The 72,089-nt window shown below is 41.3% G+C and overlaps 2 protein-coding genes across 5 annotated transcripts in view; one reads left to right on the plus strand and one right to left on the minus strand.

Annotated features, from left to right (window-relative positions):
• The first annotated feature begins 17,658 nt into the window (after positions 1 to 17,658).
• On the plus strand, positions 17,659 to 56,563 carry LOC112260313 (calcium-activated potassium channel subunit beta-2-like). Its single transcript, XM_042327909.1, has 5 exons — positions 17,659 to 17,882; positions 44,587 to 44,706; positions 45,379 to 45,549; positions 46,597 to 46,792; positions 54,697 to 56,563. Exons 1-5 carry the CDS (start codon positions 17,659 to 17,661, stop codon positions 54,979 to 54,981), a joined length of 996 nt encoding a protein of 331 aa, XP_042183843.1. The 3' UTR covers positions 54,982 to 56,563.
• A 5,808-nt stretch (positions 56,564 to 62,371) lies between these two features.
• LOC112248424 (zinc finger matrin-type protein 3-like) overlaps positions 62,372 to 72,089 on the minus strand; it is a 14,063-nt gene continuing 4,345 nt past the window's right edge. For 2 of the 4 annotated variants that reach the window (XM_024417446.2, XM_024417435.2), the window contains 4 exons: positions 69,663 to 69,803; positions 69,197 to 69,366; positions 68,772 to 68,872; positions 62,372 to 67,546 (listed from right to left, as the gene is read on the minus strand). In XM_024417446.2, the coding sequence (XP_024273214.1) occupies positions 67,338 to 67,546; positions 68,772 to 68,872; positions 69,197 to 69,366; positions 69,663 to 69,803 (621 nt within the window). In that variant the 3' untranslated portion in view covers positions 62,372 to 67,337. Of the gene's footprint in view, positions 68,659 to 68,771; positions 68,873 to 69,196; positions 69,367 to 69,662; positions 69,804 to 72,089 lie in introns of all 4 variants that reach the window. The other 2 variants (XM_024417455.2, XM_024417464.2) reach the window with 2 other exon arrangements.

The following is a 72,089-nucleotide window of genomic DNA, read 5'->3' on the forward strand; positions in this document are numbered from 1 at the left end:
TATAAAATAATTTCTTAGTAATTAATATGACCTAATTGATCTAATCATGTAAATGTAATTAACTAGAGAGTCGGGGCACCACAAAATAATATTTATAGAGCTGTTATCTTCTGAATAAACTCTTAAAGACCTAGTCATATTTTACATCAATAGCAGTCAATATTAATCATCACCTCAATTCAGTCTAATCTGAAAATTGTAAATTCTTGATTATCTGCACGAACCCTGGCTAACAAGTTGAATCAGCAATACAAAATTGGGTTTAATTATTTATTTACGAAATACCTAACTAATCACACAATTACACATACACATATTTAAATTATAACTTGATTACAAATGACGTCATAAAGGAAAACGTCCCTAGCGGGCAGAACAGATATGACAGATGGTTACACAAAAGAAAAGGGGCTGGGTTTGAGTGAAAGAGCGGGAAGACTAAGGAACAAAGGGCAAAGCTGTGCTATCGCAAATACAGTAGCTTATGCATTCTAAATTACCGCCCATTTGGAAAAGGAAAATGCAATAAATATATACTCTGAGCTGCGCTTTGGTAGGTTGGTGGTAGATAGAAGGCCGTGTTGCCCAACTGAGTCCTTTGTCCTTTGAAGAATGTCTCTGCTGGTAAATTGAATACGTTGTAGTAACGGCGTTGTGTGGTAGACTGGATACTCTGTCTGTTCCTTCCTAACCCTCGTTTGCAGCGGCTGTTGCTAACTCAACGGCTAAGAGGTATCACTTCTGTAGTGAATAAGAGTTTAAAGTTCATACCATTCGCAACCAAAGCTCACGCTGATGTGGCTTCGTTCTGTAGTTATTATCTGAACCATTCTGACATCGGACCGTCATCCTCACATCCTCGGAACAAGAGGTTTCATTGTCATCAAGGGCTTTATATAGGAAGGGAGAGAAGGGCATGTTTAAAAAGTTTTATAGCCCATGTCCCTTCACAGGGGCGGGCCACTGATTGAGCAGAACCCTAACCTTATTTAGAAGCTAAAATCACATTTCATCCCATCACGAATCATTTCATATTCAAACATTTAGATTGAACAACAATTCCATGTGAATCCGATAACTCTGATGTGTAGACTTTCTGCTGTAGTTTGTCATCTTATCATTGATGAGAATGTCTCAGATGACAACTGAACTCGCATCATATTCATTAAGTACCACCGCATACTGTATGTTCAATTGGTCGGATTACCAGAATATAGTTAATTTCTCCCCACCTACTGATGTTCCCAGAATCTCTATGTTAACCAAGGGGTTTGTAAATGTAACATCAGTAGGGTAGAGAGAGGAAAAAGGGGGGAAGAGGTATTTATGACTGTCATAGTCATGACACCTCTCTTTGGCTGGAAAAATGGCTGTGTTTTTCTGTGACTAGGTGCAGACCTAACATAATCCTTTGGTGTGCTTTTGTCGTAAAGCCTTTTGAAATTGGACACTGTGGTGGGATTAACAACAGGTTTATCTTTAAAATGGTGTAAAATACTTCTATGTTTGAGGAATTTTAATTATGAGATTTCTGTTGTTTTGAATTAGGCGCCCTGCGCTTTCACTGGCTGTTGTCATATCGATCCCGTTAGCGGGATCTAAGCCATAAGAAGTTTTAATCCTCTGGAGCCTGTGGCCATGGGAGGTGTCACTGGTCCTTTTGTAGCATGACAAAAGGGTAGCATGACACAGCTCTCCCATAAGGGTGACAGGCCACCCTGCAGGTCTATTAACAGAGCTCAGATAACCCATTGTGACATCTCTCCACGCCAGGCTGTCCCTGAGGGTGAGAGCTACCTCACCCCTTTTTTTCTCTGCCCTACTTCTCAATGTTTACAACTTGGCCGGCTTGCCACTGTGCAGCATCAAACGGTGGTGCCGGCACATAGCCGGAGAACATTCTGTCTTAAATGAGAGAGGTCTGAGACTAGCACCCACACTGGCACAGTACACTATGTTCCAGCCGGAGAGGTTGGTTATGGAACAGATAATAGAGTCATGATGGCACATTCACTATTCCGCACACAGCCTCTGCGTCAGGCAACCCCTAAGCTATGGCTTCGTTCCAAAAACATTTTATATTTATGCAGAGTGTATGTGCATCGAGACTCACTATTTAATCTCATCAGATCCACAGTCAAAACACAGGACAGTTTTGGTGTGCGCCCTGACAAAAAGGTTTATTTACAGCGTCCTCAAAACAGTTAACAGGTGAGTGACAAATATGTAATATCTGACTACATTACAGAGATGAGGAAAAAGCTCATTTACATTTCTCTATGTCTAGGCCTTTGTGTTGGAGATATCAGACAGCTTTTTATCCTCATCACAATGAAACCGGATGATCGAACATCCTGCTACTAAACATGTCATAACCCCATTGATCACAACCAACGTTCATTATGTCCTTTACCAAATGGCCATACCCAGTAGTACATGCAGTCCTGTACTGTTTTTAGAGTGGGTTTGGAGATTTTGGTTTGTTTGGTTCTTTTGTCAGATGTTCCTGGCATGGTACAGACATTTCCACAGTGTTGCGAGGCGTGGGTGTTGATCCTCCTGAGGTGACCACTTTGTAGCTCTACACCAGCCGTCTACTGCAGACCCAGTGTGGGTGTGAGGAGCATGGTTACACCTGATGCCAACAATCAGAAGGCTGAAGCCAAGCTGCAACTACAGAACAGACCCCTTGTGTAGGTGCCAGATGCAAAAATGGTACTTGGGGAGTTACTAGGCTACGTAAAACAAAAGTATTACTGTTAGTCTGCCAGGGAATGATCACTGTTTAATCTAACTGCACTGTCCAATTTACAGTAGATATTACAGTGAAAGAATACCATGCTATTGTTTGAGGAGAGTGCACAATTTTGAACATGAAAAGTTATAAATAAACAAATGAGGCACATTTGGGCAGTCTTGATACAACATTTTGAACAGAGATGCAATGGTTCATTGGATCAGTCTAAAACTTTGCACATACACTGACGCAATCTAGTGGCCAAAATCTAAATTGCACCTGGGCTGGAATAATAACAGTTGTTTTGTTCTTTGTCTTCTCTTTTACCAGATCTATTGTGTTATATTCTACGACATTCCATAAACTTCAAAGTGTTTCCTTTCAAATGGTACCAGGAATATGCATATCCTTGCTTCAGGGCCTGAGCTACAGGAAGTTAGATTTGGGTATGTCATTTTAGGCTTGTGAAATTTTTAACGTAATAGGCATTTATACTCACATCAACGGTTAACCAATTGATGTTACATTTTGGCAGGTAATGACTTCTGAGCATTACAGAAATGTCTTAATTGTGTTCAAACTTGGCTTTCAAATGTTCTCCTGTTATTATGCATTTACGCCTCTACACTGTGTCATGGCTTGTCGCTGGGTATAAGTGTCAACTAAATCACACAATGCAAATATTTCCCGGCAGGTTATTTAGATTCAGGGAGAAGGCAATTTGATTTGCATCTCAGTTACTATTTCCAGTTGTCCCACTTATAGTTCATTGCATTTTCTCTCACCTCCAAAATTCAGAAAACAACACACTAAGATCGTCACATTTAGTATGATACTGATAAACTGCTTATTAAAATAAAAGTTCATCCAAAGGCAATTATCTTGAATATGATAACTCTTCTGGACGTGTTGAATAAGAAGTAATTTGGATAGGAATTATTTGTCATCGGCTTCTCAAAAGAACACGTTATCTCAACTGTTGTGAATTTCTGAGTAATATGGATGCAATCTGCTGCTCTCTCCCTTCTCTGAACACAGAACAAGTTAGGCAATCGTTCAGGGAAAATAGGTCATTTACAGCAGACCATAATTATGCAATGCACAAATCTCCTAAAGGAAAATGTCTGGGGCTCCAAAGCACATTTTACAGAGATTTGAGGGAGAGGTGCATAGGGCAGGCAAACACTTCAGAGGACTAAAAGCACAATGACAACAAAGTGTGTTGATACGAAGAGATAAGGACATCCTGTGCGGCTACCCCATCAGGGAGTAATCCAGTTAAACTCTCTTTAGTCACTGACCATCCAAAGAAAACAGTTGATTATTCGTTTTTTGGAGCATGTGGCGGAAAAAAGGGAGAAGTCTGGCAATGAAATATAACCTCTTGTCTCAGAGGTGACCGTAATTCTGGAGCCAAGATTGCAACAGCCCAATGATGGGTGAAGTGGGTTTCTCTGCACCATTCCCATGGCAACCAGTCACATGACTTCTGGGAAATGGCAGTATGGTCTCTTATTTCATTATGATGAGACAGACGGCCCCTCCCCCACAGCTCCTCTCTACACTATCCGCAGCTCTCATTCAATTCACATATTGATTCACTAACAGAAAAAAAGCTACACACGTAAAATGCTCCTTTTTAAAGCAGAATGTTGTAAAGCTCTTACTTGAATTCTCTGAAATGTACCTAATGATTCTAGACAGCTTCCATGCATTATTTACATGAGGTAACCAAGAGACAGACTACTACTGATCATACAGGCACGTTGTTCATGGAAAAGGCCTGTGATGAGGTGATTCATAACAAACTGCCTGGTTTAACACATAGGGAAGCTGAGTGTCCAGTCAACAAAAATAAACACTGAATAAATTAATCATGAACATAATGGGCTCTAATGAAAATCACTGTGTCTCAGGGGGCCAGAGCTGAGACCACTTAGGTAGGAGGGGAAATTGTATAATTGCCTCTGACATAATAACAAATGATATGATTGTGTGTGTGTGTGTGTGTGTGTGTGTGTGTGTGTGTGTGTGTGTGTGTGTGTGTGTGTGTGTGTGTGTGTGTGTGTGTGTGTGTGATGAATGGAAAAGGTTCTCTTTTTTACAGATTACGGTTTGCAGAATTTGACAAGTATGTTATGCTTTCAGATGTCAAAGCTCCCTCATCCACTCAACACCCAACACCTAGCTCCCTAGCCAACACCCCCAGACTCGGCGCCATTAAGTCACTGTAGTTGAAATCAGTGAGGGGGCACAATTTTGAGGGTTGTTGTGTTGGAATTATATTGAATTCTGTTTATATCAAGCTATACCATAATAAACATAAAGTTCAAATGCCTTCACTCCCAAATCATTGACTGCTTTTGATGTGACAGGTAGGCTACAGATTTCGTGCCAATCCCTGCTGCGCTAACAGCACAATGGACAGCGACCTACATGCTAAAGCAAGGCCGTTTTGGTAATGAATATATGCAAAAAGATAGATGGGGTAATTCACCTATACAAACAGCCTATGTGAATGCAACAATACACACAGTTGTCTTCCCAAAACAATGCAAACTACATGCTGAAAGTAGTAGCCTAGTTATTCATGCATACAAACAAAAATACTGAATAGCAGTTTGGTTAGAATACCGACACAAATGTGAACGCAAACGAATGAATGTAAATAGAACAAAACAGCGATATCAAGTAGTAGGCCATGTAAACAGAACAAAATCTATAAAGACATGACACAATCTCTTAAAAAAAATAGAACTGTAGGCCTGCTTCAAACATGGAAAGTCATGCTGCTCATGAGTTCAGCAACAGATTGTGATATGGCACAATACACTTCTGTGAATCAAATTCAAACACGTTTCCAATACATACAGTTCCATTTACAACCATGAAATCAAATAGGCTACAAGAAAAGCATAATCGAATGTATCTATGTCTATGATGAAATCAACCCAGGGGCGTCAATTGAGTTCTTGTATTGGAATTATAATGAATTGTGTTTTTATTTTTTTATTTAACCAGGTAGGCTAGTTGAGAACAAGGTCTCAATTGCAACTGCGACCTGGCCAAGATAAAGCAAAGCAGTTCGACACATACAACATCACAGAGTTACACATGGAATAAACAAACAATCAATAATACAGTAGAAAAATCTATATACAGCATGTGCAAATGAGGTAGGATAAGAGAGGTAAGGCAATAAATAGGCCATGGTGGCAAAGTAATTACAATTTAGAAATTAAACACTGGAATGGTAGGATGTCCAGAAGATGAATGTGCAAGGTGAGATATTGGGGTGGAAAGGAGCAAGATAAATAAATAAATACAGTATGGGGATTTTTAAATTTTATTTAACTAGGCAAGTAAGTTAAGAACAAGTTCTTATTTTCAATGACAGCCTAGGAACAGTGGGTTAACTGCCTGTTCAGGGGCAGAACAACAGATTTGCACATTGTCAGCTCAGGGGTTTGAACTTGCAACCTTCTGGTTACTACTCCAATGCTCTAACCACTAGGCTACCCTGCCGGGATGAGGTAGATTGGATGGGCTATTTCACAGATGAGCTATGTCCAGGTGCAGTGATCTGTGGGCTGCTCTGACAGCTGGTGCTTAAAGCTAGTGAGGGGGGTAAGAGTCTCCAGCTTCAGAGATTTGTGCAGTTCGTTCCAGTCATTGGCAGCAGAGAACTGGAAGGAGAGGCGGCCAAAGGAAGAATTGGCTTTGGGGGTGACCAGTGAGATATACCTGCTGGAGCGCGTGCTACGGGTGGGTGCTGCTATGGTGACCAGTGAGCTGAGATAAGGCGGGGCTTTACCTAGCAGAGACTTGTAGATGACCTGGAGCCAGTGGGTTTGGCGACAAGTATGAAGCAAGGGCCAGCCAACGAGATCATATAGGTCTCAGCGGTGGGTAATATTTGGGGCATTGGTGACAAAACGGATGGCACTGTGATAGATTGCATCCAATTTGTTGAGTGTTGGAGCCTATTTTATAAATGACATCGCCGAATTCGAGGATCGGTAGGATGGTCAGTTTTACAAGGATATGTTTGGCAGCATGAGTGAAGGATGCTTTGTTGTGAAAAGAAGCCGATTCTAGATTAAATTTTGGATTGGAGATGTTTAATGTGAGGCTGGGAGGAGAGTTTACAGTCTAACAAGACACCTAGGTATTTGTAGTTGTCCACATATTCTAAGTCAGAACCGTCCAGAGTAGTGATGCTGGACGGGCGGGCAGGTGCGGGCAGCGATCGGTTGAAGAGCATGCATTTAGTTTTACTTGCATTTCAGAGCAGTTGGAGGCCACAGAAGGAGAGTTGTATGACATTGAAGCTCATCTGGAGGTTAGTTAACACAGTGTCCAAAGAAGGGCCAGAAGTATACAGAATGGTGTCGTCTGAGTAGAGGTGGATCAGAGACTCACCAGCAGCAAGAGCGACATCATTGAGAAAAGAGTCGGCCCGAGAATTGAACCCTGTGGTACCCCCATAGAGACTGCCAGAGGTCAGGAAAACAGGCCCTCCGAATTGACACACTGAACTCTGTCTGAGAAGTAATTGGTGAACCAGGCGAGGCAATCATTTGAGAATTCAACGCTGTTGAGTCTGCCAATAAGAATGTTGTAATTGGCAGTCGAACGCCTTAGCCAGGTCGATGAATACGGCTGCACAGTAATGTCGCTTATCGATGGCGGTTATGATATTGTTTAGGACCTTGAGTGTGGCTGAGGTGCAGCCATGACCAGCTCTGAAACCAGATTGCATAGCGGAGAAGGTATGGTGAGATTCGAATTGGTCGGTAATCTGTTTGTTAACTTGGCTTTCAAAGGCAGGGTAGAATAGATATAGGTCTGTAGCAGTTTGGGTCTAGAGTGTCTCCCCATTTGAAGAGGGGGATGACCGCGGGCAGCTTTCCAATCTATGGGAATCTCAGATGACATGAAAGAGAGGTTGAACAGGCTAGTAATAGGGGTTGCAATAATTTCGGGCAGATCATTTCCAGATTGTCTAGCCCGGCTGATTTGTAGGGGTACAGATTTTGCAGCTCAGAACATCAGCTATCTGGATTTGGGTGAAGGAGAAGAGGGAGAGGTTTGGGCGTGTTGCTGTGGGGAGCACAGGGCTGTTCACCGGGGTAGGGGTAGCCAGGTGGATTTTTTTTTAAATCAATCTATACCATAATCAACATAAAAGTTCAAATGCTTTTGACCAAGAAGTGACAGGTTCACGTGAAATCTCCACTGTGCTCTATCAGCACCATGTACGTCACCCTAAAAACTAAAGCAAAGTTTTGATTAAAAAACAATCAGCTAGATTGCTTCTTAACTTTTCAGAAGAGCAACATTTACATGTCCTTAAAAACAGCCTATAACTAATTATAGGCAACCCAGCAGCAAGACCGCTACCTCCACCTTTGTGCAAGGAGGAGCAGGAGGAGCACTGCCAGAGCCCGGCAAAATGACCTCCAGCAGGCCACAAATGTGCATGTGTCTGCTCAAACGGTCAGAAACAGACTCCATGAGGGTGGTATGAGGGCCCGACATCCACAGGTGGGGGTTGTGCTTACAGCCCAACACCGTGCAGGACGTTTGGAATTTGCCAGAGAACACCAAGATTGGCAAATTCACCACTGGCGCCCTGTGCTCTTCACAGATGAAAGCAGGTTCACACTGAGCACATGTGACAGATGTGACAAAGTCTGGAGACGCCTTGGAGAACGTTCTGCTGCCTGCAACATCCTCCAGCATGACCGGTTTGGCGGTGGGTCAGTCATGGTGTGGGGTGGCATTTCTTTGGGGGGCCGCACAGCCCTCCATGTGCTCGCCAGAGGTAGCCTGACTGCCATTAGGTACCGAGATGAGATCCTCAGACCCCTTGAGACCATATGCTGGTGCGGTTGGCCCTGGGTTCCTCCTAATGCAAGACAATGCTAGACCTCATGTGGCTGGAGTGTGTCAGCAGTTCCTGCAAGAGGAAGGCATTGATGCTATGGACTGGCCCGCCCGTTCCCCAGACCTGAATCCAATTGAGCACATCTGGGACAACATGTCTCGCTCCATCCACCAACGCCACGTTGCACCACAGACTGTCCAGGAGTTGGCGGATGCTTTAGTCCAGGTCTGGGAGGAGATCCCTCCGGAGACCATCCGCCACCTCATCAGGAGCATGCCCAGGCGTTGTAGGGAGGTCATACAGGCACGTGGAGGCCACACACACACTACTGAGCCTCATTTTGACTTGTTTTAAGGACATTACATCAGTTGGATGTTGGAAGTTGGATCAGCCTGTAGTGTGGTTTTCCCCTTTAATTTTGAGTGTGACTCCAAATCCAGACCTCCATGGGTTGATAAATTTGATTTCCATTGATAATTTTGGTGTGATTTTGTTGTCAGCACATTCAACTATGTAAAGAAAAAAGCATTTAATAAGAATATTTCATTTATTCAGATCTAGGATGTGTTATTTTAGTGTTCCCTTTATTTTTTTGAGCAGTGTACATACAGTACCAGTCAAACGTTCGGACTATTTTCTACATTGTAGAATAATAGGGAAGACGTCAAAACTATGAAATAACACATATGGAATCATGTAGTAACCAAAAAAGTGTTAAACAAATTGAGATTCTTCAAAGAAGCCACTCTTTGCCTTGATGACAGCTTTGCACACTCTTGGCATTCTCTCAACCAGCTTCATGAGGAAGTTACCTGGAATGCATTTGAATTAACAGGTGTACCTTGGGTTAATGTGTGGAATTTCTTTCCTTCTTAATACATTTGAGCCAATCAATTGTGTTATGACGAGGTAGGGGTTGTATACAGAAGATAGCCCTAAAAGACCAAGTCTATATTATGGCAAGAACAGCTAAAATAAGCAAAGAGAAATGACAGTCCATCATTACTTTAAGACTTGAAGGTCAGTCAATTCGGGAAAATTTCAAGAACTTGTAAAGTTCCTTCAAGTACAGTCACAAAAACCATCAAGCTGAATAGAAACTCATGAGGACCAACACAGGAAAGGAAGACCGAGAGTGAACTGCACCTCAAATTGCAGCCCAATAAATGCATCACAGAGTTCAAGTAACAGACACATCTCAACATCAACTGTTTAGAGGAGACTGCTTGAATCAGGCCTTCATGGTCGAATTCATGCAAAGAAACCACTACTAAAGGACACCAATAAGAAGAAGAGACTTGCTTGGGCCAAGAAACACAAGCAAAAGAGGTAGGGGTTGTATAAGGCAAATTTGGTCTGATGAGTCCAAATTTGAGATTTTTGGTTCCAACTGCTGTGTCTTTTTGCAGAGTAGGTGAACGGATGATCTTCACATGTGGTTCCCACTGTGACACATGAAGGAGGAGGTGAGATGGTGTGGTGGTGCTTTGCTGGTGACACTGTCTGTGATTTATTTTGAATTCAAGGGACACTTAACCAGCATGGCTACCACAGTATTCGTGGGACTATCATTTGTTTTTCAACAGGACAATGTCCCAACACACCTCCAGGCTGTGTAAGGGCTATTTGACCAAGAAGGAGAGTGATGGAGAACCTCGTCAGATGACCTGGCCACCACAATCACCCGACCTCAACCAAATTTAGATGGCTTGGGATGAGTTGGACTGCAGCATGAAGAAAAAGCAGCCAACAAGTGCTCAGCATATGTGGGAACTCCTTCAAGACTGTTGGAAAAGCATTCCAGGTGAAGCTGGTAGAGAGAATACCAAGAGAATGCAAATCTGTCATCAAGGTAAAGGGTGGCTACTTTGAAGAATCTAAAATATAAAATATATTTGGATTTGTTTAACACTTTTTTGCTTACTACATGATTCCATATGTGTTATTTCATAGTGTTGATGTCTACACTATTATTATACAATGTAGAAAATAGTAAAAATAAAGAAAAACACTTGAATGAGTAGTTGTGTCCAAACTTTTGACTGGTACTGTGCAGTGCCTTCAGAAAATATTCAGACCCCTTGACTTTTTTTTCACATTTTGTTACGTTATATCCTTATGCTAAAATTAATTCCATTTAAAAAATCCTCAGCAATCTAGACAAAATACCCCATAATGATGAAGTTAGAACAGGTTTTTATTTTATTTTTGCAAATGTATTTTAAATTTTTTTTTACATAAGTATTCAGACCCAGGTGTATCTTGTTTCCATTGATCATCCTTTAAATGTTTCTACAACTTGATTGGTGTCCACCTTTGGTAAATTCAATTGATTGGACATGATTTGCAAAGGCACATGCCTGTATTCAGTGAGGGAAAAAAGTATTTGATACCCTGCTGTTTTTGTACATTTGCCCACTGACAAATAAATGATCAGTCTATAATTTTAATGGTAGGTTTATTTGAACAGTGAGAGACAGAATAACAACAACAAAAATTATAATTATAAATTGATTTGCATTTTAATGAGGGAAATTAGTATTTGACCCCCTCTCAATCAGAAAGATTTCTGGCTCCCAGCTGTCTTTTATACAGGTAAGGAGCTGAGATTAGGAGCACACTCTTAAAGGGAGTGCTCCTAATCTCAGTTTGTTACCTGTATAACTTCTCATGACTCTCAAACCCGCATGCGGGAGCGTAACCATAGCCTCAAACTAATTAGCATAACGCAGCGGACATAAATCTTCCTAGAAAATCTTCCTATTCATGAAAATCACAAATGAAATATATTGAGACACAGCCTTTTGTAATCACACTGTCATCTCAGATTTTCAAAATATGCTTTACAGCCAACGCTAGACAAGCATTTATTTAAGTTTATCATGGCATAATGCTATGGCTAGGCTCTGCTACCAGCAGGCAACATTTTCACGAAAATAAGAAAAGCAATCAAATGAAATCATTTACCTTTGAAGAACTTCGGATGTTTTCACTCAGGAGACTCCCAGTTAGACAGCAAATGTTCCTTTTTTCCAAAAATGTTATTTTTGTAGGCGAAATAGCTCCGTTTTTTCTTCACATTTGGCTGAGAAATCGACCGGAAAATACAGTCATGCCAAACTTTTTTCCAAATTAGCTCCATAATATCGACAGAAACATGGCAAACGTTGTTTAGAATCAAGCCTCAAGGTGTTTTTCACATAACAATTCGATAATATATCCGTCAGGACAATTGGTTTCTCATAAGAAGCGATTGGAAAAATGGCTACTTGTGTACTTTACGCAAGATTTTCTGCGGGAGCCATCATGTGACCACTTGCTAAATGTGGTCCCTTACGGCTATTCTTCAACATAAATGCGTAAAAAGACGTCACAATGCTGTAGACACCTTGGGGAATACGTAGACAACGTAAGCTCATATGTAGCTCATTCACAGCCATAGAAGGAGTCATTGGCATGAGGCGGTTTTAAAAAATGCGACACTTCCTGATTGGATTTTTATCTGGGTTTCGCCTGTAACATCAGTTCTGTTGCACTCACAGACAATATCTTTGCAGTTTTGGAAACGTCAGAGTGTTTTCTATCCAAAGCTTTCAATTATATGCATAGTCGAGCATATTGTCGTGACAAAATATCCTGTTTAAAACGGGAACGTTTTTTATCCAAAAATGAAAATACTGCCCCCTAGTTATAAAAGGATAACAGACACCTGTCCACAGAAGGAATCAATCAATCAGATTCCAAACTCTCCACCATGGCCAACACCAAAGAGCTCTCCAAGGATGTCAGGGACAAGATTGTAGACCTACACAAGGCTGGAATGGGCTACAAGACCATCGCCAAGCAGCTTGGTGAGAAGGTGACAACAGTTGGTGCGATTATTCGTAAATGGAAGAAACACAAAAGAACTGTCAATCTCCCTCGGCCTGGGGCTCCATGCAAGATCTCACCTCGTGAGTAAAGGGTCAGAATACTTATGCAAATGTGATATTTTTTTTAAAATTAATTTGCTAAAATTAAGAAAAAATGTTTTTGCTTTGTCATTATGGGGTATTGTGTGTAGATTGAGGGGAAACATGTATTTAATACATTTTTTGAATTAGGCTGTAACGTAACAAAATGCATTCCCAAACACACTGTATATAAAGGAAGAGAAGCTAAGGCCTAGCCCCAGAGAGAGAGATAGAGATACGCCGGCAGCATGCTACTGACACTGACATGAATTTCTTCATACTTGTCAGATAGGCTACTGCATCTGCTATACAGATAATGGCATTCAGGGGGTTGGCTATATTGTTTGTTATTCTGGTAGGCCTAAAACATTCTTCCACACCTCAAGTTCAACAGTCAGCTGTCAGAGTCATTTGGAGCACCCTTTGCACACTGCCTTCATACCATAGGACTGTAGAATAATAGGCTAATAGCCACACCAAACCTTCACAAAAAATTCTAAACTTTACTAGGGTAATATAAAAGTAAGTCAAGCCATTGTTTATAGGGAAAATAAGAGCAGGATATTATATTGCCGCAAACACAACATTACAGTTTGAACTTAATTCCAACTGTAAAATGGCTTGAATGAAACAAAACACTTGATCTGGTTTAAACCTTCACAAAAGTTTTGAAGAGGCTGTTTTGCAGCAATTACAGTGCCTTGCGAAAGTATTCGGCCCCCTTGAACTTTGCGACCTTTTGCCACATTTCAGGCTTCAAACATAAAGATATAAAACTGTATTTTTTTGTGAAGAATCAACAACAAGTGGGACACAATCATGAAGTGGAACGACATTTATTGGATATTTCAAACTTTTTTAACAAATCAAAAACTGAAAAATTGGGCGTGCAAAATTATTCAGCCCCTTTACTTTCAGTGCAGCAAACTCTCTCCAGAAGTTCAGTGAGGATCTCTGAATGATCCAATGTTGACCTAAATGACTAATGATGATAAATACAATCCACCTGTGTGTAATCAAGTCTCCGTATAAATGCACCTGCACTGTGATAGTCTCAGAGGTCCGTTAAAAGCGCAGAGAGCATCATGAAGAACAAGGAACACACCAGGCAGGTCCGAGATACTGTTGTGAAGAAGTTTAAAGCCGGATTTGGATACAAAAAGATTTCCCAAGCTTTAAACATCCCAAGGAGCACTGTGCAAGCGATAATATTGAAATGGAAGGAGTATCAGACCACTGCAAATCTACCAAGACCTGGCCGTCCCTCTAAACTTTCAGCTCATACAAGGAAAAGACTGATCAGAGATGCAGCCAAGAGGCCCATGATCACTCTGGATGAACTGCAGAGATCTACAGCTGAGGTGGGAGACTCTGTCCATAGGACAACAATCAGTCGTATATTGCACAAATCTGGCCTTTATGGAAGAGTGGCAAGAAGAAAGCCATTTCTTAAAGATATCCATAAAAAGTTTCGTTTAAAGTTTGCCACAAGCCACCTGGGAGACACACCAAACATGTGGAAGAAGGTGCTCTGGTCAGATGAAACCAAAATTGAACTTTTTGGCAACAATGCAAAATGTTATGTTTGGCGTAAAAGCAACACAGCTCATCACCCTGAACACACCATCCCCACTGTCAAACATGGTGGTGGCAGCATCATGGTTTGGGCCTGCTTTTCTTCAGCAGGGTCAGGGAAGATGGTTAAAATTGATGGGAAGATGGATGGAGCCAAATACAGGACAATTCTGGAAGAAAACCTGATGGAGTCTGCAAAAGACCTGAGACTGGGACGGAGATTTGTCTTCCAACAAGACAATGATCCAAAACATAAAGCAAAATCTACAATGGAATGGTTAAAAAATAAACATATCCAGGTGTTAGGATGGCCAAGTCAAAGTCCAGACCTGAATCCAATCGAGAATCTGTGGAAAGAACTGAAAACTGCTGTTCACAAATGCTCTCCATCCAACCTCACTGAGCTCGAGCTGTTTTGCAAGGAGGAATGGGAAAAAATGTCAGTCTCTCGATGTGCAAAACTGATAGAGACATACCCCAAGCGACTTACAGCTGTAATCGCAGCAAAAGGTGGCGCTACAAAGTATTAACTTAAGGGGGCTGAATCATTTTGCACGCCCAATTTTTCAGTTTTTGATTTGTTAAAAAAGTTTGAAATATCCAATAAATGTCGTTCCACTTCATGATTGTGTCCCACTGTTGATTCTTCACAAAAAAATACAGTTTTATATCTTTATGTTTGAAGCCTGAAATGTGGCAAAAGGTCGCAAAGTTAAAGGGGGCCGAATACTTTCGCAAGGCACTGTAACAAGAAAGGCTAGTGCCTACCATAAGCAAAAATGACAGCAATAGACTCATGATATTTATTTTACAACAGACCTACTTATAACCCATCTTAAACTAAATACGGATCACACTATAAAAAAAAACAGATCAAACAAATCAGCCAACAAAAATGTCTCAACACAACAAAGAACTGGTTTGGATTATTAAATAGCCCTACAATAATAACAATGGTATACAATAATGATAAAACAAATGACTATAAATAGCAGAAAATCTATAAATTAAAGTTTCAAAATGTCATCCTACCTGAATAGCGAGTTGCTCAGAAGCCTGCTTTGGCTGCTCCAACATTCTTCTCATCTCCAGGGCTCCAGACTAACAATTTTCAGTTGGTGGCACCAGCCCATAATTTGGTCGCACCAATTTTTTGGTGCAGCATCATGCAATAGAAAACATTAGTAGGCCTATCATCTTACGAAGTCATTCACAGTGCTTTATTAAAAAGTGTAACAGACCACTGAGAAGGTATTGAAGAAATATGTTATTTCATAATTGTGTGATGTGATTCAACATATTTTAAAGTGCAAATTATCCAGTGAATGTTATGATTTTGGATAGACAATTATGCTAATGTTAGATATTTTTTTGCTGGAAAAAAAAACAAATATTTAAAATTTCAAATAGAGATACATTTGCCAGCGTCTTTATTTGCTCTAATATAATAGGCTAATTTATTTATTTATTTATTTTTAGACCCTGCTAGGTAAAGTCCCCCCTTATCTCAGCTCGCTGGTCACCATAGCATCTCCCACCTGTAGCACACGCTCCAGCAGGTATATCTCTCTAGTCACCCCCAAAACCAATTCTTCCTTTGGCCGCCTCTCCTTCCAGTTCTCTGCTGCCAATGACTGGAACGAACTACAAAAATCTCTGAAACTGGAAACACTTATCTCCCTCACTAGCTTTAAGCACCAACTGTCAGAGCAGCTCACAGATTACTGCACCTGTACATAGCCCACCTATAATTTAGCCCAAACAACTACCTCTTTCCCAACTGTATTTAATTTTTATTTATTTATTTATTTTGCTCCTTTGCACCCCATTATTTTTATTTCTACTTTGCACATTCTTCCATTGCAAAACTACCATTCCAGTGTTTTACTTGCTATATTGTATTTACTTTGCCATCATGGCCTTTTTTGCCTTTACCTCCCTTCTCACCTCATTTGCTCACATTGTATATAGACTTGTTTATACTGTATTATTGACTGTATGTTTGTTTTACTCCATGTGTAACTCTGTGTCGTTGTATCTGTCGAACTGCTTTGCTTTATCTTGGCCAGGTCGCAATTGTAAATGAGAACTTGTTCTCAACTTGCCTACCTGGTTAAATAAAGGTAAAATAAATAAATAAAAAATAAATAATTTATTTGGGGCTAATACACCACCTAAGTAAATGGACATTCAAAACACATTAGCTAGATCACTAACTCTAAAGATAATACCCACTCATAGTAGCCATGTACTAATCAAACAGTACATTTAATGTCCAAAAGAGGACAATGAACTCGCAATGGTGGGCATTTTGCATGCCCCATATCTCAGTCATATCAAATATCTTTGTAAAATAGTTGCTATTGAGCTCATCATTGAGTTGAGAAATAAAAAGTATACCTAAAGAAAGGTGAGAACACCCTCTCTCCATCTGTGGCAACAGGATAGCTATTTTTTCCCAGCAATTGGATTTTAAAATGCTATACAATCAGAACACTTTTCTTTCTCCAGGAGCAATTTGCCCCCAGGAAAGGAGAGAGAGAGAGTGTCTCAGTCAACACAGCAGCAGGCCCCAGCGAAAAAGGTACACCCACTCTGAGCCATTCAGTGTTGTTGTTTATGTATGTAGCTAGTGAGCTAAGCTGTAGCATTAGCAATGTTTTTCAAAAGGAGACAACTCACAAATGTGGAAATTCTGGAGATGTTTTAAGTCAGGACTCAGATTCTGACAGTGACAGTGAGGAGCTGCCCCCCAGCCATTGACAACCCTGAATCTGAGGACCCCTTGTCCACTGAAAAAGTCCCAGTTCCCTTTGAAGATGCTGGTGGTGATGGAGGCAGACCGACAGTGGATGAAGTACAGGAGTTCTGTGATAGCTGGAAGGCTGGTGGTGATGGAGGCAGACCAACAGTGGATGAAGTACAGGAGTTCTGTGATAGCTGGAAGGCTGGTGGTGATGGAGGCAGACCGACAGTGGATGAAGTACAGGAGTTCTGTGATAGCTGGAAGGCTGCCAGTCATTTCACCCCTCCTGGCCCTGCTGTTTGCTTTGATGAGTCCCAGTTTGGAGTGCAACGCCCCTTGCCATTTCCATTTAAGGCAGAGTGCTTCAAGTTGCTTCTGACAGAGGACCTGGTGGGAGACATAGTAGAGACCAATCGCTATTCCTTGGAGCTACAGGAGAAGAGAGAGCCAGGAGTGGGGGGGACAACCACAATTAGTGAAATGTATACCTTCCTGGTGACAGTCCTTCTCATGGGGATAGTAGAGAAGAACTCCCTAAGAGAATACTGAAGCACAGATCCTATGTTTGCAACTCCCTTCTTTGCCACCCTCTTTTCTCAAGACTGCTTCCTAGTTCTGCTGCGATGACTGCATTTCATCAACAATGCTACTGCCATCCAAATGACCCGTTATACAAAATAAGAAATGTCAACAGCTGGCAGTAAAGCGGCATGACAAACGAGACATCCATGTCCTATCCACTGTCCATACAGCAATCATGTTGGCCACAGGGAAGGTGGACCACCTGACGGGAGAGAGAAAAATCATACCAGACTGTGTACTTGACTATAACCTCAACATGGGGGCAGTGGATGAGGTGGACATGATAAACAGCTTTGTGGAATGCACTCAGAAAACAACCAAGTGGTATAAGATATTTTTCCATCTGATCAAAGCAACCCTCAATGGCCACATAGTGAGATGGAACAAGGGATTTTTTTGGTAATTGGACGTACAGTTCACATGCAAATCACATACAGAAACTATTAACATAATAAGGCACTACTTTGATAGAAACACAGCCTGGATTTGAACCAGGGTGTCTGTAGTGACACCTCTAGTACTGAGATGCTGTGCTTTAGACAGCTGGGCCTCTCAGGAGTCGTAAGGACAGAGTAACTTCAAAATACAACAAGCCAATACTTCTCTGATGCAATTAGCATTGTTTTTCAGAGCAAATAGAAGAATTTTACTAGCTACAGAAGCACGATTGAATATAACACCATAAAGGTTATACAGAGTATCTTGTTGTTTTTGATATGCAGTATTTGGGCTAATTTTAGACTCCAAAAGAAGTGAGCCATCGGATTCGGCACGAACTAATAATGATATTCCATTCAGTCGTTCGACAAAGGTAGACGAGACATGTCCTGTGCCCCTGTCATCCCACTGTCGGTCTTCATTCAGCGTGTATACTTTCACACACCACCGAGTATCCGACATGGTTACCTTGAGGAAAGATTAACGCGTTAGCAAGCCAACACTAACGTTAGTTCACCCTATCTTTAAAATAGTTGCCTAGCTATGTTCTTATCGTAACGTTACCTTGCGTGTCCACGGTTCTAAGGAATATACACAAATATATTATGCTCCATACACACAGTGAGCTACAGTATAACACAACATACAGAAACTATAATAACATAGTAAGGCACTTAGTTTCATAGAAACGCAGTCTGTATTAGAACCTGGGTGTCTGTAGCAGTGGCTCTAGCAGACGCTGAGATGCTGTGGCTTAGACAGCTGCGCCACTTGGAAGTTGTAAGGCTCCTCTCTCGCATTCTCTCTCTCTCCTCAGCAGAAGGGCAGAAGCGGACAATTTGGCTTGCTACAATTTTATCTGCTTTTTATTTATTTGATCAGCCAAAAGCCAGCAATTACCAGCTAACATAACCCCCACACACTGCGATGCGCTCTGTTCATTGTGTTGACACAGCGCAGTGGAGATACAGATTTTGCACCAACTTGTCACTCCATCATTTGAACCTTTTTGTTATTTTTATATAGGGACATAAAACTTGAACTGTGGTTGCACAAATCTCAACTGAGGGGGCTAAGCCCCCTTTTGCCCCCACATAGATCCAGGTATGCACCCCCTTTCTCTAAAGCAATCCCCATTTCTCTGTATGGCATAATGGATACCTTATATGCCAAAATACATATTGGAGTCCACAGTTGTGTACTAATCATTACATATTGTAGGGCATTCACACACAAACCCACACTCATACACACCTACACACAAACACACATGCAGTACAATACACTTCGGTTTCCACACACACACACACACACACACACACACACACACACACACACACACACACACACACACACACACACACACACACACACACACACACACACACACATGCAAACGTGCACACACATTCCCAAACACAAACAGACTGTCTTTGATGAGAGTGCAGGCTTGACTGGGTTGCCATGCCAACAGGGTAGAACAAAGACTGAAGCCATAATGCCAGCGTTCATGTGAGATGTAACAGCTATCGCTGTAGCCTCTGAGCAAACAGAAATAGAAAAGCAATTCAATCGTTCAATTCGTGTCTGTGCTTTTTACTCTTATTTTTCTGCTTTACGTAACCTAGATTGTTTTCTCCAACAGGTTGTATTCTGTATTCAACTGTGGCTTGAATGAGACATCTTCTAATCAGAATAGGTTTCACTCCAGCTGGGCATCTCAGTGAGAAAATGATTAATGTGGTGGAGCTGGTGACACATCTCAGTCATAGTGAAACACCAAGAGCATGCAAAGAGGAATCACCAAAGGCCTTGTCTTTCCCCATGCTGTTTTGAACTTGCAAATCCTAGCAGGTTTTCTTTTCTTTTGGAATGCGGGAGGTGCGGGATGGAGCATCCCACTGCAACCGTTGCTGACAACTTGTTTTTCAGATGCCACATATCTCCCTGTGGGATAAGCCTCTAGTGTCCTCTGTTCTGTTCTGACTGCAGCAGCATCTCATCAACTCACATAACACCACAGTTAAAGACCAACCCCCGTTTAAAACACCTGAACACCACTGATATATTGTATTCAACACTGACAACATGCTAATTACTATCTGAGCGAGGCGAGCATGACCATAAACATACAGTATGGCCCTTGTAATGCCACACACACTGCTCCACCACATGAATCATTTTCATGAGCACATGGCTTCCAGGGCACATACAGTACATTCTTATGATCTGTGTTTGAGTCTGCGCCGACATATCCTCTGCATGAGAGAGTTTCCGTGTCAAAAGTCCCAGCTATTTTTATCTCAGTCTTAGCTGGTATTTTCAGTCCTGGGGGATTTGCTGTTGTTGTTTTTTTCCTTTTGATCTAAAGGCTGCAGTGAAGTGCGGTGCCAATACTAAACAGTTGAATTAGTCTATAATGCAGTGGCATATTTACAATAAACTAAAATAAAAACGCAGCATGCATCCATTTCAAAGATTTTGCTGAGTTACAATTAATATAAGGAAATCAGTCAATTGAAACAAATTCATTAGGCCATGATCTATGGATTTCACAACTGGGAATCTGTTGGTCACAGATACCTTTAAAAAAAGGTGGATCAGAAAACCAGTCAGTATCTGGTGTGAACACCATTTGCCTATTGCAGCACGACACATCTCCTTCATATAGTTGATCAGGCTGTTGATTGTGGCCTGTGGAATGTTGTCCCACTCCTCTTCAATGGCTGTGCGAATTTACTGGATATTGGCGGGAACTGGAACACACTGTCTTACACATTGATCCAAAGCATCCCAAACATTCTCAATGGGTGACATGTCTAGTGAGTATGCAGGCCATAGAAAAGCTGGGACATTTTCAGCATCCAGGAATTATGTACAGATCCTTGCGACATGTGGCCGAGCGTTGTCATGCTGAAACATGAGGTGATGGTGGCGGATGAATGGCACGGCAATGGGCCTCAGGATCCCGTCACGGTATCTCTGTTCATTCAAATTGCCATCGAGAAAATGCAATTGTGTTAATTGTTCGTAGCTTATGCCTGCCCATACCATACCATGGGGCACTCTGTTCACAATGTTGACATCAGCAAATCACTCACCCACAGACGCCATAAACGTGGTCTGCGGTTGTGAGGCCGGTTGGACGTACTGCCAAGTTCTCTAAAATGACATTGGAGGAGGTTTATGGTAGAGAAATGAACATTCAATTGTCTGGCAAGTGCTCGGATGGACATTCCTCCAGTCAGCATGTCAATTGCAAGCTTCCTCAAAACTTGAGACATTGGTGGCATTGTGTTGTGTGACAATACTGCACATTTTAGAATGGCCTTTTATTGTCCCCAGCACAAGGTGTACCGGTGTAATGACCATAATGTTTAATCAGATTCTTTATGTGCCACTCCTGTCAGGTGGATGGATTGTCTTGGCAAAGGAGAAATGCTCATTAACAGGGATGTAAACAAATTTGTGCAACATTTTTTTGAGAAATATGCTTTTTCTGCGTATGGAACATTTCTGGGATCTTTAATTTCAGCTCATGAAACATGGGACCAAGACTTTACATGTTGTGTTTATATATTTGTTCAGTGTATTTAGATGTTGTTGCAAGTTGTGTATGTTAAATCTTGGGTTAATGACCCTCCATATTGTGTTTTGGGTTTCATCATTAGTCATATCAAATAATCCCACTGGACACAGACATTAATTCAACGTCTTTTCCACGTTTGTTCAACATAATTTCACACCTGACAAGGCCAATGAAATCCACGCCTTGCTGGAAGCCCCACATGCCACAGGTGATAAGCGTGAGGCTCGAACTCATTCCTTAAATTTATTCTACTCTTCAACTCGGTGTGGACAGGAACAATTCACGCTTCTAAAACAAACTATTTAGACTGTCTTACGCTACCCCAACTAAACTGTCCCTTAGTGGTAGAGCGTGCTCACCCCCTGAACCTTGTGTGCTGAAGTTTGTATGGTCCTCATAAGTTTCCTAATTACAGTCTTGCAGCATAAGGCGGTCGCTTCGGGTGTCACTGTCAGGCCTACGGGCCATGGCCCAGTGGTGGGACCCTCTGCTATTCTCAGGGGCCTCCCAATGGCTGAGTTGTATCCTGTAAGGTGATAACAACTGACTCATCCCCCCCCAAGGGTGGTGTGCGCTATTCGGAGGCAACTTGATCCGGCTTGTGCTGATCAGAACGGACAATATGTCAGTGGTGGCGTACATCAATGGATGGGGAGACACTCTCTGTCCTAAACTTGGCTCATTTCCTATTGCTGTGGAGCAGTGCATACATGCTTTCACTTTGGGTGACACATATCCCTGATGCCAAGATAAAGGACTTGTTCCTTTTCAGTGCTCTGTGAGGTACATCCTTATGTTCCTACAGGAGCCTTTCAAGCAGGGGCAGGCATTCTCCACGTTATAACTGTACTTGGCTGCTATCTCAGCGTGTCATGTGGGAATTGACGGAGCCTCACCTGGGGCCCGTCCCCGGGGTTATGGGGTTCCTGAAAGGTGTACGATGTCTCAGACTGGTCAGACTGGAGCCTCTGGAGTTGAGAGAATGCCAAGAGTGTGCAAAGCTGTCATCAAGGCAAAGGGTGGCTACTTTGAAGATTCTCAAATATAAAATGTATTTTTATTTGTTTAACCCTTTTTTGGTTACTACATGATACAATATGTGTTATATCATCATTTTGATGTCTTCACTATTTACTATTATATACTATTATATAATATAATATAATATAATATATAACTATATATACTATATACTATTTACTTCACGATATTTACTTTACTATTCTACAATGTAGAAAATAGTAAAAATAAAGAAAAAACCTTGAATGAGTAGGTGTCCAAATTTTTTGACTGGTACTGTACATTGAAAGGACCCAGGATATCTGGTTATGTGACCAGCTTTTTGTCTGTCATGCTAATCCATGTTGCGGCAGGGCGCTCCCTAAGCAGGGTCTCTCCCACCTCCCGGGCATACAGCAGCAAGGGGCAAGGGTTACCTAACGGTGTGCACGCCCACTCCACCAGGGGTTTGGTGGCATTTGGCCGTTGTTTAAGGGATAGACATGCCGCTAGAGTCCCACCTCGACAACATCCGGTGAAATTGCAGGGCGCGAAATTCAAATATACTAAATTCGTAATATTAAACATCCATGAAGATAGAAGTATCTTACATCATTTAAAAGCATAACTTCTTGTTAATCCAGCCGCTTTGTCAGATTTCAAAAAGGCTTTACAGCGAAAGCATACCATGCGATTTTCTGAGGACAGCACCCCGCGTACAAAAGCATTAACATTTTCCAAGAAAGCAGATGCGTCGCGAAAGTCAGAAATAGCGATAAAATAGATCCCTTACGTTTGAAGTTCTTCATCTGGTTGCAATCACAAGGGTCCCTGTTACATAACAAATGGTCCTTTTGTTCAATAAAGTCCTTTATATCCCAAAAAAGTAAGTTTATTTGGCATGCTTCATTCAATAATCCACCTGTTTCCCCTCGTTCAAAATGCATACAAAATTTATCCCAAACATTACCAATAAACTTGGTCCAAACATGTCAAATAATGTTCCTAATCAATCCTCAGGTACCCTAATATGTACATAAAATATCAAATTTAAGACTGAAAATAGTATATTCAATACTGGAGATAAATAATCAAGTGCGCGCCCTCACCGGAGCGGGTCACAAACATTTCCAACGAAGCAGATGCACCATGAAAGTCACAAATAACGATAAAATAAATGACTTACCTTTGAAGATCTTCATCTTTTTGCAATCCCAAAGGTCCCAGTTACACAATGAATGGTCGTTTTATTCGATAAAGTACTTCTTTATATTCCAAAAGGATATGCCTACAAAGGAATGTAACAAGTAACCTGTCAACTTGGTCCAAACATTTCAAACAACGTTTCTAATCCAACCTCGGGTACCCTAATATGTAAATAATCTATCAAATTTAAGACGGAATAAACTGTTTTCAATACCGGAGAAAAACAATGAGGAACGCGCACTCATTCACACGCACCAAAAGACTAGAGTCCTTCTGAGTGACAATTAGAAAGAATACGAGTACTTCTTCATTTAAAAAAAAAAAAACATTGAACATTTTCTAAAGACTGTTGACATATAGTGGAAGCCATAGGAACTGCAATCTGGGTCCTAATAATTAGGCTTTCCCATAGAAAACATTGGAAAGTCCAATGACCTCAAAAAAACATTTCCTGGATGGATTGTCCTCGGAGTTTCACCTGCCAAATCAGTTCTGTTATACTCACAGACATTATCATTAACAGTTTTAGACAATTTTGTGTTTTCTATCCAATACTACCATGCATATGCATATCCTAGCTTCTGGGCCTGAGTAACAGGCAGTTTACTTTGGGCACCTCAGTCATCCAAACTTCCAAATACTGCCCCCTAAAAGGTTGACTATAAGAGATATTTGTCCAGAGGCGAGTTAGGAATCACCATACACTTTTGTGAGGTTTGAAGGAATGAATCCGAGCCTCACGCTTATCACCTGTGGAAGATTGGACTTCCAGCAAGGCGTGGATTTCATTTGCCCTGTCAGGCTTGATTTTAGATGCTTCAACCGAAGTCGCGAGTGTGTGTCTCCCCATAATATTTTGTAGCTCATTTCCCTCCTTCAGGGAACAGTAGTCATTACCTTACGAGTTACAGTGGTAGCATTTATGCATGGGGCATACCCTCACCAGCTCTAACACAATGGGCCAAACCAAACCACACCACAGCAGAGCATGTTGAGTCAGTCACATGTAGCCAGGGGAGGGCTGAGGAAGAGGGGCCTCTGTGGGAAAGTGGGTGTCACATGGTAAGCCACACCGCCCCATAGGCATCACTGCCACAGTCTGACTCCTGCCAGAAGCTCCTTTTCCTGAAACAAACCCCTGCCACATGTGGTGTGGACAAAGCACAGCCAAGAAGAAAGTTAAACAACCTACATCTCTGCTCTGTAATCCCACTCTCTTATTCCGTCTCCTCTCTTTCACTCACACACTCTCCCTCTCTCACTTCCTCTGCCGCTCTCACTCTTTCATGAGCTTTTCCGTGATGAGATTCACCGTTGATGGTGGAGCCACTTTGTTGGTCGGCTCACATGAATAAGCAATTGACATTCCCTGAGCATGATCATGGCTGGCCTGTCTCTAGATACCAGACATTTTGGAAGGAGGGTGAGAGCAGGCATGTAAATAGCAGTCTTATGGGTGGCTAAGAGGGGCCTCCAGTTCCAGGCCCCATGGGTCTCCCTCCAATGCTCCACTCCACCAATCTGACCTATATTGTCTGTACTACAGTACCTCTCCCTATCACCAACCTGAGCTCAACACACCACAACTACAATGGATCCCCCACAACTACTTACATCTCATTTCTGATCATTCAGGCTATGTGATGTAGCCTGATCATCCAGGCTACATCACATCCGGCCGTGATTGAGAGTCCCATAGGGCTTCATTGTAAACAATAATTTGTCCTGACTTGCCTAGTTAAATAAAGGTTAAATAAAATAAATAAAATAATAATACAAAAAAATACTGTGTTAATTTGTTCACACAGGCTGGTTAATGGTGTTAAAATGGTCTCCGCGATTGGGAATCAATGGATATATCTGATTTTACCATTTTAATATTTTTTGTTGATCCCTCCAGTGCCAATGTTTGGGGACTTTTTATGTGAGTATGACCACAGGAGAAGCCATTCCCATTAAGTGGCCTTGATTTAAAAACTAAGGAACACCTTGAAATCAATGTTCAATGTGTGGTTTTGGAAAATAGGGGGGGGTAAAAAGAGAGGTCACTGCTGGAGTTTTAATGGAAACAGACACGAAATTGAAGGCAGCTGAAGCACAAACTGTTCAGAAGAATGGGAAAAAACTGTAGGCTGTGCTGGGAGGGACAACACTGTAAATCAATTAAATAGAACATTACTCTCCCCCTCCGCATCTATTTGGACAATGAAGATAAAACGTTTAATTTGGCTCTATACAGTACTCCAGAATTTTGGATTTGACATCAAATGTTTCATTTGAGGCGAAAGGACAGAATGTCACATTTTATTTTAGTTGATTTATTTGCCATTTAGAAATAAAGCACTGTATGTATGTAGTCCCACCGTTTGAAGGTGTCATAAGTATTTTGACAAATTCACTTATAGTGTAATCAAAAGTGTAGTATTTGGTCTCATATTCCTAGAATGACTTCATCAAGCTTGTGACTCGGCAAACTTGGACACATTTGGTGTTTGTTTTGGTTGTGTTTCGGATTATGTTGTGCCCAATAGAAATGAATGGCAAATAATTTATTGTGTCATTTTGGAGTCACTTTTATTGTAAATAAGAACATAATATGTTTCTGAACACTTCTACATTAATGTTGATGCTACCATGATTACAGATAATCATGAATGAATGCTGAGTAATGATCGGTGAGAAGGTTACAGAGGCACAAAATCATTCCCCTAAAACTGCTCACCATTACCCATAACAAGTGAGGTTAGCAGTTTTGGGGGGGATGATAAAAATGTACATTTCACACAAGTGAAATTGTCCAAATACTTATGCACCTTCAAATGGGTGTACTAGGGCAGCAGGTAGCCTAGAGGTTGGCCGAGTGTTGGGCCAGTAACTGAAAGGTCGCTTGTTCGAATACCCGAGCTGACAAGGTGAAAAATCTGTCCATGTACCCTTGAGCAAGGCACTTAACCCTAATTTGCCCCAGTAAAACAACACATTTCACTGCACCTATATGACAATAAACCATCCTTTTAGATACATAAAGTACTTTAATTTCCAAATGGTAAAACAGATATATATACTGAACAAGAATATAAACGCAACATGTAAAGTGTAGGTCCCATGTTTCATGAGCTGAAATAAATGATCCCAGAAATGTTCCATATTTACAAAAAGCTTTTTCTCTCAAATGTTGTGCACATATTTGTTTACATCCCTGTTAGTGAGCATTTCTCCTTTGCCAAGATAATCCATCCACCTGACAGGTGTGGTATATCAATTTGCTAAATAAACAGCATGATCATTCCATAGTTGCACATTATACTGAGGACAATAAAAGGCAGATCTAAAATGTGCAGTTTTGTAACACAACACAATGCCACAGTTGTCTCAAGTTTTGAGGGAGCTGAATGCAAGAATGCCCTCCAGAACAATTGCCATAGAATTTAATGTTAATTTCTCTACCATAAGCCGTTTCCAACGTTGTTTTAGAGAATTTGGCAGTACATCCAACCGGCCTCACAACTGCAGACCACGTGTAACCACACCAGCCAAGGGCCTCCACATCCAGCTTCTTCACCTGCAGCGTCAGAGACCAGCCTCCCGGACAGCTGATGAAACTGAGGAGAATTTGTGTCTGGAATAAATCCCTTTTGTTGGGAAAATTGATTGGCTGGGCCCTGCTCTCCAGTGGGTGGGCCAGTCTCCCATGTGAGTCGGCCTATGCCCTCCCAGGCCCACCCATGGCTGTGCCCCTGCCCAGTCTTGTGAAATTCATAGATTAGGGCCTAATGAATATATTTAAATGGACTGATTTCCTTATATGAACTGTAACTCGTAAAATCATTGAAATTGTTGGATGTTGCGTTTATTTTTGTTCAGTATATATGAAAATACCATCAATAAAAAGGTGACATTCTGAACTGTCACCTCATATAAAACATTTGATCTCAAATCCAAAAGTGTAGAGCCAATACCAATAGGACTGTACACCAAAATACACTGTGGTTTTATGTGTTGCATGTGCCATGTTTATGAAAGATCATGCTGTTATTATGGCAGTGTGAAAATGCCTCTAACGTAGCCTTGTGTATCATGTGATGTGATAGCAATTTTAACCTGAAAGCCAGACTTTGTCTCACTGATAAATGTATTCAACTTCACATTTGATGTTGTGTTGTACATGATTTTCCAGATACATTTCTGGTGAAACGCCACTGTAAGAACGTAATGTAACCTTCCTGACGTATGAATCCGTACTGTACAACCCTCTAGTGGAATAAAGGAATACAACTACATCTTTTTTGTTCCTTTCATATCAGAATATGTCTAACTGCTCCTCCTACTGATGAAATCAGGACACTGAAGTGTGGTTACCTGTTTCCTGTAGCCCTTACAGGATTTCCAGATATGTAAAACAAGAGGCTACCGGTATATATTTCAATGTATAATCAGTAAATTATGCAAATGTAAATAAAATTGTCCCAATTCAAGAAGCATAATATACTCATATACTCATAATATCCTCATCTGTATGCAGACAGCAATAGACAGCAGCCTGTTCATTTATCATTTATTTGACATGAGGTAACAGACAGTGAAAGTACAGTAAAGGATGATACTGTACTAACTATACAGACACTTGGTCAAATTCCCTCGCAAATGCCCACTAGCAAATTTGGCTTGACATGCAATTTGTTACCATGGCTCTTACCAGTGACCTTTCTGCACTAACATTAGAACTTCCTCCATTTCTTGGGGGAAAAAACACTTCAGGCCCTAGCAGAGTACAACGCAATGAAACAAAGCAGTTACACCAGGCGACACAGAGAGAGAGTGGGGTCAGCTAATGTCTTCTTTTTTTATTTAGCCTTTGAAGAAATTATTATTGTGGCTCCTGTTGATGAACCTCTGATTACGCGTAGCTGTCCTGTACTATGACTCTAGATCAGTGCTCAACAAGAGGGTACTATTAGATTAACAATTAGGACAAACATGAGGAATAAGGAATTAAGATATTACTCTATCACTTTTATGTAATGACAATTTCATTTCGGGACTTTTACTATCTGCAAGCCTGATTTTAGGAGTGGAGACCAAACAAGTGAATGTCCAATCACATACACCTGTCATAAAGCGACTCAGTCAGGGTTCATGTTGATGTTCAGTTACATGTCTGGAACAGTGTTCTGGATTATTATACTGTCTCTTGTAACTCAGGCTTGCATTGGTGTACTTCTACCACTAGATGGTAATAGAGGAGTGAGTAGAGACATGGTCCTCATTAGACTTAGCTGCTGTCACTGTGCCCATATACCTTACATTACATTCAGTGGGAACAGCAGGACGGTAGAACGTTTGGGATTGCTTAAAAATGCTTGTGGCAAAACATTTTCTAGTTATGTTTTTTTTATAATGCATTGGGTGTATGACCTCTTACTTTCTGTCTTGAAAAAGGGTTTATTAACAATATTTTATTTATTTTTTATTTATTATACCTTTATTTAACCAGGCAAGTCAGTTAAGAACAAATTCTTATTTTATAAACAAATGTCTGACTGAAAATCCAAACTAGAAGTCTAAAATATGGACTTATTCAGATGACTTTGCTTCTGTCAGAAATCCACACAAAAAAACAAGACACGGCATCTCTTTCTCTCTCTCACACACACACACACACACACACACACACACACACACACACACACACACACACACACACACACACACACACACACACACACACTCATTTTACACACACAAACACACACAAACTCATTTTAAGCATGAGTGAGGGGTAGACAGTCCATTGTGCCAATCACTCACATTGCACTGTAAGTTATGTCAAACATTTTGAGCACACATGCTTACAAAAGGAGTTAGCGGGGCTATGTCACTAATAGTCCTCAGAAACTGGCTTAACCAACAGGACATCTGCAGAGACATTCAAGCAACTGCTAACAGTCTCTCATCTCATCAACTTGGTATGGGATTATCAATAAAAGAAGTTTAAGTTAAAAAAAATCTAGACAGCTAAAGGTAGGACCTGGCAAAGTCTCAGCACCAAAACGAAACACTGTTTCTACTGCCATTTCCAACTGCTTTGGGGGACTTAGATAGATAGATGGAAATGCTTTTGTTAACTGTTACTAAACATTCATTGAAGATCTTAACTCATTGTTTGATACATTGTTCATGATTTAATTGAATCACTGAGAGTTATGTAACTTGTCTTTCCTTCCGTCAGTCCAGTGTTTTATATGATGTACTATTGTTGTTGCTTCTTTTGTATGAATTTGCAAAGGCAAGGGGGCAGAGAAAGAGTAAGTCTAAATGTCATTATGTGCATCCATCCCAAATGTTAACAGCCTAGAGATATGAAGGAGCTAACGTTACTATTTTCCACTTTCACCCTCATTTAGGATTCCTCTACATCCCTAATTAGACTTAGAGAACTCTTTGAAGGTTCCTGAAAGATTTGTACTGGGATTGATGTATACAGTATGCACCATAGCTAAGGGCAATCCAAGGTCGGCTTACTTTTCATGTGTTCTTCCATGATTTAAAATCATTGTATTACATTTGTATACATACGCACCACACAGAACGCACTGCAACTGCCTCTGCAACACAATGCTGCAAGGCAAACGCTGCGTTCCATTGGAAATTACTGTATTTCTGGTGTACCAAAACAAAAAAACACTGTTGGTGTGTTCGAGGCGTTACCGCACAGTCTGCGCAGACATCCAGAGCAGCCCAGCCCGTTAGCACGTAGTACGCGGGAGACGCTGGCACGCTCACCACAGACATCCAGAGCCGCCCAGCCCGTTAGCACGTAGTACGCGGGAGACGCTGGCACGCTCACCACAGACATCCTTAACACTCCATTTAGTCAATCCAGCTGGGGAAATGAATGGTTCAGGTAAATATAGCCTACAGAGGAGGTAATGCCTGCCCACCTCTTACTCTGAACTCGACCTGGTTCGAGCCAACACACGCTCTGTTGATGATTGTGAATGGATTTGTTCATCTGGGATTGGTATTGTAGCTCAATTATATCTAGTCATGTGATGACTAAATGATTTAAAATGGCTTGAAAGCCTTCCGGTGAATGGATACAGTAATGGTCAAACAATGACCTCTTTTTCCCCTTGTCTTGGGGATTCTTGATATAAATATAGAGATGTTATCACTTTTAATGAATAACGACCAATAATACATGCAAGAGCTTCCTGGACAAAGTCCCAAAACATTGGTATGCCTGCATGGCAGCAGTCCAATTAACTTAACTACATAGCAGGACGGTTCCTGATATGCAATGCAGCTGTCAATACTGTCTTAACTGTTAGTATTCAGTACATTTCAAGTAATCAAATAGAAAGCCGAAAGGTATGCTATTTAACTTATAACACAAAGTAAAGAATACTGTCTCAAGCCCATTCTGACTTAACAGCCAGGTGCCAAGTGCCAACTGCACAGCCAGCAGACAGAAATAGCACTCCAGAAACAGTCAATGACATCATGGGTTTTCTCTAATGGGCATAATGTGGGGGGTGTTTTAAATGATGAACATTTCAACTACGATAGCCACACAGTTTTAGCATATGACAACACCAGTGTGTTCAGTGTGCACTCTGTTTGCCACCTGATGCTCAATGTCTTGTTGGGAAACTCTTATTTTATTTTTTATCAGAGCAATCAAGTCCTGGTGGGTTATTTGTTGTTGTGATACATAGTGGGGACGAGGGATGACTTTTGACAAATCTCTTGGCAAAAAATATGTGTATTCTCCCCAATATACACCTCGCACTGTTAAGAGTCAGCTGCCGCCCGCTCTGCTGTGTGTTGGCACTACTATTAGGGGAATTCCTGTCCAACATGCAGGCCATTTAAGCGTTTGACCACAGAGCCATGCCCGCCGTGCCCAAGTGACACTAGAGAAAGGCACACGCTGCCAGTGACCTTTTTAAGAGAGGTGAATATAAAGGCTATTTAAAATAATAACAGGCACCAATGAAACCCTATAATATCCCACTATCTGATTTTGTTTTTTAAAGTATAATTTAACAAGGCAAGTTAGTTAAGAACAAATTCTTATTTACAATGACTGCCTACCACAGAGACACTGGGACAATTGTGTGCTGCCCTATGGTACTCCCAATCACAGCAAGTTGTGATACAGCCTGGAATTGAACCAGATTCAGTAATGAAACCTCCAGCACTGAAATGTAGTGCCTTAGACCGCTGTGCCACTCGTTCACACAATCATACAACAATCCATTTATAATGTTTCGTGGAATCTACACATCTTTCCATAATTCTGATTGCCACTGTTTGATGGATTGGGGTAGTGATTTGAGTGGAACTTTTCTCGGGTAATGCAGGAGAAAACACCTTTGTGTCAATACTGTGTCAATACTGTGTGGAGTAGATTACTGCTGTGGAGCTCAAAGAGTTTATTGAAGTGAAATGGATGCTGAATGGAACTTCATAAGTGCTTTAATGACAGTGATTCTGATAGTGGAAGGAGAAATATCAAGGAACATTTCCAGAATTTGCCTTAGTAGGAAGCTGCTGCCAGCAGTAGAAAATATACAAACAAGTCATCTTACTCTGCTCTCTATGCCAACAGCACAGATATCATGGCTGGGTCTGAGCTCACTGAATAGCGAATACAGGTGTGAAGACTGCTATTGGGCTACGGGAGAGTCTTGTTATTGTGCTCTGCTCAAGACCAGGATACTGGGGACATCTTTAGCTACAGTGCCTTCAGAAATAATTCACACCTCTTGACATTTTCCCACATGTTGTTGTGCACTATGGTGTTGAACGCTGAGCTGTAGTCAATGAATAGCATTCTCTCATAGGTGTTCCATTTGTCCAGGTGGAAAGGACAGTGTGGAGTGCAATAGAGATTGCATCATTTGTGGATCTGTTAGGGCAGTATGCAAATTGGAGTGGGTCTAGGGTTTCTGGGATAATGGTGTTGATGTGAGCCATGACTAGTCTTTCAAAGCACTTCACGGCTACAGACGTGAGTGCTATGGATCGGTAGTTATTTAGGCAGGTTACCTTAGTGTTCTTGGGCACGGGGACTCTGGTGGTCTGATAGAAATTTGGTAAGCCGGATTTAAGTTTCCCTGCATTAAAGACCCCTGCCACTAGGTGTGCCACCTCTGGGTGAGCGTTTTCCTGTTTGCAAGCAAAACCCTGAGACGTCCTTAGAAATTGTCTGCCGCTCCTTGTCTTACCACATGCCGCTGTTCTATCCTGAACTTTATGTCCTGAATACCAAGTTATATAAAACCGTTACAGAGCACCACTCTGTAATGGTTTTCCTCCTCTTCTGTGGAGGAGTAGGAAAGATCGGACCAATGTGCAGCATGGTAAGTGTCCATATTTTAATGAAATATAACCGAACACTGAATACAAAAGAACAAGTACATTAGAGTGTCTAGTTTGAGAAACAGACATCTCACAAGTCCTCAACTGGCAGCTTAATTAAATAGTACCCACAAAACACCAGTCTCAACGTCAACAGTGAAGAGGCGTTTCCGGGATACTGGCCTTCTAGGCAGAATTGCAAATAAAAGCCATATCTCAGACTGGCCAATAAAAAGAAAAGATTATGATTGTCAAAAGAACACTGACACTGGATAGAGGAACTCTGCCTACAAGGCCAGCATCCCGGAGTCGCCTCTTCACTGTTGACGTTGAGACTGGTGTTTTACTTATGTTTTACTTATGTAAGTTAGATATAGATATTTAATTTGCTATATACTGTATATATACATACAGTACCAGTCTAAAGTTTGGACACACCTACTCATTTAAGGGTTTTTCTTTATTTTCACTATTTTCAAAATGTTTACTATTTTTTGCCATCTGCTCGTTACAGTTGAAACTGAGATTCCTTCTTGAACAGCACACTTCTCCAACATGCCCTTGGCCATCGAAGGTGAACATTTGCCCACTGAAGTTGGTTACGACTCCAAACTGCAGTCAGTTCAAGACCCTGGTGAGGACGACGAGCACACAGATGAGCTTCCGTGAGACGGTTTCTGAATGTTTGTGCAGAAATTATTTGGTTGTGCAAACCCACAGTTTCATCAACTGTCCGTATGGCTGGTCTCAGACGATCCCGCAGGTGAAGAAGCCGGATGTGGAGGTCCTGGGCAGGTGTGGTTACAAATGGTCTGCGGATGTGAGGCCGATAGACGTACTTCCAAATTCTCTAAAATGACATTGGAAGTGGCTTATGGTAGAGAAATTAACATTCAATTCTATGGCAACAGCTCTGGTTGACATTCCTGCAGTCAGCATGCCAATTGCACACTCCTTCAAAACTTGATAGATCTGTGGCATTGTGTTGTGTGACAAAACTGCACATTTTAGAGTGGCCTTTTATTGTCCCCAGCATAAGGTGCACTCATGTAATGATCATGCTGTTTAATCAGCTTCTTCATATGCCACACCTATCAGTTGGATGGATTATCTTGGCAGGAGTACAAATGCAGCTTAATGTGCTGTGTCCTCTTGGTTAGGAAGTCTGTGTTCCACCGGCAAATACATTCAGCTGGGTGAGTTTGTGCTGTAGCAGGTCCAAAATGATTGTGTTGACGGCTGAACTAAAGTGAAATAAACAATATCCTTATGCATGTCCTTGGATTCTTGAGGGGTGGTAGGATGTAGTGAATGCCCATGTTGACGGCATAGTTCACAGACCTATTGGCTCGTTAGGCAAACTGCATGGAGTCAAGAAGGGCGTCAGTGGGGGTTTTGAGATGGGACAGGACAAGGTGCTAAAAAGGTTTTTATGGTCATAAAAGAAGAGATTGTTGACATAAACAATTCTGTATTTAGCTTATTGTGCACAGAAGGTGATGGGACATTTTGTTTGTGTTCTACCAGTGTTTAGTCTTTCCTAAGTACTGTTTGACTAATTGGCTAATTCCTGAGAATTCCCCCACTAATTCTCCCACAAAATATTTTTTAATTGTGAAACAAACAAGAAGTAAGACCAAAAAACAGAAAACTTGAGCCTGCATAACTATTCTATTCACCCCCCCACCCCACTCCCCCCAAAAGCCAATACTTTGTAGAGACACCTTTTGCAACATATACAGTTGCAAGGCTCTTGGGGTATGTCTCTATAAGCTTGGTACATCTAGCCACTGGGATTTTTGCCCATTCTTCAAGGCAAAACTGCCCCAGCTCCTTCAAGTTAGATGGGTTCCGCTGGAATACAGCAATCTTTAAGTCATACCACATTTTCTCAATTGGATGCTTAGGGTCATTGTCCTGCTGGAAGGTGAACCTCCGTCCAGGTCTCAAATCTCTGGAAGACTGAAACAGGTTAACCTCAAGAAATTCTCTGTACTTAGCTCCATTCATCATTCCTTCAACGCTGACCAGTTTCCCATTCCCCGCCGATGTAAAAACATACCCACAGCATAATGCTGCCACCACCATGCTTCAGTGTGGGGATGGTGTTCTCGGGTTGATGAAAGGTGTTGAGTTTGCGCCAGACATTGTGTTTTCCTTGATGGCCAAAAAGCTCAAATTTAGTCTCATCTAACCAGAGTATCTTCTTCCATTTGTTTTGGGAGTCTTTCACATGCATTTTGGCGAACACCAAACGTGTTTGCAAATTTTTTTTTAAGCAATGGCTTTTTTCTGGCCACTCTTCCATAAAGCCCAGCTCTGTGGAGTGTACGGCTTAAAGTGGTCATTATAGACAGATACTCCAATCTCCGCTGTGGAGCTTTGCATCTCCTTCAGGGTTATCTTTGGTCTCTTTGTTGCCTCTCTGATTAATACCCTCCTTGCCTGGTCTGTGACGTTTGGTGGGTGGCCTCTCTTGGCAGGTTTGTTGTGGTGCCATATTCTTTCCATTTTTTAATAATGGATTTATTGGTGCTCTGTGGGATGTTCAAAGTTTATGATATTTTTTTATAACCCAACCCTGATCTGTACTTCTCCACAACTTTGTCCCTGGAGAGCTCCTTGGTTTTAATGGTGCTTCTTGCTTAGTGATGTTGCAGACTCTGGGGCCTTTCAGAACAGGTGTATATATACTGAGATCGTGTGACTGATCATGTGACACTTGCACACAGGTGGACTTTATTTAACTAATTAGGTAATTGGTTAAACCAGATCTTGTTTAGTTATTTTTTTCATTTTACTTTACCAATTTGGACTAGTTTGTGTGTGTCCATTACATGAAATCCAAATTTACATCTATTTAAATTACAGGTTGTAATGCAACAAAATAGGAAAAAAATGCCAAGGGGGGTAAAGGCACTGTATTTTGCAAGGCACTGTATTTATATTTCTGACAACTTTCACTTTTACTTCACTACATTCCTAAAGAAAATAATGTACTTTTTACTCCATACATTTTCCCTGGCACCCAGAAGAACTCGTTACATTTTGACAGGAAAAATTGTCAAATTCACGCACATATCAAGAAAACATCACTGGTCATCCCTACTGCCTCTGATCTGGCGGACTCACTAAACACCAATGCTTTGTTTGTAAATTAGTGTTGGAGTGTGCCCCTGGCTACCCGTAAAGTTTTAAAAAACAATACAATTCTGCTGTCTGGTTTGCATAACAAACTCAGCAAAAAAATAAACGTCCTCTCACTGTCAATTGCGTTTATTTTCAGCAAACTTAACATGTGTAAATATTTGTATGAATATAACAAGATTCAACAACTGAGACATAAACTGAATAAGATCCACAGACATGTGACTAACACAAATTGAATAATGAGTTCCTGAACAAAGGGTAGGTCAAAATCAAAAGTAACAGTCAGTATCTGGTGTGGCCACTAGCTGCATTAAGTACTGCAGTGCATCTCCTCCTCATGGACTGCACCAGATTTTCCAGTTCTTGCTGTGAGATGTTACCCCACTCTTCCACCAAGGCACCTGCAAGTTCCCAGACATTTCTGGGGGGAATGACCCTAACCCTCACCCTCCGATCCAACATGTCCCAGAAGTGCTCAATGGGATTGAGATCCGGGCTCTTCGCTGGCCATGGCAGAACACTGACATTCCTGTCTTGCAGGAAATCACACACAGAACGAGCAGTATGGCTGGTGGCATTGTCATGCTGGAGGGTCATGTCAGGATGAGCCTGCAGGAAGGGTACCACATGAGGGAGGAGGACGTCTTCCCTGTAATGCACAGCATTGAGATTGCCTGCAATGACAACAAGCTCAGTCCGATGATGCTGTGACACACTGCCCCAGACCATGACGGTCCCTCCACCTCCAAATCGATCCCGCTCCAGAGTACAGGCCTCGGGTGTAACGCTCATTCCTCCGAGGATATACACGAATCCGACCATCACCCCTGGGCGTCTTTCTTTTGGTGTTTTTCAGAGTCAGTAGACAGTCCTCTTTAGTGTCCTAAGTTTTCATAACTGTGATCTTAATTGCCTACCGTCTGTAAACTGTTAGTGTCTTAACGACCATTCCACAGGTGCATGTTCATTAATTGTTTATGGTTCATTGAACAAGCATGGAAAACAGTGTTTAAACCCTTTTACAATGAAGATCTGTGAAGTTATTTGGATTTTTACTAATAATCTTTGAAAGACAGGGTCCTGAAAAATGTGAATTTATTGTAAGGAATTTGAAATTATTAATACTTTTACTTTTACGTTTGATACTTAAGTATTTTTAAAATCAAATACTTTTAGACTTAACTCAACTAATATTTTACTGGGTGACTTTCACTTTTACCTGAGTCATTTTCTATTAAGGTATCTTTTATTTTACTCAAGTATGACATTTGAGTACTTTTTCCACCACTGGATATAAAAAATGTCAGTGTCCATAAAATCTTTCATTAAACCTTTGCATCAATAGCAAAACAGTTGATAAGAACAGTTGAGACAGGGGCAGTTGTGCTTGAGAAGGTAACTGAAATAGCGAGGGAAATGACACTTTCAGGATACGTATTATTGGCCAGTCGTGATACATGGTCTTTGTTGGTGTGTTGCTGCAGCAGGGTCTCTTTGAATGGGTCTGAATGAGTGTGATTAAAAGCCTGCTGGGTGGATTCCTGCCTGGAGGCATGGCCTGAGGAACACCACGGGTTTTACATCAACCAATTGACGGCTGCTGCCGGAAGCCTCCTCTTTCCACTCACAACAATATTGACAAATGCTCAGACTGCATTGACAAGAGTGGTGTGTAAATCTTGTTGTCTGTCGCTATCGAATAGTCTCCTGGCAGACAGTGCATGGGAAGTCCCAGTGGTAGTGTAGCGAGCGGCCATGTTGGATGACTCACCAGAAACACTGACCCCTGACTCTGCTGCATGCCCAACCTCTTTGGAACAAAGGTGAGATTCAGGCTGTTTTGATACTTAGGGTTAGGGCTACTCTCAGTCTGGTTTCTCCTCTGCTGCATGGTTAGAAAAGGCTGAAAGCTCAGGGAAACAGACAGGGCTTTACCATGAAGAGCCTGAGTCACCTGAGTGCATGCTCACCCTCAGACAAATATTTACAAGGACCTCGCTTACATTGATCACACTCATTTCTTCAGCAGGTACAGTATGTCTTTCATGACACATTTATTAATAAAGTGAACATGCTGTTGGAAGGTTTCTTTGTTCAATATTTAGTCCAACGTGCTAACTCCCATTCCAGTTATAACCAGGTTCTTACAAATGGTCCCAAAAGACATACCATGACGTAACATGATTGTAAATTGGGAGTGATTCTGTGCTTGGTATAAAATTAAGATATGGATGATGAATGTTTGAATCAATACTGAAACAAACAAGTTAAGCTACTGTGTATCCACTACATTTCTCTTTTTGAAGTGAACATTCTACAATATAATCTCTTTGTAGAACCAACAAGCCTTGTGTATTGATGGTCCTGGGTATATAAGCTGCATGTGTTTGTTTCCTTCTACTTTTACAGTGTCCTGTTTGACACAAATATTTTAAGAAAATGTGTTGAACATGTACTGTCTGGGCTACGACAGTACATTCTACACTATGAAGAAAAAATATATATGAAGTCTAATTTAAGCAGAGTCCTAATTAGTCTTAAACTAACAATGCATCCGGTCTGGATATAAACACTTGCAATGTGATCTTTACTCAGTGTGTGCCTTATTACAAAACGTAGAGTGAGTAAACTTAATTCCCAAAACTACTATGAATTTCTTACAATTATGTATTTTCCCTATGATAAGTCATGGGAGCATGAACTGTTACTTTTTGACGCCTACTGTAGTAGTCTTCATGTCATTAAGTTGTGTTCATTGTCTCACTACTAGGATAAGACATGATATTGAACAGTCAGTTCAAGAGAACCACTTTGTCCCTCACAGATTTGTCTTTAATGGAGAATGATTGATATAAAAATGACAGTAAGAATAGAAAGATGTTTTCAAGATGCCTCAGAAGAAGGTCAAAAACACAATTACAATCATAATGACACTGCCATAGCCTGCTATTTCTAAATCACGAGAACTAAAAATATCAAATATAAAACACACACCATGCTCCAAGTACTACTGATTCAATGACATAAATGTCCTCAGTTTGAAAGCTTAACTGAGGCGCTAAATGTTACCCCTGCGCCCAGTTATCATTCCCTAATCATCCCCTCCATGGACAGGCTCTGCCCACCCTGCCTGGGTCCCTGTAATTTGGCTTCCCAGCAGCTCTGGAGAGAAGCCTGGACCAATGGATTGCTGTAGTGGCCCGGCACCAAGTCCTTAGCCTCTATTTACAGACCACAAATAGTACAGCACCTGCCTTTTAAACACACCCCCTGCTCTCCATCCATCGATGTAAAATTCCAACCCCTTCGCCCTCCTCACTGACTCTGTTACTATCACATAGGATCATTGTGTTATTTGGGAGTGATTGTGGGAGTGATTGACGTACGTTTTGTGTTTTTGAAATCCAAGGAATGTCTTATTGACACTATGTTGCCGAAGCCAGCCCTCTTTCCCCATACAGGAGGTGTCAAATATCTTCTGGCGCTGTGCACCTTCAGGAAGTCCAGTAGGGTACTCTCTCCCATTTCTTACAATACCTTGACAAATTTGAAATTAACTGGCTTTTTGAGAGGAACAATCCCATACTGGATTTAAGCCATTCCTGTAAGAAAATGTTTAACATTGAGACAGAAGCCTCAGCCCAAAATGGCAACTCAGGCAAGCAGAGCTACAGTAGTTTAGTGCTCAGGTGGAACCAGGTTGATGCTTAACACATTTAAGCATTGTGGATTTGTTTTTATAAGCTCATTAAAGTCCCTATTTTTGGCAGCTTATGCTTAATTAAAGGCAAACCGCTTTAGTTGTAATTTTGCAAATGCACTGCCATGGCCATGCTGGAAAGAACTGCAAGTGGACGCAGGGCTTTTAGATGTAAGCAACTGGCTGGCAATGCATAAAGATGAGCGAGAGGAACGGGGAATGGAGAAAACTCTCTACATTTCCCAGATAACAACTTTATTGATAGCCATAAAACATTCTAAGAGTTCCCCATGTTTTGTTTATTTTGCTTAAATAGTACAAGTCTGCCTGCTGGTAGCCTACACGTTAAAGTCACTGCATTACTCATGCACTTTGGAGGCACTATTTGAGATCTGATGAGGACACTGTGGAATATATGTTTGTCTCCATTTAGCTAAAAGAAAGGAAAGTGCGAAGGGAAATAGGTAGGTGTTGAACAGAAGATGTGTCTGTGGGAAGTTTTTAAAGATATTCATTTAAGGACAAACCTGAAAGTCACTGTGTGTGGCACTCTGGTATCCAGGGAGTGTTGCTCAGAAAGCTCTGGAGAAGTTTCACCCAGCTGACCTTGACATATTTTCTGAATGAACAACATGGTTTTTCCACATGGCCTTAAGGCTTAACACAGTGGAATGGTTGGCATATGCTGCTGCCTGCATGTCAGCACTGTACGCTGTCTTGGAGCACTGCCCTGTTTTACTGTGACACCCCCATAAGTCATTGACGATGCGGTCTGGCAGATGCCTCCTGGTAGTTCTCTTAAATCAGGATTGTAAAACATGAGAGCCCAACATGGTCCTGTGTGTGGAGACACCTATGTCTGCCTATATGTCCCAGACAGCAGAGCTGTTGGCTGCTCCTGTTCACTCTGCAGCTGTTAGCCTCCAGATAAAGTTTACATAATGAAATTCTAATTAAAGCAATAGACCTGAAAGAATGCTCCCATTAAAAGATCATAATAATTGCCTGATGATGACAGTAGATGAATACATGCAGACAGGACAAAGTTTGCTTTGTTATTGTGTAAAACTTGCAAGAGAGTGTGACAGACAACAAGCATCTAAATTAAATGTAGTACTAGTGGCACAGGTTCTTTGAATTAATACATCTCTGTAGACAGTCTTCAATAGACGGCTAAATACATTCCATATGTGCAGAGGCAGACTTTAGTGAGACAGACAACACAATGAGCAAGCACATTCCAGTGAATCCCCTCATGTCATTTATCGTTATACCCCAGACTCCTGACTTTTCTGTCAATACTTCATGACACTAGGCACAGGCTCAAGATAAGGCATCAGTCTGTGATCACTCTGATTCATCTAATTGGTCTGCTGTGAACAGAGATGCAGCTATTTCACAGTAGCCAGAAATACTGTCAGCATCTAAGTGAAGGCACAAATTTAATAATAGGATACAATACCGCTTTATCTCTATGTTTTAATCTCATCAACAATGTTCTCCTTTGGAGTTTACCTTCGGTAATGTCATTAGCGCAATTTTATGCAAGATTAGGCATGTAATTATGTGTTAAATATGAGAGGTGAGCAAATCACAGGGCTAATGAAGCCATCTCTGCTAATGGGACACTATGGACACTAGTGATGCAACATAGCTAATCATCATGCTACTATACTAGGAGGCAACAGGTTGTCCTTTTAAATTAGATGCATTGTTTTCTACATTTGCTCTGACTCAACAGCAGGCATATAAGGTGCATTCTAATTACAGTGTGTAGTGTACTGTGCACATTATGTTCATCTCATGTACAGTATAACTTCCCCTCTTGATGAACTTGTCAACAATTGTCCTTTCATAAAGACAAAGCTCATATGCAGGACTGTCCCTAATAAACACACTGCTAAATAGATTCTCCTATGTGCCACATCAGACATCCGGCAGGTAGTTTGGTGAGAATAGTGCAATAATCTGTTCTCGTTTCAATGTGTCAGGGCTCCAAAAGGCAGCATTAGCAAGTTGCTTGGCTAAAGACACAGTGACAAAAAGGTACGCCCCCTCAATCTGCTTCCAGGCATCCCCTGACTAGTGTGTGGAGCCATCAAGTAACAGTGTTTATTTAGAGAGAACCCTATTGAATGTAGAGAGAGTACGGTTACATGTACTGCTTGGTTTGAAAGTTAGAAATTCAATGTCTGATATTTTGTTTATTTATACAAGTTTTAATCTGTAATGACTGTGCTTCAACTAATAGCACAACCAAAATGACCTGGATTGCAGTTGAGATTACATTAAAGTACATGGTGCAAGTCATAAATGCCTTGCAGAATATCGTAGCATTTGTGAAGATTTTCATAGACCTGCGACCTTGAGCATGCAGGCTTTCTATGATTACATAAGAATATATTTATTGTTACAGTAACATCAAAATGTGGCCATGATGTGTTACTCATTTTAAGGATGAATAAATACTGTTACACTCGTTTGTAAGATATCCTTAACTGTAGGCTATTTTCTATATTACAAAGGTAATATTGAGTTTGGTTGTGTTTGGTTGACAATGCAACCAAATATCTACATTTAAAGGAGATGTATTTACTGCTTGGATAGTTCCATCTGAACCACTTGCTTAATTATACTCTTTCACTTGTATTTTTGGTTGAGAAGTAAATCCAACATAGCATTTGTTAACTTGCCAACAAGTTAATAGGTTATTTACTATATTGCAAAACTAATATTGAATATTGTTTCTCAATGCAATCAAATATCAACATATGAAGAAGATTTATCTTCTGCTTGGATAGTTCCATCTGTGCCACTGACTCTGGCTTTAATTCCAGTTGGTCCACAAATTAATAATTGATATGTTGGATTCACGTCTCCATTTCCAAACAAGTTCAAGAATTAGACTAAATCAAGTCAAACTTTAAATACAGTTTGATTTAGTCCCCCTCCCCACATCATTATGATATATGATTGAAAAGGTATGTATGCTTACGTTTCCTTTGCTCTGTTAATTAAACCTACCCTTTGGAATGACTTTGATAGCAACAGTGCATCTATTAAGTGGAGATATCTCAACCGTCATTCTCACGATAGCACATTGGTAATAGTCAGTGACACATATCAAAACTAAGCAGGGCTGGGCTTGGTTAAAACCCTGGATGGGTGACCAAAAGGATAGCTGTAGATAGATGACCAACGCTCCAATAAGAGGTGCTGCCTAGCCTGTAGTTTTTTTCTCATAGTGGATATTACGTTGAGGATCCGACTTTGTTTCAAAGGTAGGAATTTAACATCTTATATACGAGGTTTGTCTATGTTGAAATTTGGTTACCATAAAGATATAACCCTGTGGTTGAAATTTTTTAAAAACAACAGCTGATTACTTTCTTCAAATCCAATGTATTTTCCACCTAGATTCTACATCACAATACTTTGACAAATTACGTTGAAACAATGTTGATATAACCAGTTTGTACCCAGTGGGCACTTACCCCTATTAGGGGAACAATTAAGAAGTTTAAAAACACTGGAACAGTGTTAAACCTGCCTGGTATTGGATGCAAGTTTATCTTGCCCCCCATGCACAGTGAGGAAAATAGTTCAGGATGCAAAGAAAAATTAGACGCCACCTCCATGCCAATAGGCTCTTTGAAAGGTTTGCCAGAAAATATATTTTATTGAGAGCAACCAGCAAATGTATCATCGCTCATTCAATAGCCAAGCATGCTCGAAAGTAAGTATTCAAAATATTTCACAATATGGGTAGACTATTCCTATGCGATAGGAGCACAACATCATAGCCTATTATTAATCTCAGAGTCTTTACTAAGGCAGGAGATAGAAACACAATAATCTATTGATGAGGAAAGACAGACGCACACACACACACACACACACACAATCAAAACCTTCTCTGTGAACCTTATCTACATAATGAGAGTGGATGTTTGTGTTTAAATCTCCTAATATGAACATAAAGGGTCTGGGCAATCCCACTACTTTCCTTACTACTCCGAGCAGTTATTCATTTTCCCTGAAAACTCCAATGCAACTACATTGCTAGGAGGCTCTCCATTAAGACCAATCAACAGAGAGAAGTTGGGGAGGAGGTTCTTGGGAGGAGGGAGGCTTTGAATGCCTCTCACATCTTACTGCTGAATAGTCGGAAGGGATCAATGCTTTCGGAAGTCCTCTGCGCCTGGAAACCTCATCATTATTCCACCAGCCCGTCGTCGTCGCTCAGACTATGAATAGTCAATAACAAATGAACAGGCAGGAAATTAAGTGCCAGACGAGTGGGCTTGAAGCCCACAGGAAGGCGTGTCTGCCATGAGTGCTGTTCGTGTGCCTCAGGTGGATGCGTGCTGCTGCTCCCTCTTTGCCTTTGTGAACTCCAGCTCTTCAAACATTCAAAAGATGATTTGCCTTGGTGACTATCCTAGTGGATGGCGAGTGGCTCTAAACTCTGTGGAATACGTGGCTTTTTCTTTCTGCAGAAGATGAATAGGGTTGATTAAGTCCTTCAGTGAGAAAACTCATCTCACCTGGCTGTGGGGTATCCTGACCAGGCTCTGGGGGGGTGGCACTTCCAGGATAGGTGTGTGGAGACAGGGGCACATGGGTCACTGAGTGTTTGTGTCTGTCCTTGGCAGGTGGTCTCAGCAAGCCTGTGTGACGCCCTCTGTGAGTGGTGGTGGGCACAGAGAGTCCTCAGAGAGGATGTTCCTATGGGCAGGAAGCAAAGGAGCTCAGGGATCAGGAAGTGAGAGAAGGTAAGGTACCCTTTAAAAGGAACATCAGACAAACGTAAGACATGAAATTTGTCACCGTAACAAATGCTTGGTAAATCTGACACTGAGTTGAATTTCATTATACTTACATCTGTAACGAGCTTTACTAAGATTGGGATGTGCTTAATTCTACAATGTCTGATTCTTTTTTGTTGGTTTGTCAAAGCTTTTCATCTTTTTTACATCAATGAGAATCACATTTGTGCACCCAGCTTTAAGCTACAATAATTGTGAATAAAAGGGAAAATCTATCAGTTTGTATTTGGAAAAACCCCTGAACTCAACCCCTGAAAAAAAAAATCTCATTATCTACATGTCTACAAGTCAACAGTAATATTAGCTATGACGTTTTCGCATTATTCGTGATGGAAAGTAAATCACACGATAAGTGTGCAAAATGTAAAAAATTATTTATTTCAAACTTTGCATGTCCATGCCCAAGAGAAGAGAATTAAATTCATATTGACCCTTAAAAGTCTATTAATTATGTATTGATTTGACTAATGCTATTTGGTCAACCCAGATGACCTCATGATGCAACCCTGTTAAGAGTGTGTGTGTGTGTGTGTGTGTGTGTGTGTGTGTGTGTGTGTGTGTGTGTGTGTGTGTGTGTGTGTGTGTGTGTGTGTGTGTGTGTGGTAATGTATGAATCAGGACTATTTATCAGAAGGTCCGGGAGTATGACGTGCTAGACAAGAGGAAGACAGTGACAGCGCTGAAGGCTGGGGAGGACAGAGCTATTCTCCTGGGACTCAGCATGATCCTCTTCTCTGTGATGATGTACTTTGTGCTGGGCATTACCATGGTGCGCTCCTACTCAGACAGGTAATTTGCTCTCACTCACCAGGTCAATCATAATGTCCTGAAGTCTGTTTTCTTCATGTAGCCACATGCATGTCAAAGAAAAAGCTGCTGTTAGATCTTCATCATGTCAACATGTGTATATTACTATGGCTATTCCAGGATAATCGCTCAAATGCTGTCTGAACTGTCACTGAAACACACCAGTTAGCCAAGCTATCTTTAAAGTGCATGGCAATCTATACAATCCCCCTATATTAGCCCCTCCTGGGAGCTACCACTCTGTAACTAAAACTGTGCAGTGCAAATGGTGTGGTCCCTCTCTACTTTAGTTGTGGACATAAATTGCAGTCAGAGGCATTTAAGATGCCAGCTGAGGCTTATGAGTAGCATTTGCGCTATGAGCTCAATGTAATTGTTACAGCATGAAAGCAGGGGACACCGTGGACAAACTTCAGTACACAATAGCCTATCACAATACAGCACCAATTACACTGCAAGGCACCAACGTCATTCCAAACCACAGAGTGTGCTGCAATTTTTTATTTAATTTCACCTCAAGTCGTTCCTTTTCTATTTGGATTGGGTGAAAAAGTAGTGCAACATTTATCCTTGCAGAGAAATTGAAATGCAAGTTATTCAGAATATTACTTTTCCCTAGATCTAAGATTCATTTCCAAATATCAGTATGTAGACTATAAAGCATGCTGGGCTATTCAAGAGGTTAAGATACACCGGTAAAGTGAACAGACTTTGGAATTCAGCTGGAGATAATCACCATAATCTGCTATTTGCTAGTGTTGTTGATCTTTTCTCCCATTTCTACTACTCAACTGATTCAGTCTGCTTCATATCATGCGGTATCCTGAACATTCCTACAACTTCTCCCTTTTTCATTTCATTCATTGTTAGTCATGGGTGTTGTGTCGTTGGATACAGTTGTTGTTGATGTTGAACTTACTCATGTGGCATCCAGACAGCAATATGTCAGAGGGCACCGGGGTAGAGCTATACACAGGTCAGTAACTCTTTAATTTTGCTCCCTACCCTCCCCACCCCCATGCCATGTAGTGTGTGGACGGAGGAATCCGGCTGCACTGTGCTCAACTCCACCATCGTGGCGGAGATTAACTGTACCTACAGCTGCGGCTCCGAGTGCTGGAAAAGCTCCAAGTACCCGTGCCTACAGGTGTTTGTCAGTCTCAACACATCAGGAAAGGTTGTACGACTCTCCCACAATGAGGAGGCACAGGACACCAACCCAGAGGTGAGACAGAGGACATGCCTAGACGTAACATGTCCAACAGTAATCCTATATTTCATTATCTTGTTTCAGCTACAGTAATATACACCTGGTTTTACTGATCTTTACTAACAAATGATGTGGTAGCAATGTGCAATCAAATGATTCAATACAAAACAGCATATAAGCACAACTATGAAATATGTATTTACCATGTAATTAATTTAATGTAGGGCAGTTCCACACTAACAGAGTGATGCTGAGACTCAGATTTTTTACTTTAAAATGTCTAACAAAAACCAATGATTGCAAAGTTAAACAAACCATACAACTCTATGCACAAGGACTACTTTGAACAATTTCCCCAGAAAATTGTATAAAAACACATTTACTTGGAGAGCAGTGCAGTGCGAAGTTTAGTAACAGAATGGCGGCACCAACAGCACAAACCGTTATTTTGTTACCAAACTTTGCATCCCCACTAGGCACAAATTGGTTGAATCAATGTCGTTTCAACATAATTTGTCAGCGTATTGTGATGTGGAATTTACATGGAAAATACATTTGATTAAAAAAAGTTAGCAAATCTTGTTTTGAGGCTAAAATTTAAAGCACAGGATTATGTCATCACTGTGTTCAATTTTCAACATAGGCAAACCTGGCATAAAATATGTTGAATTTGTACCTTTGAAACTTTATATCCACTATCAGAAAAACAATTATAGTTGGGGAGCACCTCTTACTGGTGAACTGATCTATCTACAGCTATTCATTTGTTGTCCCATCCTGGGTTTTAACTATGCCCAGTCCTGCTTAGCTTTGATATTTGTCACTGACTAATACCGATGTGCTACCATGAGAACAATTGTTAATTGTCTTAATAAATAAATATATTCACCGTGTTGCTATCGAAGTCATTCCAAAGGGTGGGCTTACCAAAGCAAATAAAATGTTACCATACTTTATAAGTCATGTATATCATCAATAATACTATTTAGGCCTATACAACACATATCGGCTTAGGGTTTCTGAACTTTGGTTGATTTCAAATGTAATCTTCAAGTTAATCATTAATATGTTGGATTCACGTCTCCATCTCAAACAAAAATCAAAGTTATAACCCCCTAAGGTCGATTGTCCGCGCGCCCTAAATCAAAATAGCATAATACAAAAATTCTCATATTCATCCGTCAGTTTAAAATAGAGATATCTGGTTTTGCTTGGGATGCATCTCAATCAACCACATTCGCTTATATCGTTCTTCCACATCTGTGGTAAAAGGTGACAGAGCTAGAGCAGTATTTGTCAGACCATGATACATCCCGAAATTCACACAGAATCGGCTGTAGCGTCTGAACGGTTTGGCCTACAAAGTATTATGACCACTCTATGGAAAGATGAGACACACAGTACCAGTCACAACTTTGAACACACCTACTCATTCAAGCGTTTTTCTTTATCTTTACTATTTTCTATATTATAGATGCGTTTGAGCCAATTAGTTGTGTTGTGACAAGGTAAGGGGTCAAATACAAAGTCCATATTATGGCAAGAACAGCTTGAATAAGCAAAGAGAAAAAACAGTCCACCATTACTTTAAGACATGAGGATCAGTCAATCCAGAACATTTCAAGAACTTTGAAAAATTCTTCAAATGCAGTCACAAAAACCACCAAGCGCTATGATGAAACTGGCTCTCATGAGGACCACCACAGGAAAGGAAGACCCAGAGTTACCTCTGCTGCAGAGGATAAGTTCATTAGAGTTAACTGCACCTCAGATTTCAGCCCAAATAAATGCTTCAAGTAACAGGCACATCTCAACATCAACTGTTCAGAGGAGACTGTCAATCTGGCCTTCATGGTCAAATTGCTGCAAAGAAACCACTACTAAAGGACACCAATAAGAAGAAGAGACATGCTTGGGACATGAAAAATGAGCAATGTACATTAGACCAGTATGCGAACTCCTCCGGACCGAGGGGCAGCTCAGGACCGAGGGGCAGCTCAGGACCGAGGGGCAACTCAGGACCGAGGGGTAGCTCAGGACCGAGAGATAGCTCTGGCTGACTGACGACTCTGGCGGATCCGGGCTGAATGGCGGCTCTGGCGGATCCTGGCTGAATGGCGGCTCTGGCGGAACCTGGCTGAATGGCGGCTCTGGCGGATCCTGGCTGACTGGCGGCTCTGGCGGATCCTGGCTGACTGGCGGCTCTGACAGATCCTGGCTCACTGGCGGCTCCTGGCTGACTGGCAGCTCTGGCGGCTCCTGGCTGACTGGCGGCTCCTGGCTGACTGGCGGCTCTGGCGGCTCCTGGCTGACTGGCGGCTCTGGCGGCTCCTGGCTGACTGGTGGCTCCTGGCAGACTGCCGGCTCTGGCGACTCCTGGCAGACTGGCGGCTCTGGCGGCTCCTGGCAGACTGGCGGCTCTGGACAGGCGGGAGACTCTAGCGGCTCTGGACAGGCGGGAGACTCTAGCGGCTCTGGACAGGCGGGAGACTCTAGCGGCTCTGGACAGGCGGGAGACTCTAGCGGCTCTGGACAGGCGGGGAGAGACTCTAGCGGCTCTGGACAGGCGGGAGACTCTAGCGGCTCTGGACAGGCGGGAGACTCTAGCGGCTCTGGACAGGCGGGAGACTCTAGCGGCTCTGGACAGGCGGGAGACTCTAGCGCCTCTGGACAGGCGGGAGACTCTAGCGGCTCTGGACAGGCGGGAGACTCTAGCAGCTCTGGACAGGCGGGAGACTCTATAGCCAAAGGACGGAGAGACTGCCTGGTGCGGGGGGCAGCCACCGGAGGGCTGGTGCGTGGAGGTGGCCCTGGATGGAACGGACCGTGCAGGCGCACTGGAGCTCTTGAGCACCGAACCTGCCCAACCTTACCTGGTTGAATGCTCCCGGTCTCCTGGCTGTGCCCAGGGTCCTTTTCCGTCCAACTCGTCCTCCCATGTCCATTCCTCCTTGCGCTGCTCCTGCTGCCGCTGCCTGTCACCACGCTGCTTGGTCCTGTTGTGGTGGGCGATTCTGTAACGGTTTTCTTCCGTTGAAGGAGAGGAGGACCAAAACGCAGCGTCGTTAGAGTTCAACATGTTTAATCAAGACCATACATGAGAACACTACAAAATACAAAACAAATGTGAAAACCAAAACAGTCCTATCTGGTGCAATGACACAAAGACAGAGGACAACCACCCCCAAAACCCAACACAAAACAGGCTACCTAAATATGGTTCCCAATCAGAGACAATGACAAACACCTGCCTCTGATTGAGAACCATATCAGGCCAAACAACAAACCCAACATAGAAACACAAAACATAGAATGCTTTCCATCTGGCAACCCCTTTTCTTGTTAACAAACTATAGTTTTGGCAAGTCGGTTAGGACATCTACTTTGTGCATGACACAAGTCATTTTTCCAAAAATTGTTTACAGACAGATTATTTCACTTGTAATTCACTGTTTCACAATTTCAGTGGGTCAGAAGTTTACATACACTAAGTTGACTGTGTCTTTAAACAGCTTGGAAAATTCCAGAAAATGATGTCAAGGCTTTAAAAGCTTCTGAAAGGCTAATTGACATCATTTGAGTCAATTGGAGGTGTACCTGTGGATGTATTTCAAGGCTTACCTTCAAACTCAGTGCCTCTTTGCTTAACATCATGGAATAGTCCAAATAAATCAGCCAAGACCTCAGAAAAAAATTGTGGAACTCCACAAGTCTGGTTCATCCTTGGGAGCAATTTCCAAACACCTGAAGGTACCACGTTCATCTGAACAAACAATAGTACGCAAGTATAAACACCATGGGACCAAGCAGCCATCATACCGCTCAGGAAGGAGACACGTTCTGTCTCCTACAGATGAACGTACTTTGGTTTGAAAAGTGCAAATCAATCCTAGGACAACAGCAAAGGATCTTGTGAAGATTCTGGAGGAAGCAGGTACAAAAGTATCTAAATCCACAGTAAAACGAGTCCTATATCGACATAATTTGAAAGGTCGCTCAGCAAGGAAGAAGCCACTGCTCCAAAACCGCCATTAAAAAGCCAGACTATGGTTTGCAACTGCACATGGGGACAAAGATCGTACTTTTTGGAGAAATGTCCTCTGCTCTGATGAAACAAAAACGTTACTGTTTGGCCATAACGACCATCATTATGTTTGGAGGAAAAAGGGGGAGGCTTGCAAGTCGTAGAACACCATCCCAGCCATGAAGCACGGGGGTGGCAGCATCATGTTGTGGGGGTGGCAGCGTCATGTTGTGGGGGTGCTTTGCTGCAGGAGGGACTGGTGCACTTTACAAAATAGACGGCATCATGAAGAGGGAAATTATGTGGATATATTGAAGCAACATCTCAAGACATCAGTCAGGAAGTTAAAGCTTGGTCGCAAATTGGTCTTCCAAATGGACAATGACTCCAAGCATACTTCCAAAGTTGTGGCAAAATGGCTTCAGAACAACAAAATCAAGGTATTGGAGTGGCCATCACAAAGCCCTGACCTCGATCCTATAGAACATTTGTGGGCAGAACTGAAAAAGCGTGTGCAAGTAAGGAGGCCTACAAGCCTGACTCCGTTACACAAGCTCAGGAGGAATGGGCCAAAATTCACCCAACTTATTGTGGGACGCTTGTGGAAGTCTACCCAAAACGTTTGACCCAAGTTAAACCATTTAAAGGCAATGCTACCAAATACTAATTTAATGTTTGTAAACTTCTGACCTACTGGGAATGTTGGTTAAAGAAATAAAAGCTGAAGAAAATCATTCACTCTACTATTATTCTGACATTTCACTTTCTGAAAATAAAGTGGTGATCCTAACTGACCTAAGACAGGGACTTTTACTATAATTAAATGTCAGGAATTGTGAAAACTGAGTTTAAATGTATTTGGCTAAGGTGTATGTAAACTTTCGACAATATGGTTTAACTGTATATCTATCTTATCTGCCTTTATAAGGTCTTCGAAATCCAAGTCAACAAATAGATCACCGACCATTTCGAATCCCACTGTCCCTTCTCTGCTATGCAATCTGGTTTCCGAGCTGGTCATGGGTGCACCTCAGCCACGCTCAAGGTCCTAAACGATATCATAACCGCCATCGATAAAAGACAATACTGTGCAGCTGTATTCATCGACCTGGCCAAGGCTTTCGACTCTGTCAATCACCACATTCTTATCGGCCGACTCAACAGCCTTGTTTTCTCAAATGACTGCCTTGCCTGGTTCATCAACTACTTATCAGACAGAGTTCACTGTGTCAAATCGGAGGGCCTGTTGTCCGGACCTCTGGCAGTCTCTATGGGGTGCCACAGGGTTCAATTCTATACACATCAATGATGTCGCTCTTGCTGCTGGTGATTCTCTGATCCACCTCTACGCAGACGACACCATTCTGTATACTTCTGGCCATTCTTTGGACACTGTATTAACTAACCTCCAGACGAGCTTCAATGCCATACAACTCTCCTTCAATGGCCTCCAACTGCTCTTAAATGCAAGTAAAACTAAATGCATGCTCTTCAACCGCACCTGCCCACCTGTACAACAAGACTACTCTGGACGGTTCTGACTTAGAATATGTGGACAACTACAAATACCTAGGTGTCTAGTCAGACTGTAAACTCTCCTTCCAGACTCACATTAAGCATCTCCAATCCAAAAATAAATCTAGAATTGGCTTCCGATTTCGTAACAAAGCATCCTTCACTCATGCTCCTTAACATACCCTCGTAAAATGGACTATCTTACCAATCCTTGACTTCAGCGATGTCATTTACAAAATAGCCTCCAACACTCTACTCAGCAAATTGGATGCAGTCTATCACAGTGCCATCTGTTTTGTCACCATTGCCCCACCACTGCAACCTGTATGCTCTCGTTGGCTGGCCCTCGCTTCATATTCGTTGCCAAACCCACTGGCTCCGGGTCATCTATAAGTATTTTTCTAGGTAAAGCCCCACCTTATCTCAGCTCACTGGTCACCATAGCAGCACCCACCTGTAGCACGCGCTCCAGCAGGTATATTTTACTGGTCACCCCCAAAGCCAATTCCTACTTTGGCCGCCTTTCCTTCCAGTTCTCTGCTGCCAATGACTGGAAGGAATTGCAAAAATCACTGAAGCTGGAGACTCATATCTCCCTTACTAACTTTAAGCACCAGCAGCTCACAGATCACTGCACCTGTACATAGCCCATCTGTAAATAGCCCATCCAACTACCTCATCCCCATACTGTTATTTATTTATTCTATTTTTTTTGCTCCTTTGCACCCCAGTATCTCTACTTGCACATTCATCTTCTGCACATCTATCACTCCAGTTTTGAATTGCTAAATTGTAATTATTTCACCAATATGACCTATTTATTGCCTTACCTCCCTTATCTTACCTCATTTGCGCACACTGTATATAGACTTTTTTTCTATTTTGTTATTGACTGTATGTTTGCTTATTCCATGTGTAACTCTGTGTTGTTGTTTGTATCGCACTGCTTTGCTTTATCTTGGCCAGGTTGCAGTTGTAAATGAGAACTTGTTCTCAATTAGCCTACCTGGTTAAATAAAGGTGGGAAAAAAAGAGAGAGAAAAAAACTTGAACAAACCTGACGAACTGGCACAGACAGACAGGAAAACACAGGTATAAATACTCAGTGGGGAAGTTGGGCGACACCTGGTGACAGGTGAAACAGATCAGGGCGTGACAGTGCACAGTGATAATACAATATCTGACATTGTATTACCATTTGAACTTTGTTGTGCTTTAAAATTGTTGGAAGCGTGCGGAAAACACATTTAGATGATAACTAAACCAAAATCAGACATTGTTTTTCTATTGGAACTTGGTTATGCTTTTAGGTGGTTGAAAGCAGTGACAACACATTGTGAATTCAACAAACCTCTGTTTGTCTTTTTGAGTAGGTGAATAAAGGTTGAAATCTCATTGATCAACGTCTCAACCAAATATTACCCACATTTTCACGTTGAAATGATGTGGTGTGCCTAACTCTTCATGTTGTGTTTTGTAAAATTGTCTGTGAAAATTGTTAAAAGTAGTCCTTGTGCATAGGTATTGTTTGTTTAACTTTGCAATCATTGGTTTTTGTTCGACACACATTTTAAAGTGAAAAATAAAATAAAACAACATTTTATTAACTGTGATCTGATTCTCAGCATCACTCTGTTATCGTGGAATTGCCCTGTAACAATGAGAAAACAATATGGTTTAATCCACCTGTAACGGCTCTCTTCTATCTCCTCCTCTGACGAAGAGGTAGAACAAGGATCGGACCAAAATGCAGCGTGATGATGATTCATGATATATTTTAATGAAGGAAAACCTATACATACAGAAACTACAAAACTAATGAAATGAAATAATGAAAACCGAAACAGCCTATCTGGTGAAATACAAAACACTAAGACAGGAACAATCACCCACAAACACACAGTGAAACCCAGGCTACCTAAATATGGTTCCCAATCAGAGACAACGAGAATCACCTGACTCTGATTGAGAACCTCAGGCAGCCATAGACTATGCTAGACACCCCTACTCAGCCACAATCCCAATACCTACTAAAAAAAAAACAATACCACAACACAACACAAAATAACCCCATGTCACACCCTGGCCTGACCAAATAATTATATAAACACAAAATACTAAGACCAGGGCGTGACACCACCCTAATTCGCTAAAAAGAAAGAAATAGTTTATCACAATGCACCCACATAAAAACACTGGAAACGAAAGGGCCTAGAGTTCTAATTAACTTCAGACGACTCCACCTCAATACATTACTTGAGGTGAGAGGTGAAAAACTTGCAGCTGACAACAAATTCTAGAGGTTACATTTCAATTCAACTCTTCCAAGACAAGCAGTTAACCCACTGTATTCGTAATAAATCTGTCTTTGTTCTCTTAGTGCTTCTATGTGCCCAAATGCCAGAAGGACTTCAATGCTATCCACACTGTAGTAGTGAAAATCTTGGAGCGTCTGAAAACACAGCAGCAGGTGCTGTGTTACATGGACCCAGGTGAACAGCAGGACAGTGCTCTACTGACACGCATCTATGGACGATTGGCAGTGTTCCACTCACTCTTTTGGCCAACCTGCACCCTCATTGGTGGAACCATCATCATCGCCATGGTGAAGCTCACCCAGTACCTGTCCATCATGTGTGAACAGGTGGGCAGGATCAAAAGGTGAGAGTAAGTCCAGCGACAGGGGACAGGTGCCAGGCTACAAGGCCAGGGGACAGGAGCCAGGCTACAGGGGCCAAGGGATAGGCTACAGTAGCAGCACAAGGTCCTGGTTTTCATATGCAGCCTAGGAATCTTAAGGAAGCTCTTTTATATTCCATTTGCGCTAAAGACTTGTGTATGAGAGCTGAGCAACAGGAGATCTGGGGGCTTATATGCCCCACATGATTCCTCTGGGCCTTCTGAGGAAATCAATAGGACTGATATGGGCTCCCGGCAGTTGTGTCATGGCAGGTGAAAGTCAATGACTTTGGGGCACAATGATTTTTCCTGGGATCACTTTTCTGCACCTCCATAAGTGGCACAATCATACAAAGTGATGGCTTGAAAGAAGTGGCCAACACTGGACCTAATCTGCCCTTGAACCCCTAGACAGCATTGATGATCCATTCACACTGTGATGACAAGGCAGTGATGCCAAGAGGGTTTGACCGAGACAACTATGTCGAAGCATTGTCCAGAATACTGATCTAAACTTGGCTCCTTGTGTTACTGGTATTGGGTTGAGGGTTACACAACTACAGGCGGCTGGGGGCGACACCCCTAAACAAGGTGTTGACTATCTATGCTGTAACCCTGGGTCTGTAGAGACTCCATTCCAAGCTAATAGTTTGGGATAAACACTTCCTTGCAATATGGTGTAGCAGTAATTACATATCACAATAGGTCTTAGTCACTAGGATGATTAGATTGAAGTACAATGCAACTTCCCAGGGCAACTGTTCAATACAAAATGCCTTAATTTCTGGCCCTAAGACTGTGATAGATTGCCCAGCATTTCAGATAGGAATTCTACAGGACCTTCTCTGAAATGGGTAGATATACTGAGGCAAACTGCATTTTCAGTGCCTGGGCGTGGCTGCATAAAACACCTTAAGTTAATTTCCCCCTCATCTTTTTCTTTAAAGTTTCCTTAACTTTAAGTCAGTTGCACAAAACATTTTAAGGTGAATTTCCCCATTAAATTTAGTGAAAAGGTTAAGGGTTCCAGTGAGGTCCTTTAAGTGTTTCATTCACTATGGATATCAATGTAAACAGCATTTGTGGAGACGAATGTTGCTTTCATCTGCTCTGGTGACAAAAGGAAAACATCAACCAGCTAGCTACTTAGCTAAACAATGGAAGGTGCACAATCCATGGATACAAAGCTAGCTGGCTAGTTAGCTATAGCTACTCTGTAAGCTACTGTGGCTTGACGTACTATAAAGCAATAAAAACCAGTTGAGAAAAAAGTATCTACAAGAAATGCGGTTTATTATCTTCTGAAGCCATTTGGTTGTCCTGTCTTGATTGTAGAGGTTATATTTTGCTTTCTCACACAATCAAAGCATCTCTTTGACCAGCATTTATTCTCTGAAACAGGCTGTCTCCATGGTAACAAGATACTCTTTCTGCCATACATGCCTTCAAACTACCATAGAACCCCTTTAAGTATGCCTTTAACTAATAAAATATTTGAGGGGCACTGCCGGGCGGCAGGGTAGCCTAGTGGTTAGAGTGTTGGACTAGTAACCGAAAGGTTGCAAGTTCGAATTCCCGAGCTGACAAGGTACAAATCTGTCATTCTGCCCCTGAACAGGCAGTTAACCCACTGTTCCTAGGCCATCATTGAAAATAAGAATTAGTTCTTAACTGACTTGCCTAGTTAAATAAAGGTAAAATAAAAAAATTAAAATATGCAACACCCTTAAACAATTCCCTTAGGTAAGGAAAAAATATTCCTTAAAGGAAACTCTTAAGATGTTTTATATAAAACACTTTAAGTAAATTCCTTACCTTTAAGTCAGTTGCCCTGGTTGCAAAAGGAAAATATCAACCAGCAAGCTTGGTGTATAGCTAGCTAGCTACATAGCTAAACAATGGAAGGTGCACAATCCATGGCTATAAAGCTACCTGGCTAGCCCGCTAGCTACCTACTAAGTGCATTAACTTGAGGTACTAGAAAGTAATAAGTAACAAGTTGAGAAAAAAGTAACAGCAAGAAATGTGTTTTATCTTCTGAATCAATTTGTTTCTCCTCTGTTGAATGTAGAAGTTCTATTTTGCGATCTCCCCCCAAAAATGTGATTTATTTGACAAGAGATCACATTCAGACAGTGAATCAGGTCATCTCCATGGTAACCAGAGACTATTACTGCCGTACATGCATTCAAACTACAGTAAACCCCCTTCAGTATGCCTTTACCTAAGGGAAATGTTTGAGGTGCTCTATGCAACGCCCTAATAGAATTCCCTTAGGTAAGTGGAAATTATTATTACTTAATAAGGGAAAGCCTTAAGGGAAACACATAAGATGTTTTATGCAACCAGGCGCACACATTTATTTGAGAAGAAGCACAAATCGATGATGGAAATAAGTCATGGCACGTTTTACCACAAATATTTACAGAATGATGATTGCACACATTCAGACCAAACTGGGTAAATATTGACAATATTTCATTATTGGTTCCATGATCACTATTACTACTGTTTGTTAATATTATTTTGCTGTCACTGTCATCTTATGTGGTCATCAGCAGTTTATCCCTGACTATAATTGTTACATTATTGACTGTTGCTTACTTATCAATCGATACAAACCAATTGTAAATGCAATTTTGTCTTGCATTCATACATTTAAAGACAAACTCCGCAATTACAGAACATCCCTGGTTTGTATTTAGTGATCATTGGGTTGGTCAAAGTAGTTAAAAGGCTCAAGAAATCCACAAAAAAACTGAGTCTTAGTATAAGAGTAGTCTGTTAACTGTGAAACCAAGTCAAATGTATTGGTATACTGCCTTACTTTATGATTGATAGAGTGTGTGGGTGAACAACTCATGTCTGTCCTCCATTAATCCTACAGTCTACTGTACAGCACAGTCCTTGGGATTTGAAGAGTTTCATTCCAAAATGCTGTATATCCATTTCCATGAGCTTTTGTTGTTTAAAGAAATTGTAAAAGAGATTGGGGTGTTTTTTTACTATCTAATCATAGTTTGGGGTTGTCCAATGACAGAGGTGTAGTTGTTTAAAATGTAGCACTTGATGGATTCATTTCAGAGAGACAAATAATCATGTTTTCTTTGCAAAATGCTATATATCCGCCTTACTCAGAGAAATAAGTAGTACTGCTAGGATTTACACAGTGAAATGTAACAAATAATTACATTTTTAATGAAGAACTGTACACATTTGTGACATCAATATATAAACAAAATACTAAATAATTATATACAGTAATATGAGATCTGTATGTAAAACTATTACATTTGTGGTTTAGCAGATGCTCTTATCCAGTGTGACTTATAGTAAGTGCATTCATCTTAAGATAGCTAGGTTAGACAACCACATAGTGTATCACAGTCAGATATACAAGATACGAGCATTCCATTCCAGCTAAACAATGGATATAGAGCGTTTTGCAAAAAACACAATTTCATACACATCTAAAATCTATTAATAAAAATCTGATAACAATAACATTTTACAAACACATGAAGGTACCCAAAAGCAATCATTTATGATTAAAAAAAACACAAATGCACAAGCAGTAGGACATTTGAGGTGCCGGTACTCCGCTCTGCTAAGCTCCTGTCAAGCACTGTACTGTAGCATTTTGGAAATAAACTCTTAATTTACACTCTCCTCAGCTCAACAGTATTTCCAGACAGACCAGTTGATTTTACCATCGCGGACAAATGGATTTGCTGGGAATGGTACCTGAATAGTGTCTTCAAAGGGCACCTTATTTAAAGTATACTGACTGGCTGTGATGAATCTGTGGTTGGAGAGTAATCAGTCACTGGGCCTGTACGTGCCTTCCACGGGTGGCTGGACCCAGCTCTGGCGACAGCAATCCCTCACAAATAGGTCCTCGGAAATCTTCCTTTCATTGAACAATTTCCAGTGTACAATTTCCAGTGTAGTGATTTTAATAGGAATGATTAAAAAAGGGAAGTGCAGTCCGAGTGCTTGGTGGTTTGAGAAAGTGTGGGTGTTTGTCATTGACAGGGGATAAATGCCCTGGCTGATGCAGACGGTGAGACGTTCCCACTTCTTGTGCGAGTGAGAGAATGGTACAATGGACATGTAATTTCATTCTTTCCCCCATTCCATTAGAGACGAGGCACTATTAGTCACAAGGTAGCCAGTGCTGCTGACACCCAGACTGCTGTAGGGATTATAGTGTGAAATGAGACACTATTCAAACCAATGCATTCACATAGACCACATTTTACACTATTGATCAAAAAGTAAATGACAGGAAGATATCTACTTTACAAAATGAAGGTATTTCCTTTAAATTGTACCTAACATAGCTCTGTCAATTACATAGTAGCTCAGAAGAGAGTGAGAGTCAGAGGATGCTATTGATATATTTGGCACTATACTTAACATTTCTTACATCTCACTATGAATATGGCGTAACATAAAAGTCTCCAATAAGTAGCCCCAAATTGGCTTTTTGGCTAAATTCTGTAATTCAAACATATGAATGAGTAATGACTACTTCTCTATCATACTGTATTTGAAAACAGTGGTGGAAGGAGGACGCCGAAGGGACATGGGGTCAAGGGAGGGTATTTCACAACTATGGAGAACAAAAACTGAGCAGTGGTCATTGTGTCAATTGAACCAGCCTGCTCACCTTAACCAATGTAAACAGCCCACATGTCACTTGGATAAAGAGCACTTAGTGCCTGCTGTTTTCAGCTCTTAATAAGGGTATATGTTTTTTACAGAACCCACTTTGCCCCTTTCTCTTGGTGACCAACAGAGAGTCATTCTACATTTTAGTCATTTAGCAGACACTCATATCCAGAGCAACTTAAAGGAGCAATTAGAGTTAAGTGCCTTGCTCAAGGGCACATCAACATATTTTTCACCTAGGCGGCTCATGGATTCAAACCAGCGACCTTTCGGTTACTGGCCCTATGCTCTTTTCTGCTAGGCTACCTTCGGAGTCCACAGCTAAATGCAGGATCTTTATGGCGTGACTAATGGACGAATGGACAGATCCATAGCTCCCCTCCAATTTCATTGTGGGGGACAATAACAATGTTTAACCTTCCACATGAAAATAGAAATAAGAAAGAAAAAAGCGAAAGAAAAAGGACACAGCCCTCCACACAACTCAGTCTCGCAAGAGAGAGAGCTTGGTGACAGCTTGGTGAGTAAGTGCTGTCTCGTATGACTGCTAAGTGTATCACTAACCATGATCAAAAAAGGCAACAGTAAAGATGTATGTAGCTCCCCATGAAAGATGCAGCGCCCCCCTTGGACCAATCAGTGTAATTTTTTAAATGACAGATCTCTATGGCAAGACTCATCATTCACCCAAGTTTTGTTGAAATCGGGCCAGTGGTTAAGATATTGCGTGTGGCCAACTTACGTACAGTTGATTACTATAGCGCCCACCTTGGGCCAATCAGTGTAATTTTGTAAATGCCGGATCTCTATGGCAAGATGCATCATTCACCTAAGTTTTGTCAAAATCGAGCTAATGCAGTCTGAGATATCGCGTGTGACTAACTCACGTACGTACGAACAGAGACGGAGACACAGTCGCCGCCCTGATTTCATCATGTAGGTCAACTACTCCAGAGGTTACATCTATCACCATCAGGTGTTTGCAGGTCTGTGACTGTTATTACTCTTGTGTTGTCAAGTGACCAGTGTAGACTAAATGTGACCCTTTGGCACCCTCTGCTGTCCAGGAGTCAGCTTTACTTCTGAGCAATAACAGTTCCGAGAGCTAGATCCCTTGATATATATATAAATAATCAAATAATGCTGTAGGTGGTTTGGTTGTGAATCCTGCACATGCATTTAGGACAGTATGTATGTATTTCCTTTTTAAGTTGCACTGACAATATCACAAAAGGGTTGCTCTCACCAATTGGCACCTTTAAGTTTGGGTAAAATCATAAATATTTTCCCCAGACAGTTATAAAACACCTGTGGTCCATTTTGTGTCTCTGTCAGGTTCCTGAGGTCACTATTGGCTTCAGTAGGAAAATACCCTAACATCTATCAAGGCTTTTTAGTCTCCCTTTCGGAAACATTTCACTCTCAGGAGCCTTCAAAAGCAATGGTCAAAAACAAATCTGCCATTTTTCAACAAGCGAGAACAAGAGAGAATCTTACAGTACTAGGATGTTGCCTGGGAACTCCAGGTATCTGAAACTGAGGTTATCCATCTAGTTACTGCATCTCAGTGCAAAAGGTGTCACTGCTGTCCCTGGTTTGAATCTAGGCTGCATCACATCAGGCAGTGATTGGTAGTCCCATAGGGCAGCGCACAATTGGCACAGCGTCGTCCGGGTAGGTTGCCATTGTGAAAAATAATTTGTTCTTAACTGACTTGCCCAGTTAAAGGTTAAATCAAATAAAAAATGTAATTTAGATCCTGTCAGTTACTGTTGCCTTTCAGGAGTCATTCATCAGTGGTTTCCTATTATGAGTATGCTATTAGCCTATACAAATACACCAGCGTATGGTGGAATTATACACATACCAACCTGATTTCCTGGGACTGCAGGCCTTTTAGTTTGAGGGTTCTTTAGATGGTGGATGGATGACTATGTATACAAACACTGGGGGCACTATTTTCAGCTGCTGTTAAGCCAGCTCAATTGTCAAACACATGCTTGTTTGCAATTCGACCAGTTAAAGGCGGCGTTCTTCTACACTGAACAAAAATATAAACGCAACATGCAACAATTTCAAAGATTGTACTGTGTTACAGTTCATATAAGGATAATCTGTCAATAATTGAAGTAAATTCATTAGGCCCTAATCTATGGATTTCACATGAGGAACACAAATATGCATCTTGTTGGTCACAGATACCAATGGTAGGGGCGTGGATTAAAAAACCAGTCCGTATCTGGTGTGACCAGGGGGCCACCTGTGGAGGTCCTGGTCTGGCGTGGTTACACATGGTCTGTGGTTGTGAGGCCGGTTGGACGTACTGCCAAATTCTATAAAACAATGTTGGAGGTGGCTTTTGGTAGAGAAATTACATTCAGTTCTCTGGCAACAGCTCTTGTGGACATTCCTGCAGTCAGCATGACAATTGAACACTCCCTCAAAACTTGAGACATCTGTGGCATTGTGTTGTGTGACAAAACTGCACGTTTTAGAGTGGCCTTTTTTTTTGTCCCCAGCACATGGTGCACCTGTGTAATGATCATGCGGTTTAATCAGCTTCTTGATATGCCACGCCGCTCAGGTGGATGGATTATATTGGCAAAGGAGATATACTCACTAACAGGGATGTAAACAAATGTATGTACACAATTTGAGAGAAATAAGCTTTTTTTTGTGCGTATGGAACATTCTTGGGATCTTTTATTTCAGCTCACAAAACATGGGACCAACACTTTACAAGTTGCGTTTACATTTTTGTTCAGTATAGTTTCTTGCAATAACCCTCTGTGACTGTAAAGAATATTTCTCTCAAAACTGTGATTCCTAAAAAATTTGTCCGGAGATTTGGTCAACTCTGTCAGATTTGTCTAAAATCCTAAATGAATCAGGAATGAGCAGGGTCAGCTATACCACAAGGACCACTTATTCATGTCCTCATTGCATGTAGTGCAACAAGACCACTCATAGTCTGTAAATTTAAACAAACAACATTGGAATCACAATGGTCACAACCAAAACTGTCAACTCCATCTACCTGATAGATTAAGATACATTTAGTTAAGGTTTTAGAGTCATAAAGAAACTGAGGAAAAACCAAATTGCTACTGTGTATTCCACTTGAATGAAGCAGAAAATGTCATCTTTGTCAAATCAAATCAAGCTTTATTTATACAGCACATTTCAGACATGGAATGCAACACAATGTGCTTCATATTGTCATCTACCTAAACATAAACTCAGTCAGATTTTTGTATAACGTCAACTCCGTCAGAGTGCTGAAAGGTCTGATGGTATGGTTATGATTTAATTGGTGATTTTCAAATTAATTATTTTACATATTTTACAAAAAAAATGCCTGTTTTGAGAATCTGTTGTCTACTCTGCCAGTGGCTTGTCAACTCCGTCACTGATGGCTAACCCAATTAAAATAGATACTTTTTGATAAATATTCTGGTTTTTTTATCACTCTTCTAAAAACATGTGTTTTTAGTATTTACTGTGCTAGCCCTTAAGGATAGTCTAATGTTTGCTTTATAAATGTAGTTTTAAGTTCTAAATCTAGAAAAAACATGCCAAAATGAAAACAAATTTCCCCTGGAGCATTAATGCTTTTAAACAAAACAAAAAACAGTTTGGAGAGTTGTATTAAATATTTGAATAATATAATGTTATAATTAAACAATCAAGGCCTTTAAACACTTGTTGGACAATAATTGTAAACATTTAATTGCTTTTATGATGTGTCAACAAAGTTGACATAAATCCAGTTAGATTATTATTTTTTATTTTTGGGGGGGTGGGGAGGGGGGGTTGTTCCTTTACATGGTTTGTCCCCACTTTCAAGAATCCCTGAACTCTAAAAAAGCTAAATTATCTCTCAGCCTCATGGCAGAATGTGTAAAATAGCATGAGATTAGCTATAAAACAGCACATTTTTTTAATCTCTGAACACTTCTACATTAATGTGGATGCAACCATGATTACAGATAATCATGACTGAATCATAAATAAGGATGAATGAGAAAGTTACAGAGGCATAAATATCATACCCCCTGAAAAATGATTTTTGTAAGTTTGTAAGTTAAGCACTCATCATTAGTCACGATTCATTCAGGATTATCCGTAATCATGGTAGTATCAACATTAATGTAGAAGTGTTCAGAAACATTTTATATTATTAATTACAATAAAAGTGACTACAAAATGACGCAATGCATTATTTACCATTAATTTCTACGTTTTAGCATCATTGTTCAAATAAATAAGTAGGGGAGTGTATATATGAAGGGTTACAGCAGGTTACAGCAGCCGGGTCACACTCTTTTCGCACCACTTCAATACAAAAGTGATTTTCGTAGAAGTTTAGGATAGCATTTGTGTTAAGCCTTGCCCTTTTCCTAACTTTAACCACAGTCTCATAACCTGCTATGTTAATTCTCCTAAACTGCTGTGTAAATTCTCCTAACTTGCTACCATGCATATAACATAACATATAACATAATTACTTCCTGTTATCCTCCAACAATTGACAAACCAATCAGAATAGAGCAAAGTAGTTACTAAGTAAAAAATTGATTACCATTATGATCCCAAAACAACTGATTCATCATATTTTAGAACTACACAACATTTAGAAAGCAACGTCTCCTATTAAATCATTCTAAACTCCTTTCAGTCATCCACTCAGAAAACATAACATTTGCCATAGTTTATCTGAGCAGTAAAGGGGGATAAAAAACAAAGATATTTTAGGGTCATATTTTGCCATACATACTGTCTACTAAACAAGATTAACATTTCACTAGAGATGCTTTATTTTGATCAACGCTGAGTATTAGAGCAGTATTTATGTCTGGGAGCATAATCTGTAGACCACCATATTAACGCGAAACACAAGTTTGTCAGCTGACCCTGTCATACAATGTGTCCATACACACATTCTCTCTCACACACACACTGCCACTCGCCCCATGCAACTCCCAATCCCCAACCCAGTTTCCCACCTCAATACATCCAGATAAATAACATGTATACCATTTTTTAATTAAATAGTTAGTCAATATTATACCATGACCAAAATAGGTGTTCCAATTGTTTCAAAAACAACTGTTGTCATTCTGTTATTCTTCAAATATACGTACATTCAAGACATTATAGAATTATTTTCTCTAAAGGGAAGTCAATTCAATTTAATTGGGATCTTTGGATCCCACATTTGCAATATTGCACCAGAGGCAATATTTCTGCCTCCAATGGAAATGGGGTTGATTGTTCTTGAGAATCATGTTTGTGCCGAAGGCAGCCATGAGATCAAATGTGATTGTGTGACATTACAAAGGCACTGCAGCTATCCCTTATTTTCATCCCTTATCCCTAGATATAGTTCACTTCATTCGACATTTATAAACCCATCTGTCTTTGAGAAATTATATTTCTGAACAAAAGATGAAGAGAGCCAAACTCAGAGCTAGCCATGATGCATAGCGGACAATGATATCTTGTTGGAGGAGAGGAGAGTAGGAAATCAACAATGACCTGAGTACACAGATAGGTCCATTGGATAGTGTTTGTTGTGCCTGTGAGGATCTCCCTGGGGTATGGCCTGTTCCCATGCCAGGTCACACTCCCTGATAGAGCGGCAAACAGATGTGCTGCTGCAGCATTACTCTACTCCCAGCAAGGAATGGCTCCTGCCTAATGCCTCAGAGGACAGAGCACAGACTGCACAGCCACAGCCATAAAACTAGCATGGATGGATGTGTAGCAGCAGTCAAACACAACTCCACTTACTTAAACAGAAATAGGGCATCGAGTAGGATGACCACTAACATTGGACTAATGAATTGCACTCAGACCCACACTGTATACTCTGTGAGATACACACTTCCCCTTTAAGGGGTATGTTACATATCATTATGAAAGTGGCTAATTCCACTGCTGTGCTAGGCCCAGATAGAAATAGCTTATTTGCTCTGGGTGGTTAATCTGAACAATATAGATCACTTAATGTGTAACATAATCAATGTATCCCATTTAATGAGTGGTTTCAAAGAAAATCATAGCCCTGGGTGCAGTCCATCACAAAATGAATGTTGAGAGGCACTGAATATGTATTAAAACTGCTTGAAAAAAAGTGGAGATGAGATTTCTGGGAGAGTTCCAGTAGGCCATCGCAATACAAGACAAATTAGGTTTAAGGAACGGGCAACATGTGGATGGATCCAACATTAAATGTGATCGACTTCCCTTTAGACCACTCTCTGTAAACATTTGATACAAATCAGATCGAGACACATCGATAGAACTTATAGAACAAATAACAATAATTAAAGCAAATCCTGTAATAGTGTAATGTTGTCTCCGGCTGGAGAAGCCTGCTATTTTTAATTATCTAACAAATTCAATCGATCAATCAGTATGAAACTCCACCCACTTCTCTATAACAAGAGCAATACTCCTTCCCATACACTACCTTGTGTCCAATATAATGGTCCCTTCTCTGTCTCTCTCGAACTGGCCTAGTTCCTCCACTCCCACTAGTAGCATATTATGAATACTTAAATATATTTATATTCTGATAATATCATGCACACATGTACATTGCACAAACATAATTTATACAGTGAAATATGAAAGTATAATCAAGTGTATACAAATAAAGTGATGTTGCACATGAAGCTCCCCCCTACATTAGATAACAGTAGATATTTTCTCTGGTTAATTGTCTGTAAAAACAAACACTCATAAAGAGAAAACAATACATAGTAAATCTTATAAATCAAAAGGCAATGTTAAATTAAAACAAATAAACCATGGTCTGACTAGAACTACAAAAAAGGCCATTTTAAAATAGGTTACAAGAGCATTTATGACACAGAAAAACACATAATCTGAGAGCCAGAGAGAACACACTGTTAACGAGCGATCATTTTTCTGTGACTGAAAAAAAAAGAACCAGACAATGAATGCCTAGATTTACTTGTACACATGCATTGGATTAAGGGGTAGATATATAGGAATAAGAACTCAAACTTTGTGTTCCTCCCCTGAACAAATTGGGCTTTGAACAGTCTAAATTCCCTTTTCTCTAAATTAAACAAAGTTGAGGTCATGTGGAAGTAACCCTAAATCCCCCCCAATTAAATCTAGTCCTGCTCTGGCCTGCTCTATATTCTCCTGAGTTACTCTGCTCTTCGAAAAGCACACCTCCCATAGGGAAGTCAAGCGCTTACAGCAGCTGGCTTTTATAGCATCCCAAAATAATAAGGGACCAGGACCAGAGGTTGAGTTGACTGGCATGTCCAAGATGCTTGGAGTCATACCAAACCCATGTAAACACACATGAGGAAAGAGAACAGTCAATCAGATTTTTACAATTGAAAAAAATACCTATCGCTTAATAATTGTCATCGCAATCACAGTACATTCACCTGGGCTGGTAGAAGCCTGTAATAGAACTTTGCTTTCCTCTACTACACATAGCAATGTTCAGCTACTCAAACTCAAGTAATAACAGGGTTTAAACTGGGGAAAGGAAACCGATTGTGAGATAAACTTCCCCAATACCCCACAGCCTGGCGGGTTCTTTCTATACTATTGGCAAAATTCAGTGTGAATCCCCCCCCCCCATTCCCCTCTCCTCCCCTGTGCTGCAGCGCTGAACTCCTAAGTGTAGCCCAGATTCTCCATCTCGCTGCGGTAGCGCTGCTCCGACACCTTGCTCTTGTGCTGCTTGCTCTCCAGGTGAAGGCGGAAGTTGGCCTCCTCGCTGGCCCCAGAATTGCACATGGAGCAGTAGAACTGGCCGCTGGGCGTCACACACATGGCCAGGTCTCTGGGGATCCTCTGCCTGGGCCGGGGGTTGTAGTAGGGGGCTGGGTCACACATCAAGACATACACACCATAATGATGGAGAGTGAGTGATGGAGTGAGTGTTGAGCTGCTGCTCACCAGTGAACACTGTGTGAAAAGATGGATGTGGCAGATAGATGCCAGGCACTGCATGGGGATGGAAGGCTGGCTGTGCATAGGATGAGCTTTCCACTGCCATGGCCATATGAATGTTACAAGAAGAAATACACGTGTCCCTCATTAGAAGAAGGGAGATGTACTGTATGTTGGTCAGAAAATAGATGCTCTGCTGTATCTGTGTGTATGGCTGGAGGCAACCATCACGGGCCCTTGCAGAGTAATTCTGACAGACAAAGCACATTTCTCAGCGAGAGACTGTTACACAGTTCTATTTCTGGAATTAAATCAGCAAAGTCTCTGAGCCCTGAGGGAAGGGAAGCGAGTGGGTGCAGTTGTGTCCTATGATCCAAGGGGAGAAGGCCATGGTGCAGGGTATGTGGAGTGGGGTGGTGGGAGGTTGGGGGTGGATAATAATAATTAAAAACAATTGGTGGGAGTTTATATTTGTCCGATTTCACACATGCACAATTGTGTATTAATGTACATTTCGCGACTCTTCGGAGAGTGGTACGGGGATGAACAGTGAACTGTGAGGGCTCTGTCTGATGGACACCTGCCACCTGAGCAGGCTGTGTCTGTGGTTCAGCAGAGTGGCCGTCGGTTGCTGTGCTTAGTGAGGGCCTGTGCTTAGTGAGTTCACAGTGACTAACCAGCCTCAGCCTCGGCCACCCCCTCAACTTTCCTACGACATTTCCCTGGCAAAGGTGGTGATGAGAGAGGGGTATTCACTGCTGCTACGACCATGGAGCAAAAAACAATAGCCTCCACCTGCTTGCTGCCTGGACATGTGATATACATATACATATTCACATGCATATCAGTCTCATTCACCAGCCGTCAAAGGCTTCATTGGTATCAATGAAAAGGAAATGGGCAACCACATCTACCCTCAAACATATACTGTACCTTCTGAAGAAGACTATGAACATCCCTGAATTCATCTGATCGTTATGGGCCGTTCTGGCTCTGACAAGGCTTACTTGTCCAAGGCTTACTTACTTTACTTACATCTGATCTGTACATCAAAATTGTGGAACAACAACACATTTTTCCTTATATATTGTTAAAAGTTATTTGCTGTTTGGTCATACTTTATTACTGGTATGTCTTTGGTTCAGTGTGCTGTACCTGGCATGGCAGGAGGCACCTGTGAGGTCCTGCGGTTCTTGATCAACTTGTACTCACTCCCCTCTTTCTTCGGACGCCTCTGGACACATTCAGTTGACTCTCTGAAAAATTGATAGATCACGTTACTGAGAGCAAGTCTTTAGAGTAACCCATGTGCAGTTTATAAACCTAACAGTTCTTAAATATCTAACAATAATAGCCACTATGATGGACAAAATAATGGAATGCATCTTTCAAATGCTTTTGCATTTTTCTTTAAATGGAAGCATTGAAACATAATCTGGATTGCATTTCATATAACAGGGCATGGCTGAAGGGGCAGGATTTCTGTGTTAAGTATGGTTGGTTTAATGGCCATGTGCACATTGCATCTGTTGTTTGTCTTCCTGGTGGTAGGTGGGGAGGCAGTAGAAACACCCACTCACATGATGCTACTACTCTGCTGGGCCTCAGCCAGCCGCAGTCTCTTGGCATGGTTCTTGCCCTGGTAGTGCGCCTGAGCCACGGCAGGTGAGCTGAACGAGGCATCACACAGCTTGCAGTAGTCGTTCTCCGTGGCTAAGATCACCCTGCTGGCACCGTTAAATGACACCGGCTGAACAAAAGACAATGAGTGAGTTTATACAAAGGGCTCTTTCACCAGCCAAAATGACACTCTTGCCAGTTCCAACGCTACATATGAAAAGAGTTAAAAACTTCAGTGCTGACAGTTTTCTACAAACCATCATGGATGTTTCTAATGAGGAGATTCTATTTGATTGCAGTTCTCTAGATCAACAACAGAGATCCAAACAGTGAATGTGCTGAAAATGCACAGGCCTTGTACTTGCTCATACAGTATTATACTTTGCTGAACAAAAACACATTCCTTGTGCCAACGCCAAGCGTTACCTGTTTTGGAGTTGTACTCTCAGTTGGTGGAGTCGTGAGGGGTTGCTGGGAAACTGGTTCTATTACCTCCGGAATCCTGATGGCAGGCAGCTGCTGGCTGCCTGCATAAAAATTTCTAAGCTTCTTACTGTGGTTTTTACCCTGGAGAAGAGACAATGTATGATTCAATACCACAGCCACAGTTCAGCCCACTCATCGCACTGTCATTGTCATAGTGTCATAAACCAAATCATTGCATCATCAGTGAGCGCAAGGGAACCTGTTACGGATTCGGGTTCCCAGTTGGGAACCGACATTAACTGGGACGTGGCGCATGGAACGCAAAAATATTCTTAGAAATATTTAACCTCCACACATTAACAAGTCCAATAGCTCAAATGAAAGATAAACACCTTGTTCATCTAGCCAGCAAGTCAGATTTCTAAAATGTTTTACGGCGAAAACATAGCACATATTTATGTCAAACCACCACCAAAGACACAGCTAATTTGAATTAGCCACGTTGAACAAAATATGCAATCAACAACCGCAGGATTAAAAGAAAAATAATTCACTAACCTTTTGAAAATCTTCATCAGATGACAGTAATAGGACATGTTACACAGTACATTTATGTTTTTTTCAATAATATGCCATTTATATCCATAAATCTCTGTTTACAATGACGCCATGTTCAAAAATGCTACTCAAATGTCCGGAGAAATGATGATATCTGCCGGAGCTAACGTCAGATAACAAGCAATACACATCATAAACTTTGACTAAATATACATGTTCTACATATAGTTAGAAAGATACACTTCTTCTTAATGCAACCGCTGTGTTACATTTATTTTTAACGTTACAGAATTCGTTCACTAGGCTATAATATGAGACGGCGCTCAGAAATTAGCATTATGTCTCCTCTATCTCGGAGTCCACAGAAACCCATAATTAACACATAAATATTCCCTTACCTTTGATGTTCTTCGATCAGAAGACATGGAAGGAGTTATACTTACCAAAAACTGTGTTTGGTTTTCAAGTCTGTGTCTTTAGGTTATCAAACAAAAATGCAGGCAAAATTCTAGTGGATGCGCATCAAAATTTCAAAATTACATATTATATGTCGACTAAACTGGTCAAACTAAGTGCAGAATCGAGCTTTAGCATGTTTTAAACATAGAAAACAATCCTTAGCGTGAGCAGACAAACCTACATCGTTTGGTGAATCTTGGAACAAAGAGAGCTCCGGACCCGACGTGCGCATGAAAGTGCATGTATTTTCGCGTGACCCGGAGGTTTCAGCCCGCCAAAACTCGAGGGAGCGCGCGATTCTCACAATGGCAGGCCCCACTGAAAGGGGACATCGCGCTGAAGAGATAGGAACTGTTCCCAGATCTGTAGCTGGTTGGGAAGGGTGGGGGCGATGACGTCAAAGTTGTCCCAACTTTTCTGTTGCCAAGAGAGAGTTTGGGAGAATGGCTGCCCTGAGAGTTCTGCTTTACATACAGACATCATTTGAACGGTTTTAGAAGCTTTAGAGTGTAAATAAAAAATGTTTGTTTGTTGGGCATGTCAGTCATCACTGTTATCCCCTCATAAATGTAAGTAGAACAAGGAATGCCTGTTCTAATGCCACGCAAACCTGTTAAGGATAGGGCTGACTACTGCCCCCTTTGGAGGAATTGCGTGCCCATAGTAAACAGAAAAAAAATCTGTCAAAAATTGCTAATCTTGTTTATCTTTCATTTGAGCTATTGGGCTTGTTAATGTGTGGAGGTTAAATATTTCTAAGAATATTTTTGCGTTCCATGCGCCACGTCCCAACTGGGAACCCGAATCCGTAACAGGATAAAGCAAAGCAGTTCGACACATACAACAACACAGAGTTACACATGGAGTAAAACAAACATACAGTCAATAATACAGTAGAAAATAAGTCTATATACAATGTGAACAAATGAGGTGAGATAAGGGAGGTAAGGGCAAAATAAGGCCATGGTGGCGAAGTAAATAGAATATAGCAAGTAAAACACTGGAATGGTAAGAATGTGCAAAGTAGAAATAATGGGGTGCAAAGGAGAAAAATAAATAAATACAGTAGGGGAAGAGGTAGTTGTTGGGCTAAATTATAGATGGGCTATGTACAGGTGCAGTAAGCTGCACTGACAGCTGGTGCTTAAAGCTAGTGAGGGAGATGTGTTTCCAGTTTCAGAGATTTCTGTAGTTCGTTCTAGTCATTGGCAGCAGAGAACTGGAAGGAGAGGCGGCCAGAGGAGGAATTGGCTTTGGGAGTGACCAGAGAGATATACCTGCTGGAGTGCGTGCTACAGGTGGGTGCTGCTATGGTGACCAGCGAGCTGAGATAAGGGGGGACTTTACCTAGCAGGGTCTTGTAGATGACCTGGAGCCAGTCGGTTTGGCGACGAGTATGAAGCGAGGGCC

This window comes from Oncorhynchus tshawytscha, linkage group LG01, assembly GCF_018296145.1.
Source record: "Oncorhynchus tshawytscha isolate Ot180627B linkage group LG01, Otsh_v2.0, whole genome shotgun sequence".
Taxonomy (NCBI): Eukaryota; Metazoa; Chordata; class Actinopteri; order Salmoniformes; family Salmonidae; genus Oncorhynchus; species Oncorhynchus tshawytscha.

Bases quoted from the DNA above. Each gene is read 5' to 3' on its own strand.
- LOC112260313 (XM_042327909.1), top strand. From the start codon at position 17,659: ATGTTGGCCACAGGGAAGGTGGACCACCTGACGGGAGAGAGAAAAATC. The intron at 17,883-44,586 runs GTAATTGGACGT...TGTCCTTGGCAG, and splicing joins TGGAACAAGGGATTTTTTTG to GTGGTCTCAGCAAGCCTGTG. The intron at 44,707-45,378 runs GTAAGGTACCCT...TGTATGAATCAG, and splicing joins GGATCAGGAAGTGAGAGAAG to GACTATTTATCAGAAGGTCC.